The sequence below is a fragment of the Erinaceus europaeus genome, chromosome 14 (genome assembly GCF_950295315.1).
Source record: "Erinaceus europaeus chromosome 14, mEriEur2.1, whole genome shotgun sequence".
Lineage (NCBI taxonomy): Eukaryota > Metazoa > Chordata > Mammalia > Eulipotyphla > Erinaceidae > Erinaceus > Erinaceus europaeus.
This window is the reverse complement of record NC_080175.1, coordinates 39,549,239-39,620,773: the sequence shown is the minus strand read 5'-3', so window position 1 is coordinate 39,620,773 and position 71,535 is coordinate 39,549,239. Positions and strand designations below refer to the sequence as shown.

At 44.0% G+C, this 71,535-nt stretch overlaps 1 protein-coding gene across 2 annotated transcripts; it reads left to right on the top strand.

The window, feature by feature from the left end:
• Positions 1–12,738: 12,738 nt before the first annotated feature.
• UPP1 (uridine phosphorylase 1) lies at positions 12,739–48,114 on the top strand. 2 transcript variants are annotated; one of them, XM_016188813.2, is made up of 8 exons: positions 12,741–13,003; positions 24,312–24,379; positions 35,875–35,992; positions 36,895–37,053; positions 42,787–42,901; positions 44,873–45,082; positions 45,906–46,052; positions 47,921–48,114. In XM_016188813.2, the coding sequence occupies exons 2-8, from the start codon at positions 24,333–24,335 to the stop codon at positions 48,058–48,060; spliced, it is 936 nt and encodes a 311-aa protein (XP_016044299.1). In that variant the 5' UTR covers positions 12,741–13,003; positions 24,312–24,332; the 3' UTR covers positions 48,061–48,114. The 2 variants fall into 2 exon arrangements, with proteins under 2 accessions (XP_060027542.1, XP_016044299.1); XM_060171559.1 differs by lacking the exon at positions 36,895–37,053 and having other exon boundaries at positions 12,739–13,003.
• The last annotated feature ends 23,421 nt before the right edge of the window (positions 48,115–71,535 follow it).

Sequence of the window (71,535 nt, the reverse complement as noted above, 5' to 3'; positions counted from 1 at the left end):
GATCCTCTTTATCTGTATGAGTTAGCCTCCCCCAGGGCTCTGTTCTGGCTCCTATGCTATTTAATATTTACATCAATGACCTTCCGGAAACTTCTTCAAGGAAGTTCATCTACGCTGATGACATCTGCTGTGTAACTCAGGCATCCAAGTTTGACATCCTCGAGGAAACACTCACAAAAGACATGTCTCTGATATCTGATTACTGTAAAAAATGGCGACTAATCCCTAGCACTGCAAAAACGGTATCATCTGTTTTCCATCTACACCATGCCTCGGCCTCTCGTGAGCTTAATGTGCAGCTTGACGGTACGAGAATCCGGCATGAAGCCCAGCCAGTCTATCTTGGCGTTACTCTCTATCGCACTCTGTCATTTCACGAACATCTCATAAAAACTGCAGCAAAGGTGGGCGTGAGGAATAACATCATTGCAAGACTGGCCAGCTCCTCATGGGGCATGAGCGCTTCCACACTACGATCATCATCTCTGGCATTATGCTATTCCACTGCAGAATACTATGCCCCAGTATGGTTCCATAGCCCCCATGTCCACTTGGTCGATTCCAAATTATATTCCTCCATGAGGATAATTTCTGGAACCATCTGTTCATCCCGGTCCCATGGCTGCCAGTTCTTAGCAACATCACCCCGCCAGATATTCGTCGGGATGCGGCATCATCTAAGTTCATTTCCCATGTCTACACTTGACCGGACCTGCCTATATACGCAGATATCTTGGCCCACCCTGTCCAACACTTGACGTCTCGTCACCCAATCTGGTCCCCTAAGCCTACACTGAACTTCTCTGTTCCAGTCTCTTGGAAACAGAGTTGGCAGTCAGCTGAGGTAAAGAACAAACTCCTCATCAGAGACCCCTGCAAGCGTCAACCCGGCTTTGACCTAGCACGTTATGATTGGGCCCTCCTCAATTGCTATCGAACAGGCCATGGCCGGTTCGCCACTATGTTCCATCGCTGGGGAGCCAGAGATGACCCGAACTGCCCCTGCGGCTACAGACAGACTATGACCCACATATTCAACAACTGCCACCTCTCCAGATTCAAAGGAGGTCTTGAAACTTTACATCAGGCTCAACCTGATGCTGTTGACTGGCTATGGAAGAAGAACAAACTCTAGAAGAAGTGGATGGATGGAAAAATTCCTGAAGGACATCAATTCCCTGAAAATTCCGAAGGTCTCTGGCTAAACCAAATCAGGAGGATTCTAGCCAAAAGTAGACCAGGGAGTTAGATGTTGGAGGGTGAGTAAGGATGAGGAATTTGATCAGATATTGAGGATAATTAAACACCATTGTTTTATTCTTTTTTATTTTATTTATTTATTTTTAAATTTATTTCTTTATTGGGGAATTAATGTTTTACATTCAACAGTAAATACAATAGTTTGTACATGCGTAACATTCCCCAGTTTCCCATTTAACAATAAAACCCCCACTATGTCATTTATCATCCTTCATGGACCTGTATTCTCCCCACCCACCCACCCCAGAGTCTTTTACTTTGATGCAATATGCCAATTCCATTTCAGGTTCTACTTGTGTTTTCTTTTCTGATCTTGTTTTTCAACTTCTGCCTGAGAGTGAGATCATCCCATATTCAGCCTTCTGTTTCTGACTTATTTCACTCAACATGATTTTTTCTTTTCTTTCTTTTTTTTTTTTTTTTGTAGTTACTTTTTTAGGTCAACTAGAGAGCCTTTATTTCTTTATTCGTATGAAAGGGGGAAGGGGAAGCAAGCAAGGAACAGAGCATCCCTCCCGGCACATGCAGTGGTTGCGATGAGCTCAGGGCTTCGTGCTTTTAGGTCCCGAGATCTGGTACCTTGTACCACCTCCTGAACTTGATTTATTTATGCGCCAGAGCTGCTCAGCCTTCACTTTGGAGCTTCAGGCATGAAAAGTCATCTCTGCATAGCCATTAAGCGATCTCTCCAGTGCACAGCTCTGTCTCTTTAGAAATGATAGGTCTGTCCACATATATTCCCAGTGTTGTGGAGTGCTTGGTGACTTAAATTCTGCCCCTGTTGTTCGGGTTCACTCTGTACAGTAAAAACAAAACAAGAGCTTTCCTGTAAATCTGGGTAGCCCTCTTTCTTTCTTTCTTTCTTTCTTTCTTTCTTTCTTTCTTTCTTTCTTTCTTTCTTTCTTTCTTTCTCTTTTTCCTCTCCCCTGTTCCATTCAGTTAGATAACAGCTAAAAACTGTTCGCATTGCCAGGTTTGTGTGGCAGTAAAGTGTGAGGAGTTCCGAGGAGTAAAAGCTCTTTCTGTGAGATGAGGGAGTCAGGTCTCACAGTCTATGTCCTTCAGCCATTATATTCAGAATGTAACATTTTCTTTTTTTTTTTTTAATTTATTTCTTTATTGGAGAATTAATGTTTTACATTCAACAGTAAATACAATGGTTTATACATGCATAATATTCCCCAGTTTCCCATTTAACAATACAACCCCCACTGTGTCATTTATCATCCTTCATGGACCTGTATTCTCCCCACCCACCCACCCCAGAGTCTTTTACTTTGGTGCAATATGCCAATTCCATTTCAGGTTCTACTTGTGTTTTCTTTTCTGATCTTGTTTTTCAACTTCTGCCTGAGAGTGAGATCATCCCATATTCAGCCTTCTGTTTCTGACTTACTTCACTCAACATGATTTTTTCAAGGTCCATCCTAGATCAGCTGAAAATGGTGAAGTCACCATTTTTTACAGCTGAGTAGTATTCCATTGTGTATATAGACCACAACTTGCTCAGCCACTCATCTGTTGTTGGACACCTGGGTGCTTCCAGGTTTTGGCTATTACAAATTGTGCTGCCAAGAACATATGCGTACACAGATCTTTTTGGATGGATGTGTTGGGTTCCTCAGGATCTATCCCCAGGAGACGAATTGCAGGGTCACAGGGTAGGTCCATTTCTAGCCTTCTGAGAGTTCTCCAGACTGTTCTCCACAGAGGCTGGACCAATTGACATTCCCACCAGCAGTGCAGGAGGGTTCCTTTGACCCCACAACCTCTCCAGCATTTGCTGCTGTTACCTTTTCTGATGTATGACATTCTCACAGGAGTGAAGTGATATCTTATTGTTGTCTTTATTTGCATTTCTCTGACAATCAGAGACTTGGAGCATTTTTTCATGTGTTTCTCAGCCTTTTGGATCTCTTCTGTGGTGAATATTCTGTCCATGTCCACCCCCCATTTTTGGATGGGGTTATTTGTTGTCTTGTTGTTGAGTCTGGCAAGCTCTTTATATATGTTGGTTAGTAAACTCTTGTCTGATGTATGGCATGTAAAGATCTTCTCCCATTCTGTGAGGGGTCTTTTGGTTTGGGTAGTGGTTTCTTTTGCTGTGAAGAAGCTTTTTTTTTTTTTTTTTTTTTTTTTGGGAAAATAAATAATTTTTTTTTTTTTGCGTTTCCACTTCTTCTTTTTTTTTTTTTACATGCATAACATTCCCCAGATTCCCATTTTGCAATAAAACCCCCACTATTTCATTCATCATTTTTCATGGACCTGTATTCTCCCCACCCACCCACCCACCCCAGAGTCTTTTACTTTGGTGTAATACTCCAATTCCATTTCAGGTTCGACTTGTGTTTTCTTTTCTAATCTTGTTTTTCAACTTCGGCCTGAGAGTGAGATCATCCCATATTCATCCTTCTGTTTCTGACTTATTTCACTCAACATGATTTTTTCAAGGTCCATCCAAGATTGGCTGAAAACGGTGAAGTCACCATTTTTTACAGCTGAGTAGTATTCCATTGTGTATATATACCACAACTTGCTCTGAATGACTCTGAAAATGTCCAATAGTTCTAGGTTATCTATCTCTTCATTTAGCTCCCTTATGTCTTTACTGATTTTCTTCCTGGATGATCTGTCAAGTTGAGATAGTGGGGTGTTGAAGTCCCCTACTATGATTGTGTTACTGTTAATATATTGCTGTAGCTCTTTCAGTAGAAGTTTGATGTATTTAGATGGCTTCTCATTGGGTGCATAGATATTAATAATTGTTAAGTCCTCTTGATTGACTGATCCTCTGAGCATTAAGTAGTGTCCATTCCTATCTTTTTCAATCTTATGTATTTTAAAGTCTATCATGTCAGATATGAGAATAGCTGTTCCTGCCCTTTTTTGTGGGCCATTGGCTTGAATGATAGTTTTCCATCCTTTCACTTTAAGTCTGTGTTTGTCTTGTTGCGTTAGGTGAGTTTCCTGTAGACAACATATTGTTGGGTTGTGTTTTCTGATCCATGAGTTATGTTTCCCACTTATGTTATGAGTTCCCTTTATCAGTACTTTTCAAATTATTGATCACTATTGCCTGGATTGACTTGTTTCTAAGTAAGTTAATTAAAGGGTTTACAGTGGTGGAAATTAACACTTGTTTCAATCCCTGAGTTGGAGCTCAGTGGTTTAAAAGTCTCTTTTTTTTTTTTTTTCTTCCCTGTAGGTTATGGGAGCCTGAGGGCTTTTAAACTATCAATAGGCTTCTTAGCTTAATCACTGACTCCTGACCAAGAGATAAAGCAGGGTGTGGCAGAGATAATCCAGTGGTTATGCAAAGAGACTTTCACAGCCCCTCAGCTATGCCACTGAGGTATAGGTCTTCTCCTGAGTTTCCTGGTTAGATCTCTGTCCCCTGGTGTCCCTCCCTGTCGCTGCTCCAGGTTCTGAGGGTAGTAGCAATGGAGATTCAGAGTTGCACTTGGTGAGTCTCTGGGGAGTCCTCTCTTCCCTTAAGCTGTCCCCTTGTTGGTGGAGCAGACTGGAGGTGGTGTCTCAGCTGATAAACTGCTGAACTGTTGGCAGTCACTTAATCTCTCCTTAGGCCCCTCTCTCCTCTCTGTCACCAGCCACACATGTTTGTACTCACAGGTGATTTACTGGGTTCCTGTGGTCATTCTAGTCCTGTCTTGTTTCGGTCTCGGGTGGTCTCCTTTGGTATTCCTAGTTGACCCGGGAGAGGAACAACACCATTTTTTTTAGGATATTGTGGCTGTTGTGACAAATAAGAGACTAATAAAAATAGTTATATAATTCTCACAGTTCTGGAGGCTAGAAATGTAAGGTTATCATGCTGGTGTGTTCAGTCTGTGATGAAACCCTTATTTCACATTGCTCTCTTATAACCATATTTGGTGAGAAGCAGGAAGAGGAAGCAAGTTCTTTTATGACTCTTACAAAGACACTAATCCCATTCATGGAGGGTTATAATGACACTAATCCCACCCTCATGAGCTCATCCAATATTGAATACCTTTGAAAGACTTCACTTACTAGCAATGTCAGATTGGGGATTATGACTTCAACAGAGGGATTTTGGTGGCTACATTTAGCCCTTAACAGGAAAGGAAGGGAGTTTTTGATAGTTTGACCCCACATGATTCTCTCTCCTTTATTTGAAATCTTTTCTTATTTACTGGATAGAGATAGCCAAAAGTCAAGAGGGAGGGTGTCAGAGTAACAGCTGCAGCACTGCTTCACCATCTGCAAAGCTTTCCCCCTACAGGTGGTGATGGGGGTTTGGAACCTGAGTCCTCGTGCATCATAATATGTGCACTCAACCAGGTGCGTGCACACACACACACACACACACACACACACACACACACACACACACACACAATTCTTATTAAAACAGAATCAGAAACCAATGAAATAGCTCACAGTGCATTGTTTTGCCATATGCACAACCTAGGTTTGAACCTGGCCACTGCTACATTGAAATAAAATTCAGTGCTATAGTCTCTCTCTCTCTGCCTTCTCTGCCTCTATATGAAAAAAAAAAAAAGAATTAAATGGGCATATCCCAGTTAGAGAAGAGAGAAAATTCAGAGGAAGCTGTTTCAAGTTTACTCTAAGGAGAAAGTTTTTGTCAGGAGATAGAGATCTTGTAAGATCTTGCATTCATGTAATTATATAACATCTGGGCCAAATTTTCTTTCTTTCTTCAATTTTATTTTTATTAGTGATTTAATATTGATTTACAAAATTATAATATAATAGGGATTTAATTCCAGAACATTCCCATCACTTGAGTTCTGTGTCTCCAGCCCCCTGCAGTGGAAACTGCAGTAGTTCTCCCAGGGTCAATGGGCTGACTTTTAAAAAAAAAAATTTTTTTTCCATTTTTTTTTTTTTTTTTTTACCAGAGCACTGCTCATCTCTGGCTTATGGTAGTGCAGGGGATTGAACCTGGGACTTTAGAGCCTCAGGCATGAGAATCTCTTTTCATAACCATTATGCTATCTACCCCTACCTATTAAAAAATTTTTTTTGTTCACATTCTTTTTACCAGTGCACTGCTCAGCTCTGGTTTATGGTGGTATGGGGGGCTGAACCTGGGACCTTGGAGCCTCAGGCACGAGAGTCTCTTTGCACAACCATTATACTATCTGTCCCCACTCAGTGGGTTGACTTTATACCTATACTTATAACTATATATCTAGATTTATTTTCTTTTTGTTCATCTTTTTTCTATGTTCTTGCCTTCAATTTCTTTCTTTTTTTAAAAAAAAGTCTTTTAATTTATTTATTGTTGGACAGAGACAGAGAGAAATTGAGAGGGGAGGGTGAGATAGAGAATAGTAGAGAGACAGAGAGAGATCTGCAGCCCTGCTTCACCACTCATGAAGCTTCCTCCCCTGCAGGTGGGGACCAGGGGGCTCCCTTCAATTCCTTTCTAAGTCACCTTTGCATCTATCACTACTTTGAGGTGTCCTTCTTTTTCCCCTCTTCTCTCTCAGATAAAACTTCCCTCTCTGTAATGGTATAGAAATAAGACTCCTGGTGACAAATGCTTAGGGTCCTGGTCTGACCATCTTCCCTATTCTTTACCCATCTGGGAGTATGAACCAAAGGTTTTGGGGTGCAGAAGATGGGAGTTCTGCCTTCTGTAATTGCTCAAGTTTTCTTTCTATTTTACTTTAGAGAGAAAGGGAAGCAAAGAGGAAAAGAGGTCATGGGGCACCATTGCTCCACCACCCATGGAGCTTCCCTTGCTGCTGTGGGGGTCTCACTGGGTGTCAGAGAGCACATATCTAGGCCTTCTGTATGATGCTGCTCTTCTGGGTGGGAGCTGTCTCCTGGAGCTTTAGCACCCAAATTGATCTACAAGTTTGCAGCAATCCCTATCAAAACCTCAGCCTGCTTTTTTGCATGCAATCCAGCAATGACACTTTGTATTCCTTTTTTTTTTTTTTTTAACCAGAGAACTGCTCAACTCTGGCTACAGTGGTGTGGAAGATTGAACCTGGGGCTTTAGAACCTCAGGCATGAGAGTTTGTTTGCATAACCATTATGTTATCTACCCCCTCCCGCACCTTTATATTCCCACAGAAACTTGTACAGGAAATTCCACAGCTTTTTCATTTCCTCCTCTCCTCCTGCCTCTCCCTCCCTCCCCCTCTCTTTCTCCCTTTCTTTCTTTCTTTCTTCCTTTCTTTCTTTCTCCCTTTTTGTCACAGTTGGGGCTTCATTTGTTTGCATAACCATTGTGCTTTCTACACCTGCCTGCACCTTTATATTCCCACAAAAACCCATACATGAAATTTTGCAGCTCTTTCTTCATTTCCTTCTCTCCTCCCCTCCTTCCTTCCTTTCTTTCGTTTTCCCTTTTGTCACAGTTGGGGTTTCATTGTACCAGGCTAGCTTTTTCAGAGAGGAAAAGACCCCACTGCACTGAAGTTTCTTCCAGTGCAGTGGAGGCCAGGCTTGAAACTGGGTGGCCCACAATGCAAAGCAGATATGCAATCCAGGCAGGTGAGTTCTTTCACCAGGCATGTTCTTTTCTTAGTGGGGGAAGGCATTTAAACAAACAGGGGCAGCATGGGACTCTGCTTAGCTATAAAAAAGATCTGTTTGGGGCTAGAGAGATAGCTCACCAGAGAGGGTAACTTCCTTGCAATGTTTGTGGCTCAGCTTCTGGGCCCAGCTTCCTGCTTTGGCTCCACAGGAAAGGTGCTGTGGCCTTCGGAAGGGTTGTGGGACCCTCAATTGCTAAAGTGTACCTCTCTCTCTGTGCCCCTATATTTGAATGAAAAAGCAGTGCAGGAGCAGTGAAATCACACACATGCCAGGTTCTAGTTCCATCAACAATAAATAAATAAATAAATAATAATAAATAAATAAATAAAAGAAACTGTTGATCCATTAAAAAAATAAATATACCCACTATGGATAAATCTCCAGGGTATCTTGCTGAATAGGAAAGCCCACTGATGTTTTCACAAGAAGAATACCAGCAATGGCTCTGCCCCTGAGCTATACCATCAGACAGGTAAATGTTAAGGGAAGATGACCTTCTTCCAATTCCATCAGGACCTGTAGAGAGAAGGGGTAGGGAGGGAAGGACACTCAAAAATAGAGAAGTAGTAGGTGTGACTTAGAAATGAAGAGAAGGCAGAACCATAGAAAAAATGTGCAACTATATATGAATATAGGTAGACAGTTATAGAAGTAATAGGCATCCCATATCTTTGACATTGGGAGAACTACTGAAGTTTCCAGTGGAGGGAACAGGGACACAGAACTCTGGTGGTGGGAGCAGTGTGGAATTATATATATAATTATTACTATTACTCTGTTATCTTGTAATTTTGTAAACCATTATTAAAGTACTAGTCAAAAAAAAGACAGCAGCAGTGCAATAACAACAAAATATCTGATTAGAAAATGGGGGGCAGGGTGGGGGCAGGAGCAGGAGGTAGCACATGAGGTACGAAGTACAAGGACTGGTGCAAGGATCCTGGTTTGAGCCCCTGGTTCTCCACCTGCATAGGGGTTGTTCACAAATGGTGAAGCAGGCCTGCAGGTGTCTTTCCCTCCCTTCTCTCTATCTTCCCCTTCTCTCTCAATTTCTCTCTGTCCTACCCAACAACAACAACAAAAAAAAAAAGGAAAAATGGCCACCTTATTGAGCATACATGTTACCATGCTCAAGGACCTGGGTTTAAGCTCCCAGTCTCCATTTGCAGGGGGAAAGCTTCATGAGTGGTGAAGTAGGGCTGCAGGTATCTATCTCTCTCTCTCCTTCCCTTCTGAACTTCTCCCTGTCTTATCAAATAAAATAAGTTAATGTAAAAGTAGAAAATGGGAAAATGCATGAAATAAGTCTTTCATGTGTACTCGATTTTTGAAATGACAAAAGTCAGAAATAGTAGGTAGATCAGTGGGTGCTTAGGGGAACTAGGGAGAACTAATTGCAGTAAAGTCCAAGACAAATAGAAAATTAGAAGTGTCTTTGTGGTTTGTATTAGTGTCAGACTCTCAGTCTGGTACCTGTGTGACAGCTCTATTTGTGAAAATGGCATAAAGATTACAAAAGATCTTTGTGTTCTTTTTTAAAAAAGTATTTTATTAATTTTTATTTTAATGAGAAAGAGAAAGACTCAAAAAGACCAGAGCGCTGCTCAACTTTGGTTTATGACAGTGCTGGTAGTTAAACCTGGGACCTCTGGAAAGTCAGGAATAAGAGTCTTTTCCAGAACCATTATGCTATCTCCCCAGCCCTGGACTCCTGTTTATAGCCTTCTCTTAGTCTACTCAGATTTCAGGAAGACAAATGGAATACTTCTGAAGGCAGATTCAGTGACTGTTAAGAGTCCCTTTGGTGGCTGTCTTCTGGCTGTGGCCATGAATGCTAGAAGGGGTGAGGGAGTTCTCTGGGGCCTCTTTATTTTATATTTCCTTCTGGGGTCTTTTGTTTGTGTGTTTGTTTTTAATAAGAATGCTAAATATTGTGGTCCGGGAGGTGGCACAGTGGATAAAGCATCGGACTCTCAAGCATGAGGTCCTGAGTTCAATCCCCAGCAGCACAGGTACCAGTGATGTCTGGTTCTTTCTCTCTCTTTTCCTTTCTCATTAATAAACAAATGAAATCTTAAAAAAAAAAAAAGCTAAATATTTGCACAAGGGCTACAACTCCATAATCTAATCTCCAAAACCCCCTCTACTTCTGATATCCTCACCTTTGCAATTAGGAGTTCAATATATAATTTTTTTTGGGAGGAGGGAAACACTGACTTTCAGATTATAACAAATACAATACACAATGGTGTCTATATACTTTCACAATTTTGCCAATAAAATTCAATTAAAAATATAATGAGTTAGAATTTGGGGCAGTGGTGCAGGCACTGGGAGATGACAAGGGATAAAGGAAGGTTGGCTCTGAGATAAGGAAAGAGAAAAGTGTTTGCAGTGAGCAAACAGACACCAAGGAACAGACCTCAGCTAATGCTAGGTGTGTTCAGAGACCTGAAATAAACAAGAAGTGGAGTGCTGATGACACCCAGCATGACGGGAACATTATTTAATTGCACATGGTTTCCACCTATCATCTTTCTGAGATCTTCTCCTTCTTAGCTTTTTTTCTTATTAGTGATTTAATATTGATTTAAAAAGTTATAAGATCCTATGTTCAGCGGGGAAGTAATTACAGAAACCAGACCTTCCACCTTCTGCACCCCATAATGACCCTCGGTTCATACTCCCATGGGGGTTAAAGAATAGGTAAGCTATCAGGGGAGGGGATGGGATATGGAGCTCTGGTGGTGGGAATTATGCCCCTCTTATCCTATGGTCTTGTCAGTGTTTCAGTTTATAAATAAATACATTAAAATAAAAACATAATAAAAAAGTTATAAGATGATGGGGTATAATTCCACCACCAGCATTCTGTGTCCCCATCCCCTCCACTGGAAACTGCAGTAGTTCTCCCAAGGTTATAGATATGGATTAGCTTTATATATATAACTATCTAAATCTCTATCTATCTATATTTTTTGCCCATTTTTTTTCACATTCTTGCCTTTACTTCCTTTCTAAGTCACACCTATACATATTACTACTTCCTTTCCTCCTCTTCTCTCTGATAAGGAAAGCAGTGCCTGGCTTTCTCTGCTGTTTTCCAGATTTGCTCTCTTTCCCATGGTGGTATAAAAACAAGATTCCTTCACCTTTCTGATTTCTAAGCAGGTTCAGAAAATGACACGTAAATTCCTCTGTTTACAGTGACACACCTTTATCTATGAAAATCTAACCTGAGTTTTTAAAATTAACCAAAAGAAAAGTGTCCTCAGGGTACTAGATGGTTCCATATAAAAGAAGGAGAGCTGCCAAGTACTGTAGCTGAGAGGAACCTACCAATCAGGAGCTATTTCCTGCATTTCATCTGATGCTTGACTATCCAGAAAAAGCAGACATCATCTTTTCTACTCCACAGACCTGAGTCCCATAGTTTCTGGTAACTTCTAGAAAGCCAGCCAGCCTGCAACATGCTTTATGAAACCAGTGAAATTTCAATCAAGGGAAGAGATATGACTGGCTGATTGGTACACCAGGCACCTGTGGAGAATCAAACTCTTATTGCCCTGGGTAAGTGTGAAGAAATTTTTTTGTGTGTGTGTGTGTGTGTATGTGTGAGAAAATGGATCATAACAAAAACAATGAGCTTGAAAGGTGGTGTGGAAAATCATTCAGTTATGTGGACAGGAGGGCATAAAATGGCATTGTGGGGCCTCTTGTGGCCTCTTCATTGGATGTCCCAGGGACTGAGCTTTTCTGGTGACAAATGTATCCCGTCAGCAGTGGTGGTGACTCATGGACATTTCAGAGGGCAAGAGCACAGACTAACAACTCACATCCTCCACCCCACTGCAGTTGAAAAATCTGACATCAAAAGATTTGATTTCCTGGTTCCCAGAAATGAAAGAAATCCCTTTCTTCCTGAAGTCCTGGGACAGTGCAGTCCTGCCCTTAGTGATTCCAAGGATTGAGTGTCCAGGAGCTGAGCAGGTTGTACAAAGTAAGGGCAAGATAAGTGTCCATAGAAGGCAGCATCTGCTCCAATGGAGCTTGAAGGAATCATGTTAAATGAGATAAGCCAGAAAGAGAAGGATGAATAAAGGATGATCTCAGAAGTTGAGAAATAAGAACAGAAAACGCAAAGTAGGTGGGGGTAGATAACATAATGGTTATGCAAATAGACTCTCATGCCTGAGGCTCTGAAATCCCAGGTTCAATCCCCCGCACCACCAGTAAGCCAGAGCTGCGCAGTGCTTTGGTGTTTCTGTGTCTCTCTCTGCATCTCTCTCACAAATAAAATAAAAAAAAAAAACATTAAAAAAAAACCACACAAAGTAGAACTTGGAATGGGTTTTGGTATTGCACCAAAGTACTCTGGGGGGTGGGTGAAGAATTTCAGGTCCTGGTGTATGATGGTGGGGGAGGACTTAGCCTGGGGGTTAAGAGTGTTTTGCAGAAAATTGAGAAATTCTACACATTCACCAATTACTATATTTACTGTAAACTATAAAAAGAAACGGGAGAGAAGAGAGAGAGAAGGCAGCTTCTGAGGTATGACCTGAATGCGTCATTTCCTCTCTCTGGGGACAGCATCTGGAGCTTTAAGCCAACTCCTGGGAGACCAGGAAAGTTTCTGAATCACATCCCCTAAGGCCACAGAGATGAAGGGGACAGGCAGGGCCCAGTCTCCATTCCTGGTTCCCCATCCAGATATGGACTCATGTGTTATTATTATTATTTTTTTCCCTCTGGGACTTTCTCCTGGTCGGTCCTTCCAGAGCTGGCGGCGTGACCTTGGCGCTGAGTCCCAGCACCCGGCCTCTTCTGCTGGGACAGCTGCGGGGACCTCAGCTGCGGAGGACTTCCCTTCCTCCCTCCTTCCCGGGCTTAGAGGCGGAGCTCTCCGGGGGCGTGGCCTGGGCGGCCCGGGGGCGGAGCCGGCCATCTGCTCCAGGCGGGCGAGCCGGCGGGCGAGCGGGCGGGCTGGAGGCAGACAGACTAGCCCCCGGGCGGGGCCGAGCGCTCAGACTTTGGTCGGGAATCCTCCAGAGGCCTCCTGAAACCGCCTCCAGGTTCCCCGAACCCCTCGGAATCCCCTGACCGGGTCCTCGTCGCCGGCAGCGCCCAGAGCAGGGCGCCCAGAGCTGGGCGCAGCGCTCCTAGCGGGTCCAGGCGCAGAGTGAGTGTTCCCCACCCTTGGGTGACCTTAGCTTCCGTGCACCCGGACTGTTATCGGGGAGCGATGTAGGGGGACGTTGGGGGCGGGGAGGAGCCTGGCTGGGGAGACTCCCGGGGGCACCGCGGGTCAGGTGCGCCCCAAGGATGTGCTTGGAGAGGATGAGGTGCTGGGGTGTGTGGGCAGCACCTGTGCGATGAGGAGCTGGAGGGATGCGCCCTAAGGTGGGGGGTTCGTGGGTGCTGGTAGCGGGTTGCGCTGTCTCCTATCTGACCACAGCAGGGCTTCCTCCAGCTGCCTCCCTAGACCACCACCCCTGGCCAGCCCGCGGATAAAGTCCAGCTCGGCTTGGGGCTCAGGTGGGTTGGGTTTTTGTAAATACAGTTGTTGGTACCTGTGTAACATTTCTCAGTTTTCTACAAAACACTAGTGTAAATAACTTCCAATTAAAATTACTTGTCAAGGCAAAACTAAGGAGTTGAAGCAAAGCATTTATTCCATTGCAAAAGAGGGTGCAGTCAACAGTGGCCGTCAGGCAGCAGCTCACCTCCCTCACCCTTCTTCCTCCTTTTATACCTGATACAGAACTGCCCCTTCCACCCTTGGGCTGGGCTTCAGAGCTCACAATCTCCCAGTTGTCTAAATTAGGAAAGGACGAGAATCTGAGGGTCTCTATTGGAGGACTAGCAAGCACTGCAAGTAAATATTGTCTGAACCAAAATATGCAGAACTAGTGAGCACAGGTGGCTATAAATAACAATTTTTATAATTTTTTGTACTAAACAACTGTCTTATTCATGTTCCTTTGAAAAGAAGACCTAACCATATCTTACAACTTTAACCCCAGCCTAGGTCTTCCTCCACCACCATCATGTACCAGGACCTAGAAGCCCTCCCAGCCCCCACCACAACCAAAATCCTTTACTTTGGTGCAATACACCAAACCCAGTCCAAGTTCTGCTTTGGGTTTTCCCTTCTGCTCTTATTTCTCAGCTTCTGTCCATGAATGAGATTCATCCTTCTCTTTCTGGTCTATCTCACTTCACATGATTCCTTCAAGCTCCATCCAAGATGAGGTGAAGAAGGTGAATTCATCATTCTTAGTAGCTGAGTAATATTCCATTGCGTACATATACCACAACTTACTCAGCCACTCCCCTGTTGTTGGACACCTAGGTTGCTTTCAGGTTTTGGCTATTACAAATTATGCTCCTATGATCATAGGTATACACACATCTTTTTGCATGGGTGTGTTTGTTTCCTTAGGACGTATCCTCAGGAAAGGAATTGCAAGGTCATAGGGTAGGTCCATTTCTAGCCTTCTGAGAGTTTTCCAGACTACTCTCCACAGATCTTGGACCAATTTACAATTGAAAGTGGGTTAGTTTGCCTTCCTTGGGCACTAGCTGGCCAGCAGGCATGACCCCCCTAAACATTCCTCCTTATTTTTGAGGGAGGGAGGATAATCCATTTGCATTTTGGATATGAATATCATGCAGATCTTCAGAGTTCCAAGTGCATACCAGGAACACAGGAAGCCAATATTTAACAAAATTGTCCTAGCAGAAAATGCCAGGAGTCACCTGGCAGCTTCGAAGAGGAGCTTTATCTCCACAGAGGACAGCAAGAATGGGTTTTGCTCAAGGCTGTGTAGGTTTTACAGTTTTTATGTTTGTCAAGTTCTCATCAGAGCCACACCCAGTAACACCAGCTGTCAGCAAACCTCCTGGGCAGGATTTCTCCAGGCCACCGACCTAGATTACCTTGGGGTTTCAGTTCACTGGCTGACAGTCTGCCAACCCCACATGGAACTGTCTTGTGTTCTCTCCTCCCCTCACCCCCAGGCCAGAGGTCAACTTGGCATCAGGCTGCTCCTTCTGAGAATGAGATACAGGGAAACACATTCATTCTGAGGTCCAGTGAATCAGGCCTTGGACTTTTCAAGCATGAAGTCCCAGGTTCAATCCTGGCTGTATCACATGTCACAGAGTGATACTCTGGTGTGTTCTCCCTCTTCTCTCTCTCTCTTTCCTGACCTAGCATTCTGCACTTGGGTCTTCCATTCTGTCTCTTCTTTAGTTTATTCTTTCTCTTTCCTCTTCTCTGGTTTCTTTCTTTCTCCTTCCTCTCTTCAATTCCTTCCTTCCTTCCTTCCTTCCTTCCTTCCTTCCTTCCTTCCTTCCTTCTTTCCTTCCTATCTTTTTTTCTTCTCAGAGCACTGTTGAGCCTTGGTTTGTGGTGTTGTAGAGGATTAAATCTGGGACCTCTGATTCCTCAAGTGTGGAATCCATTTGCATAACCATTATGTTGTCTTCCTGGCTCTTAGGTTCCTTTGCTTCACATTGCACCCGCCCCTCACCCCCTTCAGGCTGATGTTTATTGGGAGTGGGGTGTGAGTGGGAGGGGGGGTTCCATTGGCTTGACTCTGGCTTTTATTTTATATCTAAAATTTTATTGTGGAATGGTTTTTTTCTTTATCATTCTCTACCCCCTCCTCCTTGTCTTCTTCTTTGATTTATTTTAATTATTTCATACAAGAAGAGGAAAGAAAGAGGCAAGAACACCACTCTGGTAATGTGACAGCAGAAACAGCCCCAATAGCTCCTGGTATGGGAGTTCCAAGCGACTTCCCTATCTGCTGTTGCTGGCTTTTAAAAAGATACCTGAGTTCCTTGAATAGAATGAAAGCCTTAATCTGGGGTTTCCTGCCCTGCTGACTCCTCTCTGGGCTGCCTTTGTTTAGCCAGCTTTTCCCTTTGCTGGGTCATCAGCTTTTGACCCTAACTCTCTATTACATCTTTGCCAGCCTTCTATTCTATTCTACCCATTTCAAGGTCAAATTATCCTGATATTCTACTGTTAACATATGCATCATGAGTGCAAACTTTAACAGGTAGGGGCACACACTATATTCCAGGCCTTCAGTATTGGTGGTGACCTTTTTCTCTCTCTTTTTCTTTTTCTTCCTTTCTCCAGAGCACTACTGAGTCTGGTTTATGACAGTGCTAGGGGTTGAGCCTGGGACCTTTGATGTCTTATGTATGGAAGTATTTTTGCATAAACACTATCCTATCTCCCCTGCCCTGCCCTGAGATGACCTTTTAGTTAAAAGGAGGATAAGTTCTTTTTTTTTTTTTCCCCTCCTTACTTAGACCTTTCTTAATTGGAAATATTTGCTTTCACTGATCATAAAATGAATACTAGGGATGGGAGATAGCACAGTGGTTATGCAAAAGACTTCATGCTTGAGGCCCTGAGGTCCCAGGTTTAATTTCTGGCACCACCAAAAGCCAGAGAGGAGCAGTGCTCTGGTTTCTCAATCTGTATATTTCTCATTGAAAGAATATAGATAATATATATTTTTAAAATAACTACAAGTCCCTTGTAAAACAAGCAAACACTAAATGCATAATAGACGTGAAGCTTTCAGTTTTCCCTGCTCCCTAAATATTTAGTGGAAACTGAAACTTTCAGCTTTGCTCCCCACCTTTTTTGCTGGGTGTTTGATGACTCAGTTTGCTGAGTCAGGGAATGGGGTTGGTGAGTTTACCTTTCACAACTACATAGGAACCAGAAAGTGGAAACCACACCAGGTTCAAGTTGGGTAGATGCTGAGAATAGAATTTCCTTTTACAATACCAAGCACGTATCCTTAGGAAATGTATTTGTATGTTGATCTGTTTCAGGGGAAAATGTCTAGGATTTATCAGGGGACTTTGGCGATGGCACATGGTTGAGTGCACATGCTACAATGCAGAAGGACCCAGGTTCAAGCCCCAGGCCCCAATCTGCAGAGGGGAAGCTACAAAAGCAGTGAAGCAGTGATGCAGGTGTCTTGCTTTCTTCTTCCTGCCTGTCTTCCCTTTCTCTCTCTGTTTCTGTCCAACAAATAAATACACAAGGAAGAAAAGCAGTTATCAGAAATATTTCTGAAACATAATGAATGGCTTCTCCTGTGAGCGAGCTCACTAGTCAGCCTGCACAAGCACCATTTGAACTCAGCAGTATGGAGAGATCTTTCACCTCAACCTCAAGTTGTGACCTGGACTTGAATGGACTGCTGTCAGCCTTGGATGGTGGGGACTCTGGCTGCTGGAACTCCTACCTCCAGCTCCTATACTGATCCCTGGGTGCTAGACTTTGATGTTGATGTCTGGTGTCAATGAAGGGACTAGAATACTCACTGAATCATCATCCCTCCTCCTCCTCCTCCTCCTTCCTTTCTCCTTCTTTTTCTTCTCCTGTCTTTCTTCCTTTTCCTCTTCTCTCACTCCCCTTCCTTTCCCCCTTTTCCCCCTCTCTCCTCCTCCCCCCTTTCCTCTTCTCTCTTTCTCTCTCTCTTTTTTTTTTTTTACATAGAGGCAGAGCCAAAGAGACCACAGCACCAAAGTTTCCTTTATCATGGTTAGGGCCAGGCTTCAGCCTGGGTCTTGCACATGGCAAAGCAGCACACTATCTAATTCTTTTTGAAGACTAGGAAACATAATGCAACTAGTAGTAACTTTTCCTGTTTTTGCTTGCTTTCCTTCTTTCTTTTCTTCCATTTTCTTTCTCTTCTTTTTCTTTCTTCCTTTCTTTTCTATTTTCCTTTCTTCCTTTTTAATTTTCTTTTCTTATATTTTTATTTATTTTATTTTTGAGAGAGATGCAGAGAGAGAGAGACAGGGAGAAACACCAGAGCACTGCTCAGCTCTGGCTTATGGTGGTTGGGGGATTGAACCTGGGACTTAGGAGCCTCAGGCATGAGAGTCTGTCTGCATAACCTTTATATTATCTCCCCCACCCTCTTCTATTTTTTTTCTTTCTTTCTTTCTTTCTTTCTTTCTTTCTTTCTTTCTTTCTTATCAAAGCACTGCTTAGTTCTGGCTTCTGTTGGTGCTGGGGATTGAACCTGGGACCTCAGAGCCTCAGGCATAAAAGTCTTTTGCAGAACCATGATGCAGAATCCTTGCCCACTCACCACATTTTTTTCTCACTTGAAAACTTATTTTGAAATGTCAGCACAGCTCTGTCCCTGAACTGCTATTACTCGAGCCTCCTGGGTGAATCCCTGCTTTCCATTACTGCTTCTGGAAGAGAATCTGACCCAATTGAGTAGCACATAGTGGTGGATTGACTCTCAGTTCCCGTTCTTGCTCCAGCTGATCTAAGCAGAAGTGCACTGAGGTGAGGAACTTTCTTCACCATCTGACCTTGCAGTGGGTGGGTGGGGCATCTGATAAATCATCCTCCACACCCAGGTTGTTCTGAGAGAGGGAGATTCCAATCTGATCATTATGCCAGTACTTTCCTGGCAAAGTTACACATGTGGTGACCTCACTTAGAAGCATCTAAGGTTAGGGGCTGGGTGCTGGCTCACCTGATTGAGCACACGTGTAACCAAGTGTAAGGACCTGGATTCAAGCCCTGGGTTCAGGAGTGGTGAATCAGTGCTGCAAGTGTCTCTCTCTCTCTCTCTCCCTTTAAAAAAATTAATAAATATATTTATTTTTTTAAAGATTTTATTTATTTATTAATGAGAAAGATAGGAGTAGAGAGAGAAAGAGCCAGACATCACTCTGGTACATGTGCTGCCGGGGACTGAACTCAGGACCTCATGCTTGAGAGTCTAGTTCCTTAGCCACTGAGCCACCACCGGGATCATCATGAATATATTTATTTTTAATGAGAAAAATACACAGAGAAAAAGACCAGAGTATGCCCATCTCTGGCTAAGGATGGTTCTGGGGATTGAACATGGGACCTCAGAATCTTAGGCACAAGAGTCTTTTGCAGAACCACTGTGCTGTCTCCCCAGTTCCTCTCTCTCCCTCCCCACTTCCTTTGTCAATTTCTCTGTCCTATCAAAGTAATGAGAGAGGAGAGAGAGAGAGAGAGAGAGAGAGAGGGAGAGAGAGAGAGAGAAGGAGAGACCTGAGGACACTTAAAAAGGGAGCTTTCCCGGTTACACATGGCAAATATGTGGTTTTCTCTGTCTGAAGCTGTATTAAACAAACATTCACTGAGTGCAGGACCAAGGTGTGGAGAGGTTTAGTGTTAGAGAGGCTTGCAGGCTGGAGGGCCCACCTAGGGCCTGGCAGGGAAAGAGAAAGCAGAGAGGAAGCAGACTCAGAGCAGAGCAGGAAGGATCCTGAAATCTGGGGCAGCAGAGGGCAGGGCCTGGACCAGACAATGCTTTCTTCACTTCCCAGGGAAGAAGGGAGCTGGGCCCTCATAGGGAACACCCTTCCCTCTGCTGCTGTGCCAAACAGGCTTGCTTTTTTTTCTGGAAGCTGGAGTTTGGGGCTTCTCTGGGTAGTTTTCCCAGGAGCCTTCTATGGTTCCTTGTTTGCCCTGGGAGAAGTAAGGCTCCTCTAATCTCTTCCTCTTAGCTCATACCCACTGGCACATGACACTCACTCCATTCCCCAAATATCAGCCTGTGCCATCCAGGTTATGGTGGGAGGTTGCTGTGAGCCTGACTGGCTCTCACTGAGGATCATGGCCTGCTGGACAGAAGCTGTAGGACTTAGCATGACTCCAAGTCTTGAGATAAAGAGTGGTGTGGACCTGCACTCCCCCTGGGCTGGCTTGGCAGGACTAGAAGAAGTGGAGCCCTTGAGGAAGGGTACCCCTACCTACTCCCTCCTGACTACATCTACCTGCAGAAGTGCTGATGGGATCCAGACTTCCAGGGAGCCTGGTGGTCTGTGTGGTAAATGCTAGAAAGTTCTGAACTCATGATCTGAGAGTCTGATTAGCAAATGCAATTCTGAATTCTAGGGTGTGTGTGTGTGTGTTTTCCCACCGTTAATTCTCCAACTGCAGCATTGAACAGTATCAGGCTCCAAACATGAAAGGCTCAGTCCCACAAGACTACTCTCTCCTCTGCCCCCTTTCCCAATGCCAGTCACCAGCTTGGGTTGTGCTCTGGACTTCTGATCAGAGCTCCTAGTGATGCCCTTCCTTTAGCCTAGGATTTAATTTGTGAGGATGGCTCCCAGAACCCAGGGAACTAGTGGGCTGTTGGAAAAGATATGACATATATATTTTTTAAATTTTTCTTTATGTAGGAATGTGTCACAACTTTTCTGACAGCCCAATATTTTACTCACAAGATCACTGGGTGTAACTCAGTGATCTCAAGATAAATCTACAAGATAAATGGGTCTAACTCAGGTATAAAACCACATGCTTGAGATACAGAGGACAAATGATGGGGAAAGGGCACAGAAATTCCAAACCATCCTTTAGTGCCTCTCTCTTAGCTCCTTCCTGTGGTCCCAACTCATAAACTGTCTGAACTCTGTTCCTTTTATTTTTTGTCATCTTTATTTATTTACTGGATAGAGACAGCCAGAAATTGAGAGGAAAGGGAAGATAGAGAGGGAGACACCTGCAGCCCTGCTTCAACACTTGTGAAACTTTCCCCCTACAGGTGGGGACAAGGGGCTCAAACCCAGGTCCTTACACATTGTAACATGTATGCTCAGCCAGGTGTGCCACCCACCCCCAACCTTGAACTCTGTTCTTTTTAGGTGTTTTATGGAGGTGTCATTACATAGGCCTGGTGGGTGGAATCACTGGCCATTGGGCACTAATTCAGCCTCCAGCTTCCTCCCCTCTGAAGGTCAGGGGTGGGGACTGAATGTTCCAACCCTCAAATGGCAGGGCTGGGATGTTGGCAGCCAGCTCTCATCCTCAGGTGAGGTCCCAAAGTCACCTTGTTATAATGGCAGCACACCTTTAGATGTCTTAAGGAATTCCTAGACTTTCAGGACTGTGCTAAAAATGAGGATAGAAATCAAACAGATTAAAAATCAATGTCACAGACCCAAAGAGAGCCAGTCTCCTTCCTGCCCCCCAACTTCTTCTCCCTTCTGCAAATGTTTGACCTATGCATGGTATGTGGTCGGGTAGGATGGGGTGGTCAGTGTCATCACTGTTTCTTTTTCTTTTTTTTTGCCTCCAGGATTATTGCTGGGGCTCAATGCCTACACTATGAGTCTAGTGCTCCTGGAGGCTATTTTCTCCCTTTTCTTGCCCTTGTTGTTTATCATTGTTGTTGCTGTTATTATAGTTGTTATTGCTGTCATTGTTGTTGGATAGGATGGAGAGAAATTGAGAGAGGAGGGGAAGACAGAGGGGAAGAGAAAGACACCTGCAGACCTGCTTCATTGCTTGTGAAGCAATCCCCACTGCAGGTGTGGAGCCAGGGGCTCAAACTGGGATGCTTGCACCAGTCCTTGAGCTTCGTGCCTTGTGTGCTTAACCCATTGCACCACTACCCGGCCCTCAGTATCTTTTTAAGACTCATTTCCTTCCTCAGCTTGACTTGGCTGGGCTGAGGAAGATCAGAATTCTATACACTCTGAGGGGAGCACTATATAGCAAGGTGAGGCAACATAACCACTGCAGGGTGGATTTGGTTCTGAAAACAGCTGTTAGAATTGTCTCTGTTAGGACCAGGTGGTAGCACATCTGATAGAGGGCATATGTCACAATGCACAAGGCTATGGGTTCAAGCTCCTAGGTCTCTACCTACAGGGGAAGAGCTTTCATGAGTGATGAAGCAGTGTTGCAGGTTTCTCTGTCTATCCCCCCCTTTTTTAGTTCTTTTTTTTTTTTTTGCCTCCAGGGTTATTGCTGGAGCTTGATGCCTGCACCATGAATCCACTGCTCCTGGCTGCCATTTTTTTTTTTTCCATTTTATTGGCTAGGACAGAGAGAAATTGAGAGAGGAGGGGGAGAGAGAAAGGGAGAGAGAAAGACACCTGCAGACCTGCCTCACCACTTGTGAAGCAACCCCCCTGCAGGTGGGGAGCGAGGGGCTGGAACCGGGGTCCTTGTGTGGGTTCTTGCACTTCTTACGATGTGTGCTTAATCCAGTGCACCACCGCTTGACCCCTTTTGCCCCTCTCTGTCGCCCATTTTCCTCTCAATTTTTCCCCATCTCTATCCAAAATATGTAAATATATATTTAAAATATATTATATATATATATTTTTAAAGATTTTATTTATTTACTAATGAGAAAGATAGGAGGAGAGAGAAAGAACCAGACATCACTCTGGCACATGTGCTGCCGGGGATTGAACTCAGGACCTCATGCTTGAGAGTCCAAAGCTTTATCACTGCGCCACTTCCCAGACCACAAAATATGTTATATTTAAAGAATTGTCTCTGCTTTCCTAAATTTGCTAAATAGAACACTGAAAAAAGAATTGGAGGAATAGTGAGCCTGTTTCCAGATTGGAAACATGACTTGCAGGCTCTACCACCTTTGAGGCAGAGTAAACCTGGTGGCACAGTGCTATGTCTGAAGCAGGACCAGGCATTTCCCACAGTGCTGTGGGGCATACCTAGGGCCTTCAGGGGCCTGCTGCATAGGGACCATGTCTTCAAAAATAAGTTTTTTAAAAACATTTTATTTATTTAATAGACAGAGAGAAACCAATAAGAGGGAGATAGAGAGGGAGACAGAGAGACACTTGCAGCACTGCTTCACTGATTGAGAACCTTCCCCCTGAAGGTAGGGGCTTGAACCCTGGTCCTTGCACATTACAGCATGTTCACTTGACCTGGTACATCTCTGCCAAGTCCTGACCATGACTTTAAAAATCTTTTTTTAAAATATTTATTTATTTATTGTTTTATTGTTGTTGTTACTGATGTTATTGTTGGATAGGACAGAGAGAAATGGAGAGAGGAGGGGTAGACAGAGAGGGGGAGAGAAAGAGAAATGCCTGCAGACCTGCTTCACCACCTGTGAAGCAACTCCCCTGTAGGTGGGGAGCCGGGGGCTTGAACCGGGATCCTTACTCTGGTCCTTGCGCTTGGCGCCACCTGCGCTTAACCCATTGTACTACCACCCAACTCCCTAAAGTTTTTTAAAAATTATTTTTATTTATTTATTGGATAGAGACAACCAGAAATTATGAAGGAAGGAAGGAGAGAGAGAGAGAGAGAGAGAGAGAGAGAGAGAGAGAAAGAAAGACAGACATGTAGCACTGCTTCACCACTTGCAAAGCTTTCCCCTTACTGGTGGGGACCAGGGGCTAGAACCTGGGTCTTTGCACATTTTAATGTGTGTACAACCTGGCCCACAACCATGATTTTTTAGAAGAAAAACACTTTTATTTTTTGGGGGGTGTGGAGGAGAGAAGGTTTAATATATTTTTTTGTGATTAATAGTGGGTTATAAGACTGAAAGATTATAAGGTGTATAGTTCCACATACCATACCCACCACCAATGTTAAGACTGAGAAATGGAGAGGCACGGGGATAGATAGAGAGGGAGAAAGATGAGACACCTGCAGCATTGCTTCACCTCTCATGAAGTTTTCCCCTCTGCAAGTGGGGACCAGGGGCTTAAACCTGGGACTTTGCACAGATAATATGCAGAATTATCAGTGGGTGTGCCACTTCCTGGCCCCAGAAATAAAATTTTTTTCAGAGTTTCATGGCTCAAGTGAAAAAAAAAAATTTTTTTTTCAGGTAGAGAGGAAGATAGCACAGCACTGAAGCTTCCTCTAGTCAGTAGAGACCAGGCTTGAACCTGTATCCTGTGCATGACAAAGCAGGTGTACTCTCGGTGAGCTCTCTTACTGGTCTTGAGGACCAGGGCTTTTATAATGAAGTTCATCTCCTGCACGTTCTGGCCAACTTTCTGATTACCAGACCCCAGTGAAATCACTGCAGTGTGGATACTGTTTCTCCTTTCTTCAGCTTTGGAGTGATGTTTGGGCAAGTCTCTGAGAGCTGGTGCCTTTGCTCTGATCCTCCATCTCCTCTGAGTTCTTTGAGGCCCCAAGAAATAGTTAAGCTTTTTAAGATTTTTAAAAAAATTATAGTTATTTTATTTATTGGATAAAGAAAGCCAGAAATTGAGAGGAAAGGGGTTGGGAGAGACAGAGAGCCACCTGCAGTACTGCTTCCCTACTTGCAAAGCTTTCCCCTTGCAGGTGGGAACTGGGGTCTCCAACCTGGGTCCTTATGCATTGTAGCATGTGCGCTCAACCAGGTGCACCACCACCTGGCCCCAGAAATTAAACTTCTAGAAGGATGGGCGGCAGGGATTGTCTTGGCAGGGGAGGTGGGCCAGTGAGAACAGACTTCTGTCTGCTGATGGCATATTATCCACTTTGGCTTTGAGGTACGTTTTACTGTCCTGAAACTGCCATTTTCCGTTCATAAATGCATGATTCACATCGTAAGTGTGTAGAGTTCCACTTTTTGCTCTGCTGTCTAGCAGGCTGGGGTGTCTCCACTGACTCTCAGAGTGACCCTGGCTCCTGGTGAGAGGATTCATGTCTTTGCTGTTAATCCTAGGTTCCTGCCTCTGTTGAAAGAATGGCATCCACAGGAGCCAACCATAAGGACCTTGAAAATCACCACAGGTAAGCTCCTTTCAGTGGCATGCCAGCTTGGGTTGGGTTGGCTTGGGCTTCCTGTGCTTAGTTTGTGTCACACATTTTCCTAAGAGCTGCTATTCAGAAACCATTTGCTTCTCATGACAGAGATGGAGGCCAGGAGCAGCCAGCCCTCTCTGTCTTCAGTTAGTTCTCTGAATGCTGAGATGGAGCTTACATCCATCCAGCCACTTTGCTGAAACTTCTTCCCTTACTTTCCCACCAGCTGTCTCTTGGCTCTGCATCTTACATACTTTCCTTAATTTTTTTGCAGATTTTCACAATTCTAGTTAGTGTTTTTAAAAACATTACTTATTTGGATAGAGACAGAGACATTGAAAGAGGAGGCCAAGACTGAGAGGGAGAGAAGGAGAGACACCTGCAGCACTGCTCCATCGATTGATGCTGTTCCTCTGCAGGTGGGGACCAGGGGCTTCAATCTGGGTCCTAGCTCATGGTAGCCTGTGTGTTCAACTGGGTGTGCCACCACTCAGCACCTAATTTTTAAAAATATTTATTTATTCCCTTTTTGTTGCCCTTCTTTTATTGTTGTAGTTATTACTGATGTCATTATTGTTGGATAGGACAGAGAGAAATGGGGAGAGAAGGGGAAGACAGAGAGGGGGAGAGAAAGACACTTGCAGACCTGCTTCACCGCCCGTGAAGCGACTCCCCTGCAGGTGGGGAGCTGGGGGCTCGAACCAGGCTCCTTACTCCTTTCCTTGTGCTTTGCACCTGGTGCCTAATTTTTTTTTTAAAAGATGTATTTATGAAAGAGAGAAAACCAGACCATCACTCTGCACATGCAGTGCTGGGGATCAAACTCAAGACCTCATGCTTGCCCCAGTGCAGTGGGGGCCAGGCTCGAACCTGGATCACATGCATAGCATAGCCTATGTGAGCTTTTTCTCCTGCTCTCTTGCTTAGTACTTTTATTGCCAATGACTAGCCTGTCATAGTCTTCTCCCCAGAGGCAAGTGTGTGATGTGAGGAGCTCTGAAGTCCAGCTCATGAGTGTAGAGTCAAAGATATCTTTTATTTTTCAAGCCTGCTGTCACTTTAGTGGGAAAATGTTGACTTACAGCATTTTTGTTGCCACAGGGGACCATTTGCACATTGACCCAAGAGAAAGACCAGCACATTTCACCCTTCACCAAGCCATCACCTTATCCCACCACAGGGACTTAAGTCCCAACCTCTCCTAAGTGCTCCTCCTTCCCTCCTCCTGAGTCCATGAGCCTGGTGGCTCTTTTATTAAAGGTGTATCATGGTTTTTTTTTTTTTTTTTTTGTCCACCAGGGCTATCACTGGAGCTTAGTGCTGGCACTACAAATCTATTGCTTCTAACAGCCTTTTTTTTTTTTTTTTCTATTTTATTGGATAGGACAGAGAGAAATTGAGAGGGGAGGGGAAGATAGAGAACGAGAGGGAAGGATAGATGCCTGAAAACTTGCTTCATTACTCGTGAAGTGTCCCTGCTGCAGGTGGGGAGCGAGCGCTCGAACCCGGATCCTTGCATAGTATCATGTGCACTTAATCAGGTGTGCCACCGCTCAGCCTCTTGTTCATGAACTTTTAAGATGGGGCTTTGGGGAGAAGCTAACTTCTGTTATATTGGTGAGCACTGAATAAATTCCTATGCACTGGCTATTAATAACATTAGTTTTTTTTTTTTTAACAGCAAACTCCTATGCCTTCTTTTTATTTAAATGAACACTGAATTAGTATTTATTCTCTATTTTTTTAAAAACACGTCACCACAATTCATCCATGGAAATATATAAACTAAAGCTGACCTGCAGTTTCAGTGTAAAGATGAATTTATCTTGATTTCTCACTTCTTGTTGTTGTTGGAGAGTATTTTGGTATTTTTCAGCTTCAGAAACTGGAGCCCCTAGACCAAAATCATATTCTTTGGTGGTACCTTGGGGGCGCCAGCTCTCTCCCCGGGCGGCTCAGCCCATGATTCTCCCTGCAGCTTATCCCTACGATTGCTGAGCCCACCTCCTCCGGAGAGCCCTGTCCCTCATGGCCTCCCATGCCTTCTTTTTTTTTAACCAATATTTGCACTTCTTACCCTGGTGTGAGAGTCAGTTGTGGCTCTCTGGGTTCCCAGTTGCTCCCTCACCCCTGACTTCCCTCCTTTGTTCTCTTGTCCCTTTGAGAACCTAGCCTGAGACATCTGAGTCAGTCAGGATAATGGTCAATAGTATTTCCTTTTTTTTTTTTTTTTTTTTTGCCTCCAGGGTTATTGCTGGGCTCCATGCCTGCACTAGGAATCTACTGCTCCTGGAGGCCATTTTTCCCATTTTATTGCCCTTGTTGTTGTGCTTATGTAGTTATTATTGTTATTGCTGTCATAGCTGTTGTTGTTGGATAGGACAGAGAGAAATCGAGAGAGGAGAAGAGAAAGATAAGACACCTGCAGACCTGCTTCACTGCTTGCAAGGCGACCCCCTGCAGGTGTGGAGCTGGAGGTGGGGGCTCGAACCAGCATCTTTACAACCAACCGCCTTTGCGCTTTGCACAATGTGCACTTAACCCGCTGAGCTACCGCACAGCTCCCCCAGTCAGTAGTATTTCTTTCAGCCTGATACACTCCTGGATTCTTAAGCTGGATTTCTTTAGTTGGCATCGAAGACCTTCCTTTTACATAGTAGATTTTCTCTTTCTTCTTTTATAAATATTTTATTTACTTATTTGAATTTTTTAATTAGTGAATTAATAATGATTAACAAGATTATAAAGTAACAGGGCTGCATTTCCACACAGTTCCCACCACCAGACTTCTGTGTCCTATTCTCTGCACTGGAAGCTTCCCTATTCTTTATCTCTCTGGTAGTATAGGCCAAAATTCTTTATGGGTTGCAGAAGATGGTAGGTCTGGCTTCTGTAATTGCTTTTCTGCTGGACATAGGCATTGGCAGGTCGATCCATACCTCCAGCCTGTTTCTGTCTTTCCCTAGTCGGGTAGGGCTCTGGAGAAGTGAGACTCCAGGACACATTGGTGAGGTCCTCTGCCCTGGGGAGATCAGGATGGCGTCATGGTATCATCTGTAACTTGGTGGCTAAAAGGCAGTAAGATATAAAGCAAATAGTTCAATAAACAGAAACCCAAATATAAGAAGAGATGAAATGAGGGAAGAAGCAAGGAAGTCTATTTCAGGTATGTTCTATGTGGCCCTTGACTTTAGTAATTTTTGCCTGAGCCTGATAGCTAGCATGTAGGTAGACTAAAAGTATTGTCTGGGAAGATGCTGTCAGAGTTGAGAATAGGATTAGAAAGCTGGATTAGGGCAGAGAGTAGCACCCAAATATAAGAGAAGTATATAAATACCATTAACTATTAATCCCTTCAATCTGATCTAGGGCCCATATCTATTCATATTTAGGACAGGAGCCTGTGTATAGAAAACTAACTACTGCTCCTTACTGAATGAAGTGCATTTTTTTCTCAAAACAATGTTCTTTTTGGCAAGACCTGACATGGTGCCAGTGGCCTGGCTTTTGTGGTCTTATATAAGTTTTTTTTTTTCTTTCCTTTTTTAGTAAGGACATGCTTACTCATGAGTCCCTATCAGTCCACAGTTGCAGTCCATGGTCATAGCTAGGCACATTCTAGGCTGCACTCATTTCAGGACCAGTCTTCCTTGAGTGGAAGAGTAGGTTGGCCCACTCTCCCTTTGGAGAATGGGGCAGTCCCTATCATTGCTGCTCTACAGTGAGGGCAAGGTTCTGAAGAGGCCCATAAGACGGTTTATGATATTGCTGATGGAGGTGACCAGTAGAGAGGGATCCGTTAGAGGTCTAGGCCCATCAAATCAATGTGGGAATCCAAGGATTTCCTGACTAAAGATGATGGGGTGGCCTGGTAGTGATCTGAAAAAGCCATCCTTAAAGTGTGCTGGTCTCTTGCCTTATGCAGCTTTTGTGGTCTTTACTTTTTTAAAAATTTAATTTATTTATAAAAAAATAGAAAATATCAACAAAACCATAGGATAACTTTATGTGATGAGGTTAGACTTAAGGTGATTGAGAAAAGTGAAGTAGGGGTAGGAGAAGAGGGTGATTAAGGCCTAAGTAGTAAATATTTGATTATTTACTTTATGGTGGTACTATATGGTGTCTTTTTTAGGTCTTTCTACTTGTTTTCTGGACTTATTGAGTTTAAGTTTATTCACAGCAGACTGTTGAGCACTGTTAATTTAAGGTATATTTTTTCACCTAACTTAAGGATACATGTGCACATGTACCCTGTCCCTTAGAGGCCCTGGTCTATATCTAAAGTCTGTAACTTTGTTAGGGAATGTGCCATTTTTTTTTTTTTTTTATTATCTTTATTTATTGGATAGAGACATCCAGCAATCGAGAGTGTAGGGGAGCTAGAGAGGAAGAGAGAAAGAAAGACATCTGCAACACTGCTTCACCACTTGAAAAGCTTTCCCCCTGCAGGTGGGGACGGGGGGGGGGGGTTCAAACCCTGGTCCTTGGGCACTGTAACATGCGCATTCAACCAGGTGTACCACCACCTGGCCCCAGGAATGTACCATTTGTAATGAAACTAGAAAGTGCCATGTGTTAGGAAAGGTCTCACTTGATTATTGGAGTTGTATTATTATTATTATTTATTTTGCCTCCAGGGTTATCATGGAGGTATAGTGCCTACACACTGCTCCTGGAGGCCATTTTTTTCCATTTTTGTTGCCCTTGTAATTGCTGTTGTTGTTGGATAGGGCAGAGAAATCGAGAGAGGAGGGGGAAGACAGTGAGGTGGATAGAAAGATAGACATCTGTAGACCTGCTTCACTGCTTGTGAAGCAACCGCATTGTGGGTAGGAAGCCAGGGGCTCGAACTGGGATCCTTACTCCAGTCCTTGCACCTCATGCCATGTGCACTTAACCCATTGCACTACCGTCCAGCTCCCTTGGAGTTGTATTTTAAATGACAAAGAGATAGCTAGCTAGCTAGCTAGATATCAGAATTCTTCCCAGATCTGGTTTATGGTGATACTAGAAATTGAACCTGTGATTTCAGAGCTTCAGGCATGAAGGTCTTTTGCAGACGCACTATGCTGTCTCTCCAGCCCTGCATAGTATATATGTTTTTAAATTATTTTTTATTCATTTATTTGTTGGGTAGAGACAGCAAGAAATCTAGAGGGAAGGGGGAGATAGAGAGAGACAGAGAGATACCTGCAGCACTGCTTCACCACTTCCAAAACTTTCTCTCCCTGCAGTAGGGACCAGGGAATTGGGTCTTTATGCAGTATGACATGTGCACTCTTAACTAGGTGTGCCAACACCCAGTCCCCGCAGTAGATTTTTTCAATGTCTATTTGTTACATAAAGAAAGTGACCAAAATAAATAAATAAATAAATAAAATTAAAAATTAGAAAACAGTCACTTCAAATTATGTAGATGCTAGAGACATCCTTTCACAAGAAATGAGTCTTCTCTTTTTTGTTTTTCCCTCTTTTCTTTCTTCCTTCTTTTCTCCTGCCTTTCTTCCTCCCTCCATTTGTTTCTCCTGTCTTCCTTCCTCCCACCCTTCCTCCCTTCCTTCCTTCTTTTCTTCTCTCCCTCCTTCCTTCCTTCCTTCTTTCCCTTTTTTTCCTTTTCCAGAGCACTGCTCAGCTCTGGTTTATGGTGCTGTGGGAGACTGAACCTGAGAGCTCAGAGACTCAGACATGAAAGTCGTTTACATACCTGCTATGCTGTCTCCTCAGCACTAAGAAATGGTTCTTTTGAGACTTGCTGTTTTTGAACTCCCCCCCCCCCTTTTCTTAAAATACCAGTTTCAACATGTTGAGGTTCATTATGGTTGCATGTCTAATTTGCATGTTACAACCATTGCTGGTCATCACTGTTGCATCCTATTACTTCTCTTGTTCTCGGAATCAAAAAGAAAAGAGAAGGTTTCTATTTTGAAATATGTGATGACCTGTCTTAATCACCTCCTGTTGTATCACTTCTGAATGTGTGTGGTTAGCCCTCCCATGCTGTTCTCTGTGTGGTCCTCACATCCTGAAGGAGAACAGGAACTAGAACGACATCCCTAGTGATTTTCTTTGAAGGGGGTTAAAATAGCAAGGCTGGATCATGTCTTCAGAAATCCAGCTTGGTTTGTGGACCGAAAAATCCTTCTTTTTTTCCTTTTTAATTTTTTAATTATCTTTATTAAATAGAGCTGCCCATAAATTGAGAGGAAAGGGGAGATAGAGAAGGGAAGAGAGACAGAGAGACACCTGCAACTCTGCTTCACCACTTGTGAAGCTTTCCTCCTGCAGGTAGAGACTGGGGGCTCGAACCTGAGTCCTTGTGCATTATAACATTTGCACTCAACCAGGTGTCCTACCACCCAGCCCTTGAAAAGTCTTTCTAAGAATGTGTAGGAATGCTTTTTTCTGTGCCTGTGTCTTCACTGGTTTCCTTGGAAAGTAGCCTCCACTCAGTGATACAAAACTAACCCTGACTCTGCAGTGTGATATTGTCATGTGAGAAACACTCAGGGGTGTCAGGCCAGGGAGGTACCAGCTTTGTGCCTCACATGGTCTCCGGACCTGGTTGTTTAGCACGTCTTCCCTGGGTGGAGTCATATGAGCTGTGAACACAGTCCAAAATGAATGAAGAGGTGTGGCTTATTGTACACTCCAGGGATGTCCAAACCCGAACCTTGCTCATGACACAGTCACCTAGCACCTCCCCATTAGGAGGGATCTTTCTGTTCCTCTTCAGTATTTTTGTCCTTGTTTTTTCTAGATCTGCCTTTTGAAAATGTTCTGGGACCCAAGTTCAAATCACTGGTCTCCACCTGCAAGGGTTTGGGGAAACTTCATGAATGGTGCAGTAGTGCTGCAGGTGTCTCTCCTCTCTGTCTCTCTCTCTCTCTGCCTACACACACACACACACACACACACACACACACACACACACACAGACTGTCGAGAACAATGGAGTGGTGGAATAGTGCAGGCACTAAGCCTCAGCAACAACCCTGGTGGCAAAAAAGTAATAATAATGCAGGTATGAGTCAATTCAGACACTTTTTAGGGGAAACAGAAACATATAAAAAAGAAAGAAAGAAAAGAAGGAAGAAAGGAAGGAAGAAAAAGAGAAAAAAGAAAGGGACATAAGAAAAATAAAAATAGAACAGTATGTATAGGTGAGTGAACAGGAAGGAGTCTGGGGCCTGCTTCTGACACCCATCAGCTAGAACAATGGAGAGAGAGGGTGATGGGGATGGAACAGGGCAGAGCCCTCACTTTGCATATTTATTGTCTACTCAGGGATTAAAGACAAGAGATTTGGCCAATATACACTTTTTACACACATTTTTGTCCTGGTAGATAAAAGTTGTTACAGTAATTGGATAAATCAGGATTACAAAATGATCGATCAATCACCAGCAGCAGGTGGAGGGAACTGGAGAGAGGAGGCCTCGGGATGGGTAGGTTTCTGTGTCCTAGAGCAGAGTGGCTAGCCCAGGCTGACAGCAGGAGACCTCTGCTAAGGGCAGGAGACCAGCTAGGACCAGCCCAGGACAATGTCATGGGAGAGTGTCCCAGGGAAAGACAGGAAACTGGTCAGAGATATGGGTCTTCTAGAAGGACCTGTGAAGGTGCCATTCCATTTGGTCAATAGTGAGTGAGTTTTAACAGGAACAGAGATCAAAGAGGTAGAACAGGATATTCTAACAGTATCACCGTGTCCTTCAGTGATCCATGTGGTACACAATAATGTTTCCTCCCCAGGAAGTTGAAAATCAGATGGTAGGGCAGCTAGAAGTCTGGGGGATGGAAGTCAATTATTTTATAGTCTATTAAATATACATATATATATATATATATAATTTTAAATTGCTGTTTTTGAACTCTCCCCCTCCTTTTTTTTAAACACCAGTTTCAACATGTTGAGGTTCATTATGGTGCATGTGCAGTTTTCAAGTTACAACCACTGCTGGTCATCACTGTTGCATGCTATTACTTCTCTTGTTCTCTTATTATCTGGCTGATGGTAAGGCTGGGTTTGAACCTGGGGCCTCTGGGGCCTCAGACATGAAAGTCTGTTGCATGACTGATGATGCTATCTCCCTGGCCATCAGAAATGGATATATCTGGTGAATAGGCCGATCTGGGATAAACAAGAAGCTGAGACCCACTGGGTGGTGACCACTTAGTCATCTATCACAGCATCCCCTAGTTTGTCTTTATTCTTAGCCATTTTTTCATCCTGGACAATCACACTTGCTTATTGTTTTTAAAAATGAGAGAGAGAGAAAGAGAGAGAGAGAGAGAGAGAGAGAGAGAGAGGATATGGCATATGACCATACTAGGTCCTCTGGGGCCCCAAGCATACAACAGAAGATTGGATGTTCTGCCTCAATTTTAGCTGTTACCTAGTAGCAAGGACACCAGGTTTCAGATACACAACTTTGTAGACATTACCACATCTCGATGTGTTCAGAGATGAACCTGGGTTTTACTTCTGAACATATGAACATAAACCTCTACCACTTGGGTTCACTCACTGGATTGAATATACCATCTTAAAGGCCAGGAATCTCAGACTTCACATACAAACAAATAGACTCAATCTGACCTGTATGTCCGGTTGACTTTTAGGTCCTGGAGATTTCCTTTCCACTGAGTCCCAGTGCCCTGATTCAGGACTCCCCATGCTGCTTCTGAGGCATGTGCTGAGGTGATCCTAAGCAGGGTGTCCAGCCTGGAGTCTGCTTATGGCTGTCTTTCTTAGCTGTGTCTGAAGAGGTGCTTTGTATCTGTCATGAGGAATCTTGCATATCTTGCTCAACCAAAAGGCAGAGATATCTTTGTTTCTCTCCTCTCCTCTCCTCTCCTCTCCTCTCCTCCTCTCCTCTCCTCTCCTCTCCTCTCCTCTCCTCTCCTCTCCTCTCCTCTCCTCTCCTCTCCTCTCCTCTCCTCTCCTCTCCTCTCCTCTCCTCTCCTCTCCTCTCCTCTCCTCTCCTCTCCTCTCCTCTCCTCTCCTCCTCTCCTCTCCTCTCCTCTCCTCTCCTCTCCTCTCCTCTCCTTTCCTTTCCTTTCCTTTTCTCTTCCCTGTTCTTTTCATTCTGTTGAGGGTTAGAAAACATCTTCAGCTTTGGGCTCAGAAGGTCCCTGTCTCAGTCTGTAAGCTTGGCATGAAAGTACTATTGTTTCAGGCAAAAGGATGAATATATCTACCAATCCTGAGCCCTCACATACAAGTTGGAATAGACAGTGAGCTGTTGTGTCGAAGAATAGTGGGCTAGTGGGAGAATCTAGACTGGAAGCATGGTTTCTTTTTTTTTTTTTCCTCTAGGGTTATTGCTGGGCTCGGTGCCTGCACCATGAATCCACCGCTCCTGGAAGCCATTTTTCCCCCTTTTTGTTGCCCTAGTTGTTGCAGCCTCGTTGCGGTTATTATTGCCATTGTTGATGTTGCTTTGTTGTTGGATAGGACAGAGAGAAATGGAGAGAGGAGGGGAAGACAGAGAGAGAGGGGAGAGAAAGATAGACACCTGCAGACCTGCTTCACCGCCCGTGAAGCGACTCCCCTGCAGGTGGGGAGCCGGGGGCTTGAACTGGGATCCTTACGCCGCTCCCGGCGCTTTGCGCCACGTGCGCTTAACCCACTGCGCCACCGCCCGACTCCCGGAAGCATGGTTTCTTAAAGAAGATTTGTTTATTGATGAGATAGAAAGCCAGAGCACTACTCTGGCCTGGGAGGGAGACAGAGAGGGGGAGAGAAAGAGAGACACCTGCAGACCTGCTTTACCGCCAGTGAAGCGACTCCCCTGCAAGTGGGGAGCCCGGGGCTCGATCCCAGATCTTTCCACTGCTCCTTGCGCTTTGCACCATGTGTGCTTTGTGCCATGTGTGCTTAACTGGCTGTGCTACCGCCCGACCCACCAGAGTATCACTCTTGCACATGCGATGTGTGGGACTGAATTCAGGACCTCATGTTTGAGAGTCCCCAATGCTTTATCCATGGTGCCACTTCCTGAATCAGTTTTAAACATTTATCTTATTTTATTTTATTTTATTTATTGGATAGAGACAGAAATTGAGAGGGAAGGGGGAGGTGGGGGAGGAGAGAGAAAGTGAGAGGGAGAGAGAGAGAGAGAGAGAGAGAGATCAGCAGTACTGCTTCACCACTTATGAAACCTCCCCCCTGCAGATGGGGACAGGAAGTTTGAACCTGGGTCCTTCCACATTGTAACATGTACAGTCTAGGATATGTGCCACCATGCAGCCACTATTTTTAAACATTTATATGAGAGAGGGAGACAGAGAGCTCAGATACTGCTCTACTATCTATGGAGTTGTCTTTGTGGTACCAGGGACTGAACCCAGGACCTCACACATATATAATGCAGATATTCTAATGCTAAGACACCAACTAGTCCCTATTTTAAAAGTAATGCTGGGCTCAGGAGGTGATGCAGCGGAGTAAGAGTTGAACTCTTAGGCATGAGTTCCAGAGTTCGATCCTTGGCATCTCCTGTGCTATAGTGATGCTCTGTTCCTCTCTCTCTCTCTCTCTCTCTTCCTCTCCCCCTCTCTCTCTCTCTGACTTATAAGTAAATAAATTTGGCATGGAGGTAGATAGCATAATGGTTATGCAAAGAGACTCTTATGCCTAAGGCTCCAAAGTCCCAGGTTCAGTCCCACACACCACCATAAGCCAGAGCTGAGCAGAACTTATGAGAAAAAAAAATCATATAAGTAAATAAACTTAAACACTAAAAACATTGTTAAGTTTCTGCAATGAATGAATTTGAATGGGGTAGCAACTAGTCATAGCCTATCCAGGTTGATCCTTTATTTTATTTTATTTTGCCTCCAGGGTTATCGCTAGGGCGCAGTGCCTGCACTACGAATCCACTGCTCCTAGAGGCTAATTTTTTTCCTATTTGTTGCCCTTGTTGTTTTTTATCGTTGTTGTGGTTATTATTATTGCTGTCATCATTGTTGGATAGGACAGAGAGAAATGGAGAGAGATGGGGAAGACAGAGAGGAAGAGAGAAAGATGGAAACCTGTAGACCTGCTTCAATGCTTGTGAAGCGAACCCCCTGCAGGAGGGGAGCCAGGAGCTGGAACCAGGATTCTTATGCTGGTCACTGCACTTTGCACCATGTGTGCTTAACCTGCTGCACTACCGCCCAACTCCCTGTATTTTTTTTAAAGATGTTTAAAATTTATTTACTTGGTAGAGACAGGCAGAAATTAAGAGGGCAAGGGAGATAGAGAGAGGGAGTGAGACAGAGAGACACCTGCAGCACTGCTTTACCAACTTGCAAAGATTTTCTCCTGCAGGTGGGCACCAGGGACCCAGGGCTTCTGGGATCCCAGTGTCTGGTGTTTAGGAGACTAGACACTTATGTCTGATATACCATCACTTTTAAAAAAAATTTTTACTCATAAAAAGGAAACACTGACAAAAACCACAGGATACACCATCAACTTTTATTTTTTGTTACAGTGACGACCTCGTGCGGCTTTGCAATCCCAATGTGGCCCAGATGAAAGAAGATGTTCTCTACCACTTCAGCCTCAGCACAAGCACACATGACTTCCAGGCTATGTTTGGAGACGTGAAGGTGAACGCAGAGGGGTTTATTCTGGGGAATTGTCCTGAGGTCCATCTCCTCAGAGGCGGTCACAGGTAGACATCCTCACAGAGCACTGTGAGTCACCAGAAGACATGATTGTGACACTAGATCAATGCTTGACAGATTTTTGCTTGCTGTTATTTTGCTTGTATGTGAGCCATGAATGGTGCCTTTTAAAAAAAATTTACTTATTTGTTTATTTGTTTTATATAGATACAGAAAGAAATTGAGAAGAAATGGAGAGCTAGGAAGAGAGGTGGACCCCTGAAGACCTGATTTGCCAGTTGTGAAGTTTCCCCCTGCAGATGGGGGAGTGGTGTTTGAACCCAGGTCCTTACACAGGGTGACATGTGTGCTCAATCGGGTGTGCCACCCCCCAGCCCCTAGTGGTGGCTTCTTGGTTCCTGATTTAACATCTTATATATTTACTGTCCAACTGAAGCAATAAAAAATAAACTTCCTGGGGCTGGGTGGTGATGCACCCGGTTAAGTGCACATGCTACCATGCAGAAAGACTGGTTCAAGCCCTCGGTCCTCACCTGCAGGGCGGGACGCTTTACAAACAGTGAAGCAGGTCTGCAGATGTCTCTATGTCTCTCTATCTCTCTATCTCCCCCTTTTTTCTCAATTTCTTTCTGTTCCTATCTAATAAGTAACGTATTTTAAAAAAAAAACTAATGCTTAAGAACAAAATTAAAACAAAGTCTTTTGCCTCCAGAGTCAACACCAACAACAAAAGGAGGCTTTGGCAAAGAAGACACAATTGGGTCTCTGGACACAGTGGGTCTAGTGTGGGGCCCAGGGAACTCCTACTTCTGTTGAGTTCAAAGTCATAGTGCTGTTGCTGGCTCCTGCTGTGTAGATGGTGCTGATGGCTCTATATCCTACAGTTTGTGTGTGTCGGGGGATCCCCTTCCCGGATGCAGACCTTCATCAGGTACCTGGCCTCAGAGCTTGGCCTTGACCAGCCGGGTGAAGAATACCCCAACATCTGCGAAGGGACGGACCGCTACGCCATGTTCAAAGTGGGGCCGGTACTGTCTGTTAGTGTGAGTACCTGTCTACCTATCTCTGGTGATGGGTGACCTCTTTCATCTCTCTCTTTTTCTCTCTCTCTCTGTCTCGCTCTCTTTTTTGCATTCAGGTTTATCACTGGGGTTCAGTTCTGACACTATGAATCCACTGCTCCTGGTGGCTATTTTTTCCATTTTATTGGCTAGGACAGAGAGAAGTTGAGAGATACCAGAGACCTGTAGACCTGCTTCGAAGCTTGTGAATCCGCCAGCAGGTGGGGAGCAGGGGCTCGAATTCAGATCCTTATGCTGGTCCTTGTGCTTAGTTCTGTGTGCTTAACAGGGTGCACCACTGCTTGAACCACTGGGTGGCCTCTCTCCATGGGCTCTGTGAGCCTCCTACATACACCTTTCCTCCCTCAGGTTGAGAGGTAGCTGTGTCCCACCCACAAGGCCATTATGGCCATGGCTGGGTCCCCACCCACCCTGGAAAGCCCTTTGCTCAGCACAGATGCTGATGTAGATGCATGTGCATATGTGCATTCTGGGAAGGTTCTTGCGAGAATTCAGGCGGTGAGGAGAGGCCCAGCCTGGCTCCCCTGTTCTAGAGTCCCTTTTGTCACCTCATAGTGAGTTTCCCCATATATACACATCTAATTTCCATTAAAAGATTTATTTTATTTTAATGAAGGGGTCAGATAGAGAAAGAGGGGGGTCGAGGGTCAGAGCCCTGCTCAGCTCTGGCTGATGATGGTACTGAGGATTGAACTCGGGACCTCAGAGTCTTAGGCATAAAAGTCTTTTGCAGAATCATCATGCTATCTCCCCAGCCCTTCCTTTTAATTATTTCTTTAAGTATATTTTATTTATTTATTTATTATTATTTATTGGATAGACCCAGAAATTAAGAGGGGAGAGGAAGATAAAGTGTGAAAGAGAGAGAGAAATAACCTGCAGATGGGCTTCACTGTTCAGGAAGCTTTCTCTCTGAAGGTGGATTCCTGGGGCTTGAACTTGGGTCCTTGCACATTGTGACATGTGTGCTCAGCCAACGGTACCGCCACCTAAACCTATTTTTAATTTTTTAGAAAATTAAACAAAATAGGTATTTATTTTCATGAAAGAAAGAGGCCAGAGCATAGCTGGTGATAATGGGGATTGAACTTGGGACCTCTTGGATCTCAGGAATGAGAGTCTATAGTGTGTTAGTTACCTCTTTGCTATCTCCCTGTCCCTCACCATACGCACTTTATCATTATTTTTATTTTTAATTGTTATTTTTTATTTTAATTTAATTTTATTCTTGTTATCTTTATTTATTGGACAGAAACAGCCAGAAATTGAGAGGGAAGGGGAGATAGAGAAGGAAAGAAACAGAGAGACACCTGCTTCACCACTTGCAAAACTTTTCCACTGCAGGTGGGGACTGAGGGCATGAACCCGGGTCCTTGCACATTGTAGTATGTGCGCTTAACCCGGTGTTCTACCAGCTGCCCCTCATCCTGCCACATTGCAAAGTGTTCTCAACCAGATGTGCCACCACCTGGCCCCTTTAATTAATATTATTTTTTTTTACCAGAGCACTGCTCAGCTCTGGCTCATGGTGGTGCGGGGAATTGAACTTGGGGCTTGACAGAGCCTCAAGCTTGAGAGTCTGTTTGCATAACCATTATGCTATCTACTCCCACCCCCCTTTAGTGATTTTTTTAAGTAGAAGCAGAGAGAGAAAGAAAGAGGGAGAGAATGAGAAAGAGAGAGAAAGACACCACAGCACCTAGGTTTCCTTCACGTGATTGGGGCCAGACTTGAAGCTGTATTACACATGTGGCAAAGCAGCACACTATCCAGTGAGCTATCTCCCTGGCCTCCATGTATACTCTGGCTATAGCAAGAATGAACACAGAGCTCAGATGTCTTTCAGTAAGGTTTAGTTGGTGTTTTAAATTTACATTTATTTATTTATTGCTTATTTATTTATTTTTTGTCTAGAACTTTAAAAAAAATTATTTATAAAATGGAAATATTGACAAGATCATAGAATAAGAGGAGTACAACTCCACACAATCCCCACCACCAGAGCTCCTTATTCCATCCCCTTCCTTGATAGCTTCCCTATTCTTTATCCCTCTGGGAGTATGGACTCAGGATCATTATGGGGTGCAGAAGGTGAGAGGTCTGGCTTCTGTAATTGCTTCTCTGCTGAACATGGGCATTGGCAGGTCGATCTAATAGGACAGAGAGGACTTGAGAGGGAAGAGGGAGATAGAGAGGGAAAGAGACAGAAAGACACCTGCTTCACTGCTTATGAAGATTCCTCTTGCAGGTGGGGACCAGGGGCTTGAACCCAGATCCTTGTACATGGTAATATGTATGTTCAACTAAGTGTGCTGCCGCTCAGCCCCAGTTGATTTGTTTTCTAGTTTAGTTTCCTCTGTTGGCAGCAGTGTACACTGAGTTGAGGCAGCCCCTTCTGTTGGAATGGGCACCCCTATTTCTCTAGTCAGCTGAGACATCTAGCACCATCTACAGGATACCAGTGAGCCAGGGCACAACTCAGCTCCAGCAAATTCCTGGACGTACATCCTTTGTGCAAGCTTTTGACAAACACATTCTCCAAGGGGTCCATCTGCCTTGGCAGCAGCCTTGGAAACACCAAGGGCATCTGGGAGGGATACTGTGGAACCACTGGCCCTGGGAGAAACCAGTGGGGAGGAAGAATGAAGAAAATGAGGAGGAAAGAACCAAACAGGTGCAGGTCAGGGGCTTAGTGTGGCTGAAGCAGAGAGTGCAGGGAGGAGAGGGAAAAACAGATAACCCTGCAGTTGCCTATGGGAGAGTTGCCTATGGGGCATGGGAGAGTCAAGTGACTCTGTTCTCTTTCTCCCTCCCTTCCTTCCTTCCTCCCTTTCTCCCTTCCTCCCTCCCTCCCTTCCTTCCTTCCTTTCTTTCTTTCTTTCTTCCTTTCTTTCTTTCCTACTTTCCTTCTTTCTATTTATTTATAAAAAGGAAACATTGACAAAACCATAGTATAAGAGGGGTACAACTCCATACAATTCCCACCACCAGAACTCCATATACCATCCCCTCCCCTGATAGCTTTCCTATTCTTTAACCCTCTGGGAGTATGGACCCAAGGTCATTGTGGGATGCAGAAGGTGGGAGGTCTGGCTTCTGTAATTGCTTCCCCAATGAACATGGGCGTTGATCGGTCGGTCCATACTCCTAGCGTGCCTTGCTCTTTCCTTAGTGGGGTGGGGTTCTGGGGAATCGGAGCTCCAGGACACATTGGTAGGGTTGTCTGTCCAGAGAATTCTGGTTGGCATCAAGCTAGCCTCTGGAACCTGGCTGAAAAGAGAGTTAACATATGAAGCCGAATAAGTTGTTGACTAATCATGAACCTAAAGGCTGGAGTAGTGCAGATGAAGAGTTGGGGGGAGGGTCTCCATTTTGTAGGTAGCTAGTAGGTATATTTTAGTTATATTCCAAAGGGCCTGTGGCTATACTAGTTTTTTTCTTCCCCTGAGCCTGAAATATGATATGCAGGTGGATCTAAGTTATTGTATGGGGAGATGATGTCATGGCTGGAAAAAGGACCAGAAAGCTGGATCAGAGTAACTCCCAAATATGGGAATAGTGCATAAATATAGTTGACTGTAAATCCCATCGATTTGATGTGATCTGGGCCCCATATTCAGCTTAGGAGCCTATATGACCTCTGCATCCCTGTATATTTGAGCTCACATTCTGTGATCATGAGTAGGAACATTCCAAGCTGCCCCAATATCAGGACTCATCTTCCTCAGCTGTAGCATAGAGTATGTTGTCCAGCCTCCCTTTGGAGGATGGAACATTCTCTACTGTTGTTGATCCAAGTTGAGGGCAAGATCCTATGGGGGCCCACAAAGGGGTCTATTGTGTTGTTCCTGATAGAGATGACTGGTAACAATAGAGAGTGGGATTTATTCGAGGCCTGGGCCCATTATGTCTGTTTGATGGAGTCTCCCTGACTAGGGCCCCAGCTGATGGGGTGGCCTGATAGTGACTAAAGAGTCATCATTAAAGTATGCCAGTCTCTTGCCCTTATTCAGCTTTTGCAGTCCTTGCTTTGATAAGGATAGCTTGGGAGTGAGTGAGGGAAGTATAATAGGAAATAGATGAGGAGGGTATCTTTCTTTCTTCCTTCCTTCCTTCCTTCCTTTCTTTCTTTCTTTCCTTTCTCTCTCTCTTCCTTTCTCTCTTCCTTTCTTTCTTAATTGGGGGGATAAATGGTTTACAGTAAATACAGCTATTGACATATGTGTAAAATTGTTTTATAAAAATATTTTATTTTATTTATTCCCTTTTGTTGCCCTTGTTGTTTTATTGTTGTAGTCGTTGTTAGATAGGACAGAGAGAAATGGAGAGAGGAGGGGAAGACAGAGAGGGGGAGAGAAAGATAGACACCTGCAGACCTGCTTCACCACCTGTGAAGTGACTCCCCTGTAGGTGGGGAGCCGGAGGCTTGAACTGGGATCCTTTTGCTGGTCCTTGTGCTTTGCGCCATGTGCGCTTAACCTGCTGTGCTACTGCCCCACTCCCAAAATTTCTCAGTTTTATGGGCTCTCACCCTCGCCCACCCACCTCATCCTTGGTCCTCCCCCAGCATCATGCATCAGGACCTGAAAGCCCCCCCAGTCCTTTGGTGCAATACATCAAACTCAGTCCAGGTTCTTCTTTGTGTTTCCCCTTCTGTTCTTATTTCTCAACTTCTGTCCATGAGTGGGATTATCCCTATTCATCCTTCTCTTTCTGGTTTATCTCATTTCACATGATTCCTTCAAGCTCCATCCAAGATGAGGTGAAGAAGGTGAATTCACCATTCTTAATAGCTGGGTAGTATTTCATTGTGTACATAGACCACAACTTTCTCAGACACTCATCTGTTATTGGACACGTAGGTTGCTTCCATGTTTCAAATTGTGATGCTATAAACATAGGTGTACACAGGGAGTCAGGTGGTAGCGCAGCGGGTTAAGCGCACGTGGTGCAAAGGATCCCCGTTCAAGCCCCCTCGCTCCCCACCTGCAGGGGAGTTTCTTCACAAGTGGTGAAGCAGGTCTGCAGGTGTCTATCTTTCTCTCCCCCTCTCTGTCTTCCCCTCCTCTCTCTATTTCTCTCTGTCCTTTCCAACAATGATGACATCAATAACAACCATAACTACAACAATAAAACAGGGGCAACAAAAGGGAATAAATAAATATTAAAAAAATAGGTATACACAGATCTTTTTGGATGGGTACATTTGGCTCCTTAGGTTATATCCCCAGTGAGAATGTCATACACAAGACACAATAGAAACAACAAATGCTGGAGATATTGTGGGGGCAAAGGAACCCACTTGCACTACTGGTGAAAATGTAAATTGGCCAAACCTCTATTGAGAGAACTCTTAGAAGGCTATAAATGGGCTTACCAGATGACCTGGTAATTCTTCTCCTAGGGACTCTGTGTTGATGACAGTCTGGTTCTCTCTTCCCCAGCAGTTTCAGCCCCTCCAGCTTCCCAGCTTCCTAGGCACAAGCTCAGGGGTTATGTGTGTCCCATGGGCCCTCTCTGTGGCAGCTCTGTGCAGGCTTTGACACAGTGCTGGTAGTTGTCAAGTTTGCATGTGGAAGTTCATGTTGGGTTCCCGCCCACTGTAAATGCACCAGAGACTACCCCCCAGACCCTCTCCCACCCCCCAACCTCCAGGGCATGGGCTGGGAGTGACTGTTTTCTCCACTCCTGCAGCATGGGATGGGCATCCCCTCCATCGCTATCATGCTGCACGAGCTCATTAAGCTGCTGTACCACGCCAGGTGCACAGACGTCACCATCATCCGCATCGGCACCTCGGGCGGCATCGGTAGGTGATCTCAGGGCTGCTGCCCCTTTCGCAGGCAGGGAGCTGCAGGGCCCGTGGGCTGGGGTGCATGTGGATGGGGGTGGGTAAGGGGGGACTGGCTTTTGCTCTTCTTCTCTTTCTCTTTCTCCTCCTTCCTCTTCTACTCTTCCCCTCTCCTTTCTCTTTCTCTTTCTTCTCCTCCTCTTCCTCCTTTTTTGGTCCCCCTTTTCCTCCTTCTTCTATTCCACTTTATTTCCTTTTCTTTTCATCCTCTTCTTTTCTCCTCATTTTTCTCTTTCTTAATCTTCCTCTTCTTCCTTTTCTTTTTCTCCTGATGTTTCTGCTTTTTCTCCTCCTCCTTCTCTTCCTTATTCCTCCTCTTTTTATTCTTCTTTTTCTTTCTCTTCCTTCTCCTCCTTTGATAGAACAGAGAGAAATTGAGAATGTGGAGAAGATAGAGAGATAGAGAGACACCTGCTGTCCTGCTTCACTGCTTTCAAAGCTTCCCCCCCCCGCAGATGGGGAGCAGGGACTCGAACCCAGGTCCTTATTTACGGTGAGCATGTATGCTCACTTGGGTGCACCACTGTCTGACCCCTTGTGCTTGCTTCTTGTTCAGCCCACCCTCCCAGCTGCACTGTAGAAAAAGGCTGCAGGTCTTACGCAAAAGCTCATTCTTTCTCTGGGGGGTGGTAGTGGTGTGATAAACACTTTGTTCTTTTCTGCTTTTTCTAGTCTCTCTCCTTGTTCTTTATTTCATATTTATTTATTATTTTTTGTTTGATAAGACAGCAAGGGGAAGGAGAGATAGAAAAGGGTAGAGAGATAGACATCTGTAGACCTGCTTCACCACTCATGAAGCTTCCCCCCTGCAGGTGGGGATGGGGGCCTTGAATTTGTGCCCTTGCACATGATAACTTCTGTTCTCAACTGGGTGTGCCACTGCCTAGCTCCTTTTTTGCTCTTTTTTTTTTTTTTTTTTATCTTCTCTCTTCTCTTCCTTTTGCTACTTCTCCTTCTGTTCCTTCAAGGATTTGAACTACCTTCTGAGAACACCAACTGGAAAATCAGAGGGGTGGCGGGAGGAAGAGATGGAATGTAAACTTAACAATAAAAGAAGTACGAAGTGGGTCAGTTAAACATGCTATAGCTATTCACAGGGCTGAGGGCCAACAGTTAGAAATAACAGTGGTAGGGAGCTGGGTGATAGCGCAGCAGGTTAAGTGCAGCAGGCTAAGTGCACATGGCTCGAAGAGCAAGGACTGGCATAAGGAACCCAGTTTGAGTCCCCGGCTCCCTACCTGCAGGGGGGGTCACTTCACAGGCAATGAAGCAGGTCTGCAGGTGTCTATCTTTCTCTCCCCCTCTCTGTCTTCTCCTCCTCTCTCGATTTCTTCCTGTCCTATCCAATGACAACAATAATAATAACAACAATAAACAAGAGCAACAAAAGGGGAAAAAAAAATAGCAACGGTTAATGCCCAGTAGGGGACACAGTGGAGGGTGGGATGCTGGACTGAGTTTGATACTCTGCCTTTTTTTTTTTTTTTGCATTTAGCCCAGGAAGGGGAAGTTCCTGACAGTTTCTATTTTCAGATGCATATTCACAGCCTACCACAGTGCTAAAACATTTGTGTTTTCTTTTACTTTATTTTTCAGCAGCTATGGCTATCAGTGGTGGCAGGGATCGAATCCGGGACTACCTGGATGCAAGCCAAGTGCCCTACTGCCATGCCACCTTCCCAGCACTGACAATTTCTGCTTTCTTCTTTATACTTTTCTCTCTCACATTTTCAGTAACTTTTATGGTTAAAGGAAAAAAGAAAAAGATATTGCATTGCAGAAACTGGCTCCCCACCTCCTTCTTTCTAATGCATTAGTGGAAGTTTGGGGGTTTGGGTGTGGAGAGGGGGCCTTGCCTTACTGCATGAGCTCTGTGGGGGGCCCTTGCCCTGTCCCGCTGTGGCCCCCAGAGCTCGATTCTTCCTGCAGGGCTGGCTCCTGGCTCCGTGGTCATCACACAGCAGGCTGTGGATGCCGCCTTCAGGCCGGAGTTTGAGCAGATGGTGCTGGGCAAGCGTGTGGTCCGGAGCACCGACCTGGACGAGCAGCTGGTGGTGGAGCTGCTGCAGTGCTCCAAGGACCTCAACGAGTTTCCCACCATCGTAGGAAACACCATGTGCACCCTGGACTTCTACGAAGGTGTGTGTGGGGGTGACCTTTCATGTTGGGCTAGATGTGCCCACCACTCCGTGTCTGTGGAGGGTGCCAGTTGGGCTCAGGGCGGGCAGGGCTGGAAGGCTGGCATATGTGCCTTGTCCCCTACTCCCAGCCCCCAACTTCCGGTCTAGTGGGGCACACAGTGCTGATATGCAGCTGGGCTGAGCACAGCCTGGCCTCCCCATTTATTTACTTATTCATTTATTATTTATTTATTTAGTTTTACTATTTGATACACAGAGAAATTGAGAGGGAATTTGAGGGGTGGGAAATGGAGAGACAGAGAGAAACCTGCAGACCTGCTTTATCACTTGTGAAACTTCTCCCCTGAAGGTGGGAAGTAGGGCTCAAACCTGGGTCCTTAAGGGTGCATGCTAATGCGTGTACGTAACCTGGCATGCCACCACTACCCTCTCTTACTTATGATTTTCATAAAAACAGAAAGATATTGAGAGGAAAAGGAGAGACAGAGATACCTGCAGACCTGCTTCACTGCCTGTGAAGCTTTCCCCCTGAAGGTGAGGATCAGGGGTTCTAACGTGGGTCCTTTGCACATGACAATGTGTACACTCAACTGGGTGCACCATCACTCAACCTCTGTTTACTTACAGTTTTTGTAGAAACTGAGAAATATTGAAAGGGGGAGAGACAGGGAGACACCTGTAGCACTACTTCACTGTTCTGGAAGCCCCCCCCCCCCCCCCCCCCGTATATGAGGAGCAGGGGTTCAAACTGGGATCCTTGCACACTGTAATGTGTGCATTCAACCGAGGGTATCTCTGTTGGACCCTCCCTGTGCTTTTAGGCCAAGGCCGTCTGGATGGTGCTCTCTGCTCCTACACGGAGAAAGATAAACAGGATTATTTGCAGGCAGCCTACGCTGCTGGCATCCGGAACATCGAGATGGAGTCTTCCGTCTTTGCTGCCATGTGCAGTGCTTGTGGCCTCCGAGGTAAAGGGTGGGCGCTGGATCTTCTCCCTCTGCCCACTGTGCTGGCTTGGGTCCCCTCAGTGCAGTTCTCTGGACCTTTCCCCAGCATCTACTGTCTCCCCCCACTGCCCCAGACTTCACTGGGTTGGACACTCACCAGAGTGAGAAAGAAGACTCAGGGACTTATTCCAGTGCAGGTCGAGTTGCTGTCAGCCCTGCAGTGAGTCACTAGGGGTATCCTTTTGGGGTAATAGCACCCCAACTCCTTGTGCTATCCTCTGCCTTCCAGAACCCCTGCCTCCCCTTGTCTCTCTTATGGCAGACAACTTTAGCCAGTTGCCAGGACCCTAAGAACTGATCTGTCTCAGAGTTGAGAGGAAATTACTTCAAATTCACCATACAGTTGATCAGAAGAGGTTAGGAGGGACATACACTACCCATGCCCTCCCTCCCAAGCTTCCAGGAGTATTCACTTATAAAATTATGTAATGTAATATACATTAGAAGTAAATGTCCAGGCATAGATAACAAGTGGTTATTATATATTACATAGATGAAGATCAGGATATATTTATAAAGGGGGAAACATGCTTGAAATTGCCATTGTCCAAATGTCTATGTCAGCTATAGTCCTTTGGTGCCATAAGATACTGAGTTTGTTCCAGTTGTCCCATGCACAATCTCCAGACCCTCAGGGTAGCAGCCACACATCAGTTATGGGTGACTTCGTGGGGTAATACACCCCTTTCCCCACTGTGTGCAGAAATCTCTGATAGACCCAGACTTTGCTGTAGGGCAGGATTTTTTTTTTTTTTTTTTTAATCCAGAACACTGCTCAGCTCTGGTTTATGGTGGTACAGGGGATTGAACCTGGGACTTTGGAGCCTCAGGCATGAGAGTCTCTTTGCTTAACAGATCAGTTGCCAGGTAGATAGCCTTATGCTATCTACCCTCACCTGAGCAGGATTCTTTTTATTAGTGATTTGATATTGATTTACAAAATTATAAAATAATAGGGGTATAATTCCACACCTTTCCCACCACCAGAGTTCTGCATCCCATCCCCTTCACTGGAAACTGCAGTAGTTTCTCCCAACGCCACAGATATGGCTTGACTATTACTTCTATATCTGTATATATTTATGTATATATATTTGTCATTTTTTTCTATGGTTCTGCCTCCACTTTTTTTCTAAGTCATACCTACACCTATTGCTACTTCTGAATATCCTTCCTTTTTCCCTCTTCTTTCTCAGGGTCCTCATGGAGTTGGAATTTAGAGCCCTCTAGTCATCTCCCCCCTAGCATTTTCCCTCCCTCTGGGAGTATGGACCAAAATTCTTTTTGGGGTGCAGAAGGTGGGAGTTCTGACTTCTGTAATAGCTTCTCTGCTGGACATGGGTGTTGGCAGGTGGATCCATAACCTCAGCCAGTTTCTGTCTTTCCCTAGAGTGATAGGTAGAACAGGATTCTAGTAATAACGGGACACAGACTGAAGAACAGGACTCATGATATGATTAGTCAAAGGAATGGACCTGTAGATGAATAGCAATTAAAACCTATATTTTTGCGAGCATGGGGGCAAAGTTACAATTCAGTAAGATTTCGAATAACAAGTATCAGGAAGTCTGGAGTCAGAAAACTTCTTCAACACTCTCTGCCTCTCCAGGCAGTACAAGCACCCAGCTTGGTTTGTTAATGGCTTTTGGAAGCCAGGATAGAGGAGAGTCAGGAGAGGACAGGGCCCTATGGAATAAAGAGGGAGCATTCCAGGCCTCTCCTCAACATGTTGATCTGTCCTGCTGCCAAGTGGCTGAGATTGGCTTCCCCCATGGGCCCCTGCGAGGGATCTCAACTCAGCCATCTGATGCAGCCTGTGCTCTCTGCAGCGGCCGTGGTATGTGTCACCCTCCTGGACCGCCTCAAAGGGGACCAGATCAGCAGCCCTCACGAGGTGCTTATCGAATACCAGCAGCGGCCTCAGCGGCTGGTGGGCTACTTCATCAAGAAGCACCTTGGTGTGGCCTGAACCTCTCCGGAGATGTGCTTGAGACTGTGTGCAAAATAAAATCCATCCTCCAAACCCTTCTCTTGTGTGACTTGGAACAGACACCTTATCATGGGAGAACTTAAGGGGCTGCGTGTCAGAGGCAAAGCCCTTTGCACTAGCTACTCAGGAGGCTTCTCTCTGTTGAGTTCCACTGCAGCCTTTTCACTTAAGTTTTCCTGATTTTAAGATTGTTTGTTTCTCAAGGGGGGAGCTGGGCTGTGGTGCACCCGGTTGAGCCACACATTACCGTGCATGAGGACCCAGGTTCAAGCCTTCAGGGGGAAAGAAGCTTCATGAGTGGTGAGACAGGTCTGCAGGTGTCTCTCTCTCTCTTCCTCTCAATTTCTCCTGTCTTATAAAATAAAAAAATGAATAAAAGGAGACTGTTGGGAGTGGTGGATTCATTTTACAGGCACTGAGTTCCTAGGGATAGCCCTGGTGGCACGAAAAGGGGGGGGAAGGGAGGAGAGGATGGAGAAGAGAGGAAGAGGATAATTTCTTAGGGGCTCAGAGGTGGCTTACATATGACAATGTGCAAGCACACAGGCTCAGGGCCTCCTGTGTAGGAGTGCCTGCAGGGAGAAAGCTTCATGAGTGGTGCTATGGTGTCTCTCTCTCTCCTCTCTTTAAAGTTTTTATTTATTTTATTATTGGATAGAGACAGAGACATTGAGAAGGGAGGGGAAAGATAGGGAGGGAGAGAGACACCTGCAGTTCTGTTTCAACATTCATCAAGCTTTCCCCCTGCAGGTGGGGACCAGGGGCTTGAACCTGCACTGTAATGTGTGACTTAACCAAGTGTGCTACCACCTGGCCCCTCTCTCCTTATCTATCTATGTCTCCTTCTATGTGAAAGGGAAAAAATGACTGCTAGATTTAGTAGAGTCATGCAGATATGATCCCCTGTGATAACCCTGGTGGAAAGAAAAGGTTTCTCTGTATCTAGAGAGATAGCTTATTGGGTAGAGTGTCTACCTTGCCATGCACAAGACCAGGCACCACCTAGACGGTACCATGCTATCAGAGGGAACTGTGGTATCTCTCCCTTTCTACCTGAATGGAAAAGAGCTCAGGAGAGGTGAAATCACACATATTCTCTTGAATCTGAATCATTTCTAGGGGAAATTTTCACATATCAGTTTTCATAGTTTTAGATCCGGCATTATTCATGAACAATGATTATAGGGCAAAAAAAAGAAGAAAAAACTCCCTGATTTTTAAAAAACAGCTATGTATGACTTGTAATGAGGGTGTACTGAAAATCCTAGAAGCAGGGACTGGGCTTTTAAATAATATTTTTCTATTTTTTGTTGCCACTAGGGTTATCACTGGGACTTGGTATCTACACAAATGACGCCACTAGCCCAGGCGGTCATTTTTTTTTTTTCCTTTTCCCCCCACATTTTCTTTTGTGTGATAGGGCAGACATAAATTGAGTAGAGAGATAGAAGGGGAGAGTGAAAAAGAGACACCTGCAGCTCTCCTTCACCACTTGTGAAGCTTCTCCCTGAAGGTGGGGAGTGGGGCCTTGAACCTGGGTCCTTGCTCCTGGTCATATGTGCTGTCAACCTAGTATGTCACTGCCCAGCCCAGGGGCCAGGTGTTTGAATAAATGCAGACATGAACATAAATAGTTTTACATAGTTTGATCAAGGACACTCAGGGGGCATGTCTTCTAGGACAGCTCATCCTATGGGAACAATCCCTGGCCTGTTTTCTAGATGGATGTGAGTAGCTGGTGGTGTCTAATGTGATGACACCTGGGTTCAGGGCAGCCTGGCCAGTGTCTGCTCTTGATAGGATCCATTTCTCACCATCGTCTTAGCTCAGTGATGGGGTCTTAGTGGGAGATTGGTGGTGGTGGGGGGGGGGATGAAGGGAGAATCCAGGGTGTCCTCTCTGTGTATCCGGTGAGTCTGACAGCAGATGCTTCTGGGGGACACCCAGGAGTCCCCCTGGACCTAGCCACTTCTCAGGGACAGTTAGGTTCTGGGGTGTCACCAGCTTCTGGTTGATATCTCACTTTCCTATGCTGAATGTGAGTCATTGCTGGAGTTCACTCCATCTTAGAAACTCCAAGAGCTGTTTCCCGACTGCACTGAGGTGTGAACTCATACCACTCAACTCTGAGATCCTGGCTGCTTGCGTGCAAATCACAGTGGAGTCAGCAGACACTGCAGTGTGGGCTTTCTTGGTGGGCAGCCATCTCACTTGTACTTCCTGGGCCCTCAGCTTGCTATTTGCCATAGCTGGGATTTGAGGCAGTTTTGGAGACTGCAGCCAGGAGGGTGGAGGCCTGATATCCCTACAACATGCTGAGTGGCCTCTGAGCCACTGTAGGAACTGGGCTCTGTCACAGACTACTGTTACTGTGTTCCCCTTGTCTCGAAATGCCTAATTGCTCCCCAACTTCTCACCCTACCCATGGAAGCATGGTAGATGGGATCCCCAGCACCTCTGGGAGGATCAGAGAGAATACAGAGCTCTGACAGCATCAGAGGCTGTTGCCAGAAAGGCTCATTCAAGTCAAGTGTGGCCTTTGAGGTGGCTGAAAGCCTTTCTCACTGGCCAGCTGGCTTTCTGTACCCTACATACTGCTGGGGAAGCAATCCCAGAACCTACACAAATTCTGGGGCTACTAGAATGATGCTCACGAATGATATTTTTAGAAGTAATTATTTTTATCTGTTATTAATAATTTGTTATGAGATTAAAAGATTATAATGGAATCACATAACACCCACCACCAAAGTTCCAAATGAAAGTTGCTCACAGGTACTCAGGCCACACTTTGGGAATCTAAGTGGGTCTGTGGTGCCCTCTGCTGCTCTTAGGAGGAAAGACATGTCTCTTCCCTCCTGATTTCACAGGAATTTTAGCCCAGTGAGGACAGTGTCTGACAGGCAGGAAATGCCCACTCCTCTCCCCACAACTCTTGTTCTAATGGAATAAAAGGTCATTATAATTCTGCTCTGACTACTGAACTCTTAGGCCACAAGGGTCCCTGTAGACCCAGAAATCTGCAGGTCACACCATGCCCTCACCTCACACAGGTCTCTGTGAGCAGCTCAGTTCCCTGCACACCTGTAGCCCAGACCAGTCCTCAGAAACCACAGTTGGATGTGTTTGCTTTCCAAGCCCAGCAACAAGTCAGCTCAGCAAATCTCTCAGGACTTCAGGGGAAGTTTCTCCCTCTTTAAAAAAAAAAAGTTTATTATTCTGTTATTATTATACTATGCATTTCTACTTAATATATCATTCATTATGCTATTTATCATCTAATTATTTTTGATATGTATTATTAAATAACATTTTATTTATTATATATATCTTAATTATTTTTATTTAGTACTTATGTATTTAAGTATTGTTAATATTTATTTTATTTATCATCATCTTATTTAATATTTTACTTATTTATTTGATATATTTTAATATTTTATTCATTAATTATTATTAATAATACATTTATTAATAGTGGAAGATACAAAGAGAAATACACAGAAAGAAAGGGTGGAAGCAGGGAGAAGGAGAGAGAGAGATAGAGATAAGAGCACTGCTCAGTTCTGGCTCATGGTGCTGGGGATTGAATCTGGGACCTCAGAGCCTCATGCATGAAAGTATTTTGCAGAACCATCATGCTATCTCCCCAGCCCACCATCCTCTTTCATAGATCATAAGACAGATGTCCAGAGAGTTTGCACTAGAAGGGATAAGGACAAACAGAGGGCAGTTTTGTGGGTCATCCTGGGGTTCTCTGCCTTCCTGGCCACTGGCGGGGTGGAGACTGGGGAGGCCCTGGGGGCTCTAGGGAGTCCCTGATGATGAGGGTGACGTGAGCAGAGAGGAAGGAGGCACACAACCAGCTCCGGGAGAAGTCTTGCGAACAACTAGTTTATTGAGGGACACAAGGTTCAGAGAGAAGGTTGAGGTAATCATTAAGTCATATAATGCAGAATTAAATCTTGCTCTGTCAGGTGTCTGATCTTAGCTGGGAAGTTACCATATGAGCTCACAATGCCTAGGTAGGCTTTTTTCTCTAAGGGTGGATTACAAGCACCTCCAGGCTGGGGGGGCGGGTGGGGGTGCAGTCAAGCAAATCCCGGATATTTGTGGTGGGTTTCAGGTTGGCCATACATAGTAATTTATGGCCTAGTTCAAAGGGATGGGGGAGCATGTACAGGAATGTACCCTGTCTGGAAAAGCCCATCCATCAGAAGTTAATGAGGTCAGGAGGACCTGCCTAACGCCTCCCCTCCTCCAGGAAGTGGGGGTACTCCGGGTCAACCTACTCAGACTCTCATGGAAATAATGGCTTGGACTTCTCAGACAGTGGGCCCTTTCCTCACGGTATTTGAGAACCAGACTTCAGGGTCAGTGGAGATATTATTTCCCTTATGATCTAGCAAGACCTCTTTTAGGCATTTATCCGAAGGATATGAAAACACTAACTCAGAGACATATCCACTTCTGTGTTTATAGCTGCATTATTCACAATAGCCAACGTAAATGCCCAGTGATGGGTGACTGAATAAACAAGTTTAAGAGACATATACTCAATGAAGTATACTCAGCAATTAAAGAGGATATTGTGTCCTCTGAGACAAAATGGATGCAATTGGAGGTGATGATGCTTAGTGAGAGAAGTCAGGAAGTAAAAGAACTACTAGATGCCTTCACTCACAGGTGGAATGTAAAGCATGGGGACACATAAACTTGCAAAGATAGAGGGAGAAGAAGAGGAGGAAGAGGAGGAGAGAGGATGAGGAGAGGAAGAGGATGAGGAAGAGAGGAGGAAGAAGGGGGAAGATGAGAGGAAGAGGAGGGGGAGGAGGAGAAGTCAAAATAACCAAAGGTAGTCAACTGGTCTCTAAGACCTTGGGAGAACTATGTTGGTTATTAGGGATGGTGGGTAGACAGAGCTTTGGTGGAGGGAGTGGTGTGGAACTATACTCCTGTTATAATCTTGTAATAAAACTATAAAAACTAAGAAAAATAATAAATGAATAAAATAAATTACAAATGCTTAAAATATATTATTTTCCAAATCAGCTTTCACAACATCTCTCGATCCCAAATTTCCAGTGCAACTCACCTAGAATAGGTTTGCTTTAAAACTTCCTGGTGAGCGCTGAGCACTGAGTGCTGAGCCCTGAACCCCTCTACAGATAGAAGAACCAAAAAAAAAAAAAAGGCAACCCTCATCTCCACCCTCCCAAACTGACAGTTCTGGAAACACGGAGGCTCAGAAATACATCATGGAGAATTCACATGAGGGCAGAGAGACTGTCTCATTCCTTTAACCTCTGGCAATTCTGCTCTCATTTGGTATCAGCAACTCACCACCTCACTCAGCATATCCATATGTTGCTGTACAGATGTGTGGGCATCATTCTGTGCAGAATGCAGGTAGTTGACTAGAATTGGCATTGTGATAAAAAGTATTACATATGGAAGAAATGCTTTTGACTTTTTTTTTTGCAGCTATTCTTTTTTTTTTTTAATTTATTTTTTATTTTATTTAAGAAAGGATAAATTAACAAAACCATAGGGTAGGAGGGGTACAACTCCACACAATTCCCACCACCCAATCTCCATATCCCATCCCCTCCCCTGATAGCTTTTCCATTCTCTATCCCTCTGGGAGCATGGACCCAGGGTCTTTGTGGGTTGCAGAAGGTGGAAGGTCTGGCTTCTGTAATTGCTTCCCCACTGAACATGGGCGTTGACTGGTTGGTCCATACTCCCAGACTGCCTCTCTCTTTCCCTAGTGGGGTGGGTCTCTGGGGAAGCGGAGCTCCAGGACATATTGGTGGGGTCTTCAGTCCAGGGAAGCCTGGTCTGAATTCATCGATATTCATTTGTGAATTATTTTTGGGAAGAAATCTGACTCAGAGTGGACTCTCTATGTGTGTATCTCTGCTCTACTTCTCTTTCTCCTCTTGCTACCCCTAGAATATACAGTGGAGAGTAGATTTGCATAACTGTCTATTCTTGCTATCCCTTCATTTCTTTCTCTTTCTTCTTCACTTGGACTTGGTTGCTATTTTTTCATGGACTGGAGACATTGTTTGGCTAACTGGTAGTGATTAAACTGCTTCAATTCTTGCTTCAGTTGCTATTGTAATTTCTGAGGTTGGTGACTGCATTTGTCATAAAGGTATTTAGTACAGTGTTGCTTGTACTCAAAACACAACAACTGAGGAACAACAGAACATAAAAATAAGAAACACATAAATCAAAAAAATGGGTAGATCAAAAACAAAGCTGCTACTCCAATGAATGAAGACAAGAGCCCAGAAGAAACTACAAATCAGCCAGAAGTAACCATAGATAAGAAAAGTATGCAAGCAATAATAAACTTATTAATCACAGAAATGAAAACAACATTGGAGGAAAGGAATGGCAGTATTAGGGAAACAACAGTTGAGACCCCCAAGGAAAAAATGCTTTTGACTTTAACCCTGGTAACTAGTTAAGAGCACAAATAGCCAGCAATACCCCTAACAAGGAGATTGAAGTCCTCCTTGATAATAGGGTAGTCCTGACTATCTCTTAGCTAAACAGGGAGATATTTGTGCTATAATCAATAGTGTTTCTTTTTTCTTGGATTAATGTTTATGGGGAAATTAAGGATCAATTGCAAAGATCTGAGAACAAGTTTAGTAATTACAAAAGTTCATTTGACTCATTTTGAATTTTTGATTTAGTGGTTTACCAGCAAGATTGAACTTATGACATAAACTCATACAGCTGTCTGGTCTTTTAGTCTTATTTTTAAAGGCATTTTGTGTTGTGATGATTAAAATGCTCAACTGTTTATCCAAAAATAACAGACTGATTCCTGACCATCCATTCAGATTTGATATAAGGAGTTATTAAAGTGTGGTCTTCCAGTTGCTATGAACACTGAAACGTTTTCTTTCTCACCCTGAAGTGGTAGGGTGAAAAAGAAGAAAAAGAAAACTCTGGATGAACTGTCAAAATGCAAGAAACATGCGCAAGAAACACCTTCCAATGGACCAGCACACCATAGGTCACTTGATCAAAAGGGGACTTGGGGGACCAAACAAAAACCGTCACTGTGTCAATGACATGATAGAGTTGGTGAATGCCATTAAATGAAATCTGGTTCAACCTTACAACTCTTCTAGAAGTCAGAAGAGGACCCCAGGCAAATGCCAACTGCTCATGCTAGCCTCTGAACTTCTGCTTTACCTCCCTACGCACTTTCTCCTTTTTGTTTTCTTTTTCTTTTTTATATTTATTTATTATTGCCAGGGCTATAGCTGGAGCTCAGTGTCAGCACTACAAATCCACCCTTCCTTGTGGTCATTTTTTTTCTATTTTATTTGATATGACAGAATTTGAGAGGGGAAGTGAAGATAGAAATGGGGACACTCAACAATTTGTTTGGCTTTGTATGTTAACTCTCTTTTCAGTCACCAGGTTCCAGATGTCATCAGGATGCCGGCCAGGCTTCCCTGGACTGAAGACCCCACCAATGTGTCCCCAGAGATCCACCCTACTAGGGAAAGAGAGAGGCAGACTGGGAGCATGGACCGACCAGGACCAGTCAACGCCCATGTTCAGCGGGGAAGCAATTACAGAAGCCAGACCTTCCACCTTCTGCAACCCACAAAGACCCTGGGTCCATACTCCCAGAGGGATAGAGAATGGGAAAGCTATCAGGGGAGGGGATGGGATATGGAGATTGGGTGGTGGGAATTGTGTGGAGTTGTACTCCTCTTACCCTATGGTTTTGTTAATTTATCCTTTCTTAAATAAAAGAAAAAAAAAGAAAGAAAGAAATGGAGACAGAGAGACACCTGCCGACCTGTTTCAGTGCTTGCAAGTGTCCCCCCTGCAGGTGGAGAGTGGGAACATGAACACCTTTATCTTTTCTTTTTCTTTAAAAATTTATTTATTTATTTATTACTGGGTAGAGACAGAGAGAGATTGAGAAGGGAGGAGAAAGTAGAGAGGGGAAGAGACAGAGAAACCTGCAGCCCTGCTTCACCACTTGTGAAGCTTACCCCCTGCAAGTGGAGACCAGGAGCTTGAACTTGGGTCCTTGCACACTGTAATGTATGTGCTTAACCAAGTGCACCCCACATTTACCATTTCTTTCTTCCTCCCTCTACCCCTTTCTTCCTCCTACTTCTACTCATTCCCCTTCTTGTTCTTCCACCTTCTTTCTCTTTCCTCCACTTTCCTTCTCGTCGTCCCCCTGCTCCTTCTCTTGCTTTGACTTGACTGTTAAAGAAACTGAATTGTCAGGGGGCAAGAAGTGGTGCACCTGGTTGAGTACACATGTTACAATGCACCAGGACCAAAGTTCAAGTTCCCACTCCCATATGCAGGGAGAAGCATCACAAGTAGTGAAGTAGTGCTGCAGGTGTCTCTTTCTCTCCCTCTCTACCTCTCCTTTCCCTCTCAATTTCTCTGTCTCTATCCAAAACAAACAAACAAAGTTTTTTCCTTACTTTAACTTCATCAGTCAGCTCTGATTTCTGATTCCACACCAGCACCTGGTTGAGCATATACATTAAAATGTTCAAAGACCATGGTTCAAGACCCTAATCCCCACCTTCAGGTGGAAAACTTCATAAGCTGTGAAGCAATGATGCAGATGTCTTTCTTACCCTCTTTATCTTCCCAGCCCCTATCAATTTCTCTCTGACCTATCACACAGACAAAACAAAACAAACAATCAATAACAAATTATTCTTTACCTGACATTGGGGACATTACCCTTATTGGACTTTCAGTAAGCCTTCTTCTTTTTTTTTTTTTAAACCAGAGCACTGCTCAACTCTGGCTTATGGTGGTACAGGGGATTGAACCGGGGACTTGACAGAGCCTCAGGCTTGAGAGTCTGTTTACATAACCATTATGCTATCTACCCCTCCTGCAGTAAGCCTTCATTGTGGGAATTAAAAGACTTGCTTTGACTCACAGACTGTTTTACATGATGGTGTAGAGACCAGGGTTCCCTGGCAGGGAACTCAGATCCATTTAGGAAAAGAAAAGAAAGGAAGCAAGTAGCTCCACACAACAGCTTTCCTTGGGTGGTCCAAAGCACCACTAAAGAATATGCTAAGAAAGGAAATTCTTGGGCCCTGGGGAATTAGAATATCTGTGGGTGACACCCACATTCTATGGCTCAACAACCCCTCTGGAATTGCCTGACAAATTTTCCAGAGATCAATGTCTGAAACTACACAGAATGCAGTTGCTCCTCAGTTAAGGGCCCTTCCAGCTTCTCTTGGGGTCTCTGGGTCGCCACCCCACCTTCTCTGGAATCTGGGTGACTGATTGGAAAGGGCCTCAGGCCCACTTCTCTGTGGTCCTCTCTACACTGCCATTCTTCTTCTAGCATTTGCCCTTCTTCCGTAGCCAGTCAACAGCATCAGGTTGAGCCTGATGTAAAGTTTCGAGACCTCCTTTGAATCTGGAGAGGTGGCAGTCCTTGACTATGTGGGTCATAGTCTGTCTGTAGCCGCAGGGGCAGTTCGGGTCGTCTCTGACTCCCCAGCGATGGAACATAGTGGTGCACCGGCCATGGCCTGTTCGATAGCGATTGAATAGGGCCCGATCATAACGTGCTAGGTCAAATCCGGGTTGACGCTTGCAGGGGTCTGTGATGAGGTGTTTGTTCTTTACCTCAGCTGACTGCCAACTCTGTTTCCAAGAGACTGGAACAGAGAAGTTCAGTGTAGGCATAGGGGACCAGATTGGATGACGAGACGTCAAGCGTTGGACAGGGTGGGCGAAGATATCCGCGTATATTGGCAGGTCCGGTCGAGTGTAGACGTGGGAAATGAACTTAGATGATGCCGCATCCCTACGAATATCTGGCGGGGCGATGTTGCTAAGAACTGGCAGCCATGGAACCGGGGTGGAACGGATGGTTCCAGAAATTATCCTCATGGAGGAATATAATTTGGAATCGACCAAGTGGACATGGGGGCTATGGAACCATACTGGGGCACAGTATTCTGCAGTGGAATAGCATAATGCCAGAGAGGATGATCGTAGTGTGGAAGCGCTCGCGCCCCATGAGGAGCTGGCCAGTCTTGCAATGATGTTATTCCTCGCGCCCACCTTTGCTGCAGTTTTTATGAGATGTTTGTGAAATGACAGAGTGCGATAGAGAGTAACGCCAAGATAGACTGGCTGGGCTTCATGCCGGATTCTCGTACCGTCAAGCTGCACATTAAGCTCACGAGAGGCCGAGGCATGGTGTAGATGGAAAACAGATGATACCAGTCAGGTGATATTAAATGAATTTTTGCTTTCTAAAGGGAAACATCATTGCAAGATTGGCCAGCTCCTCATGGGGCGCGAGCGCTTCCACACTACGATAATCATCTCTGGCATTATGCTATACACTGCCCTCTAGTGGCCTGATTCCATCTTTGCACCCCACTCCAAAACAAAGTCATTTTAGTGGGTATCTTCTCAAGAGCAGCAACAACTTTCAAAGAAGCCTCTAGAACTTTTTCTTTTTTCTTTTTTTAGTACTATTTTTTTATTGGGGAATTAATGTTTTACATTCAACAGTAAGTACAATCGTTTATACATGCATAACATCCCCCAGATTCCCATATAACAATACAACCCCCACTAGGTCCTCTGAATCCTTCTTGGACCTGTATTCTCCCCACCCACCCACCTCAGAGTCTTTTACTTTGGTGCAAGATGCCAATTCTATTTCAGGTTCTACTTCTGTTTTCTTTTCTGATCTTGTTTTTCAACTTCTGCCTGAGAGTGAGATCATCCCATATTCATCCTTCTGTTTCTGACTTATTTCACTCAACATGATTTTTTCAAGGTCCATTCAAGATCGGCTGAAAATGGTGAAGTCACCATTTTTTTACAGCTGAGCAGTATTCCATTGTGTATATATACCACAACTTGCTCAGCCACTCATCTGTTGTTGGACAGCTGGGTTGCTTCCAGGTTTTGGCTATTACAAATTGTGCTGCCAAGAACATATGTGTACATAGATCTTTTTGGATGGATATGTTGGGTTCCTTAGGATATATCCCCAGGAGAGGAATAGCAGGATCATAAGGTAGGTCCATTTATAGCGTTTTGAGAGTTCTCTAGACTGTTCTCCACAGAGGTTGGACCAATTGACATTCCCACCAGCAGTGTAGGAGCGTTCCTTTGACCCCACACCCTGTCCAGCACTTGCTGCTGTTACCTTTTCTGATGTATGACATTCTCACAGGAGTGAAATGGTATCTCATTGTTGTCTTGATTTGCATTTCTCTGACAATCAGAGACTTGGAGCATTTTTTCATGTGTTTCTCTGCCTTTTGGATCTCTTCTGTGGTGAATATTCTGTCCATGTCCACCCCCCATTTTTGGATGGGGTTATTTGTTGTCTTGTTGTTGAGTCTGGCAAGCTCTTTATATATATTGGTTATTAAACTCTTGTCTGATGTATGGCATGTAAAGATCTTCTCCCATTCTGTGAGGGGTCTCTTGGTTTGGGTAGTGGTTTCTTTTGCTGTGAAGAAGCTTTTTTTTTTTTTTTTTTACTTTTAATTGGTAACTACCTTGAAGTCTTCTTTTATTTTTTTTAAATTTATTTATTTATTTTTTATTTAAGAAAGGATTAATTAACAAAACCATAGGGTAGGAGGGGTACAACTCCACACAATTCCCTCCGCCCAATCTCCATATCCCACCCCCTCCCCCGATAGCTTTCCCACTCTCTATCCCTCTGGGAGCATGGACCCAGGGTCATTGAGGGTTGCAGAAGGTAGAAGGTCTGGCTTCTGTAATTGCTTCCTCGCTGAACATGGGCGTTGACTGGTCGGTCCATACTCCCAGTCTGCCTCTCTCTTTCCCTAGTAGGATGGGGCTCTGGGGAAGCTGAGCTCCAGGACACATTGGTGGTTTCTTCAATCCAGGGAAGTCTGGCCGGCATCCTGATGACACCTGGAACCTGGTGACTGAAAAGAGAGTTAACATACAAAGCCAAACAAATTGTTGAGCAATCATGGACCCAAAGCTTGGAAAAGTGGAGAGGAAGTATTAGGGAGGTACTCACTGCAAACTCTAGTATACTTCTGCTTTCTTACTTTGGTGCCATACTCCAAACTCAGTCAATTTCTGCTTTGCGTTTCTACTTCTTTTTTTTTTTATATGCATAACATTCCCCAGATTCCCATTTAGCAATACAACCCCCGCTATTTCATTCATAATTTTTCATGGACCTGTATTCTCCCCACCCACCCACCCACCCCATAGTCTTTTACTTTGGTGTAATACTCCAATTCCATTTCAGGTTCGACTTGTGTTTTCTTTTCTAATCTTGTTTTTCAACTTCGGCCTGAGAATGAGATCATCCCATATTCATCCTTCTGTTTCTGACTTATTTCACTCAACATGATTTTTTCAAGGTCCATCCAAGATTGGCTGAAAATGGTGAAGTCACCATTTTTCACAGCTGAGTAGTATTCCATTGTGTATATATACCACAACTTGCTCAGCCACTCATCTGTTGTTGGACACCTGGGTTGCTTCCAGGTTTTGGCTATTACAAATTGTGCTGCCAAGAACATATGTGTACACAGATCTTTTTGGATGGATGTGTTGGGTTCCTCAGGATATATCCCCAGGAGGGGAATTGCAGGGTCATAGGGTAGGTCCATTTCTAGCCTTCTGAGAGTTCTCCAGACTGTTCACAGAGGTTGGACCAATTGACATTCCCACCAGCAGTGCAGGAGGGTTCCTTTGACCCCACACCCTCTCCAGCATTTGCTGCTGTTACCTTTTCTGATGTGTGACATTCTCACAGGAGTGAAGTGATATCTCATTGTTGTCTTGATTTGCATTTCTCTGACAATCAGAGACTTGGAGCATTTTTTCATGTGTTTCTCTGCCTTTTGGATCTCTTCTGTGGTGAATATTCTGTCCATGTCCACCCCCCATTTTTGGATGGGGTTATTTGTTGTCTTGTTGTTGAGTCTGGCAAGCTCTTTATATATATTGGTTATTAAACTCTTGTCTGATGTATGGCATGTAAAGATCTTCTCCCATTCTGTGAGGGGTCTCTTGGTTTGGGTAGTGGTTTCTTTTGCTGTGAAGAAGCTTTTTAGTTTGATGTAGTCCCATAGGTTTATACTTTCCTTAGTCTTCTTTGTAATTGGATTTGTTTCATTGAAGATGTGTTTAAAATTTATGTGGAAAAGAGTTCTGCCAATATTTTCTTGTAAGTATCTGATAGTTTGTGGTCTAACATCCAAGTCCTTGATCCACTTGGAATTTACTTTTGTATTTGGTGAAATACAGTGGTTCAGTTTCATTCTTCTGCATGTTTCAAGCCATTGTTTCCAACACCATTTGTTGAAGAGACTCTGCTTTCCCCATTTAATAGTCTGAGCCCCTTTGTCAAAGATTAGATGTCTATAGGTGTGGGGGCTCAATTCTATTCCACTGGTCAGTGTGTCTATTCATGTTCCAGTACCAAGCAATTTTGATGACAGTGGCCCTACAATACAATTTGAGATCTGGGAGTGTGATGCCTCCAGTTCTGTTCTTTTTTCTCAAGATTGTTTTGGCAATTCTAGGTCTTTTCTGGTTCCAGATAAACATTTGTAGCATTTGTTCTATTCTCCTAAAAATGTGCTTGGGATCTTGAAGGGGATAGCAGATTGTAGATGGCTCTGGGTAATATATTCATTTTGATGATGTTAATTCTACCAACCTATGAACATGGAATATCTTTCCACTTCTTTGTGTCTTTTTCAATTTCCTTGAGTAGTGACTCATAATTTTCAGTATACAAGTCTTTCAATTCTTTGGTTAGGTTTACTCCTAGATATTTTATTGTTTTAGTTGCTATAGTAAAAGGAATTGGTTTCTGGATTTCATCTTCTTCTAACCTAGTGTTTGCATAGAGGAATGCCACTGACTTTTGAATGTTAATTTTGTAGCCTGACACCTTACTGTATTGCCTGATGATTTCCAAAAGCTTCTTGCTGGATTCCTTAGGTTTTTCTGTGTATACTATCATGTCATCTGAAAATAGGGAGAGTTTGACTTCTTGTCTTCTAATCTGTATCCCTTTAATTCCTTGCCCCTGCCTGATTGCTATGGCAAGAACTTCCAACACTATGTTGAATAGTAATGGTGATAGTGGGCAGCCCTGTCTAATACCTGATCTGAGTGGAAATGTTTCCAGTTTTTCACCATTGAGTATGATGTTGGCTGTAGGTTTGCTATATATAGACTCCACTATCTTCAGGAATTTTCCATCTATTCCCATTTTTTGTAGTGTTTTGATCATAAAGGGATGTTGTATTTTGTCAAAGGCTTTCTCTGCATCTATTGATATAACCATGTGGTTTTTGGTCTTGCTTTTGTTGATGTGGTGGATCACATTGATTGATTTACCTATATTAAACCAACCTTGCATGCCTGGGATAAACCCCACTTGGTCATGATCAACAATCTTTTTAATATACTGCTGTATCCTGTTGGCTAGAATTTTTTTCAGTATTTTTGCATCTATGTTCATCAGAGATATTGGTCTGTAGTTTTCTTTTTTGGTTGTGTCCCTGTCTGCTTTTGGTATCAGGGTGATGTTGGCTTCATAGAAGCTGGCAGGGAGTATTCCAGTGTCTTCAATCTTCTGGAAGACTTTTAAAAGTAGAGGTATTAGTTCATCTTTGAAGGTTTTGTAGAATTAATTTGTAAAATCATCTGGTCCAGGACTTTTATTTTTGGGGAGATTTTTGATAACTGTTTCAATTTCATTAGCTGTGATGGGCCTGTTCATGTTATCCAGTTCCTCTTTACTTAGTTTTGGAAGTTGGTAGGTATCTAGGAAATCGTCCATTTCTTCCTGGTTCTCTAGCTTGGTGGCATATAGTTGTTCATAGAAACCTTGCATGATATGTTGAATTTCTGTGGTGTCTGTTGTGATATCTCCTCTTTCATTTACTATCCGATTTATTTGGGTCTTCTCCCTTTTTTGTTTTGTGAGTCTGGCTAAAGGTTTGTCGATTTTGTTCACTCTTTCGAAGAACCAACATTTACTTTCGCTGATCTTTTGTATGGTTTTCTTATTCTCAGTGTTATTTATTTTTGCCCTGACTTTAGTGATTTCTGTCCTTCTGGTTGCTTTAGGGTTCCTTTCTTCTTCTTCTCTCTTCTTCTTCTTCTTCTTCTTCTTCTTCTTCTTCTTCTTCTTCTTCTTCTTCTTCTTCTTCTTCTTCATCTTTAAGATGTACAATCAGGCTGTTTATTTGTGCTTTTTCTTGTTTCCTAATGTGTGCTCGTATAGCTACGAACTTCCCTATCAGTACTGCCTTAGCTCTGTCCCAAATATTTTGATAGCTTGTGTCTTCATTTTCATTGAAATCTTGAAACATTTTGATTTCTTCCTTGATTTCCTCTTTGACCTAGAGGTTGTTAAGAAGTGTACTGTCGAGCTTCCACATTTTGGGACTGTTACTAATCTTTTGTTGATTGTGAAGTGTTAGTTTAATTCCACTGTGGTCTGATGTTGTTTTCGAAGGGTTATGTTGTTTTCTCCGGGCTGGCTTCACGGACGGGTAACAGACGACCAGGGATTCATTGTTGAGCTGTAGGCAGTATCTCTTTATTCATGCAGGACACAGCACAATCAAAGCCGAGCTAAGTTAAACTCAAAGTACAGTACTCTAAAACTCACAATGCTGTCTTTATATATACTTGCCAAGTAGGGTGGAAACTGGATGTGACATAGAGAGGGTGGAGAGAAAAGTGACTGGTAAAAATCAGAGTGTGACAAGGAGGGGGCAGATTAGGCAAGAATCCTATCACTGAACTACAAATGCCCTGGAGGGAGGGTGGAACTTGTTAACAGTAAATAGAATGAAGTGGTTATGTAAATAGAATAGTGTTAAGCAGGGGGGATTTAAACCAAATGAAACAGAAAGGGTCTCATGTATACCAACAGTCTGAGAAGATGCTTGGGATGATTTCGATGCTCTTGAATTTGCTGATGCTGTCTTTGTGGCCTAAAATATGGTCTATCCTTGAGAATGAGCCATGTGGATTTGAGTAAAATGTGTATTCCAGTTTCTTGGGTTGAATGACTCTGAAAATGTCCAACAGTTCTAGTTTATCTCTCTCTTCATTTAGCTCCCTTATGTCTTTATTGATTTTCTGCCTGGATGATCTGTCAAGTTGAGAGAGTGGGGTGTTGAATTTCCCTACTGTGACGTGTTGCTGTTAATATATTGCTGTAGCTCTTTCAGTAGACGTTTGATGTATTTAGATGGCTTCTCATTGGGTGCATAGATGTTAATTATTGTGAAGTCCTCTTGATTGACTGATCCTCTGTGCATTAAGTAGTGTCCATTCCTATCTTTTTAAATCTTATCTATTTTAAAGTCTGTCGTGTCAGATATGAGAATAGATGTTCCTGCCCTTTTTTGTGGGCCATTGGCTTCTATGTTATCTTTCCATCCTTTCACTTTAAGTCTGTGTTTGTCTTGTTGAGTTAGGTGGGTTTCCTGTAGACAGCATATTGTTGGGTTGTGTTTTCTGATCCATCTTCCTACTCTGTGTCTTTTAATAGGTGAATTCAGGCCATTGACATTTATTGATATCAAAGATTGAAGATATTTTAATGCCATTCTTGTAGAGTTTTTGAGTGTTCTGATATATGGCCTATTTATGATGGTCTGACTGTTTATAGAAGACCTTTCAGAACTTCTTTCAGGGCAGGTTTGGTGATAGTTGCTTCCTTCAACTGTTGCTTGTCTGAGAAGGTTTTGATGCCTCCATCTAGTCTGAATGACAGTCTAGCAGGATATAGTATTCTTGGTTGAAAGCCTTTCTCATTGAGCACTCAATAGATATCCTGCTATTCTCTTCTGGCCTCTCTAGTTTTTGTGGTGAAGTCTGCTGCTAATCTTATGGGTTTTCCTCTATGAGTGACTCTTTGTTTTTCTCTTGAAGCCTTCAGGATCCTTTCTTTATCCTTATTCCTTTCCATTCTAAATATGATGTGTCTTGGTGTCTTCAAGTCTGGGTTAATTCTGTTTGGGACCCCCTGGGCTTCTTGAATCTTTATGTCTTTGATGTTGTCTAGAGTAGAGAAGTTTTCAGCTATTATGGTCAGAAGAATGCTTTCTTCCTCTCCCTCTCTTTCTTCCTCTGGTAAGCCAATAATGCGTATATTATTTCTTTTGAAGTCATCCCATAGGTCTCTGTTGTTGTTTTCAGCATCTCTTAATCTCTTTTTGAGATCTGTTTCTTTTTTAGTTGTCTCTAATTTGTCCTTGATCTTGCTAATTCTGTCTTCAGCCTCATTGATTCTATTCTCTCTGCCCTCTACTGTTTTCCGGAGTTCATCTATTTTGTTACCCTGTTCTGATACTGTTTTAGCTTGTTCAACTAGTTGTGTTCTTAGCTTAGCTATTTTAGCTTTCAGCTCTCTAATAACCTTGAGATAGTTAGTGTTTTCTTCCAGAATCTCATTTGTTGTTCCTGTGTTTCTGATTACATTTCTTTCAAACTCTTTACTAACTCCTGTGATTATTTCCTTAGCTAATTTTGGATGTTGCCCTCGTTATTTTGTGCTTCACCCTTTGGGGGGCTTTTAGCTGGACTGATGTCCTGGTTAGTTTCTCCAATATTTCTTCTTGTTGGTTTACCCATTTTATGTATTATGTTATGAGTTCCCTCTCTTAGTACTTTTCAAATTACTCATCACTATTTCCTGTATTGACTTGTGTCTAAGTAAGGTAACTAAAGGGTTCATAGTGGTGCAAGTTATCAGTTGTTTCAATAGTATTTTAATCCCTGAGTTGGAGCTCAGTGATTTAAAAGCCTCTTTTTTTTTTTTCCTCTGTAGGCTATAGGAGCCTTAGGGCTTCTAAACTATAAGTAGGCTTCTTAGCTTAATCACTGACTCTTGACCAAGAGATAAGGCAGGGTGTGGCAGAGATAGTCCCGTGGTTATGCAAAGAGACTTTCATAGCCCCACAGCTATGCCACCAAGGTATAGGTCTTCTCCTGAGTTTTCTGGTTAGATCTCTGTCCCCGGGTGTCCCTCCCTACCCCTGCTCCAGATTCTGAGGGCAGTAGCATTGGAGACTCAGAGTTGCACTTGGTGAGTCTCTGGGGAGTCCTCTCCTCCCTTCAGCTGTCCCCTTGTTTGTGGAACAGACTGGAGGTTGTGTCTCAACTGATAAACCACCGGATTGTTATCAGCCACTTTAGTCTCTCTCTAGGCTCCTCTCTGTCACCAGCAATGTGTGCTTGCACTCACTGGTGATTTGGTGGGTTCCTGTAGTTGTTCTATTCCTGTCTTGTTGTGGTCCCAGATGGTCTCCTTTGGTATTCCTAGTTGATCTGGGAAAGGAGAGGAGAGTTGAGAGATCTGCTGCTGCCCCTCTAGAACTTTTGTTGAGGGACAAATACCTAGAGGGAAGATACAATAGTCCTGCCCAGAAAATAGGAGTGGTTAACAGGTGTGGCTTGGAAAGGTGGCAGCAGGGCGTGGGGTATAAAAGTTAGAATCTGTGAGCTTAACTTTGTCTCTCTCTGTCTCTGTCTCTCTCTCTTTCTCTCATGTCCTAACACAAATGTTCTCAATTTTCTCAAATAAAAGTTTAAGTGGAGGGTGCAGACTGCAGTGACTCCATTACAGGCTCCAAAAACTGCAGAAATGAGATAGGCCCCAGTTTCAGAAGAACAGGTCCTGGAATTCAGGACCATTACTGGAAATTGAACCCATGGCCCTGAGTCAAAAGGAACAAAGATAAGCTGAGCATTAAGAAAGGCATCTCTGGAGAGACAGAGACTGTTAAACATTTCCCCACATTTCCTCCAGATGAGTAAAGAAGATAACCACAAGGCTAAGCTTGTCATGTATGCTATGTAAACCATACTCTATATATCTCCTCATGTGCTGGGGTTCATGGTCGAGCACCTAGAACAGCTGTGAGGTCTCGGCCCTAGCCTCTAGCCCAGGCTATAAATAAAGGCTCTTTGTTTTTACATCACTCTGGTCTCTCTTGGTGAATTTCTTGGATTACCGAACCTAGCATAAGTATCTGAAAAATCTTGCTCTCCTTAATTCTTTGTTGATATAATGTATGAAGAACTTTTTAGTGTTGAGTGAAGGAATACTGCTCCCCCCCCCCCCCACTGCTTGTGAAGCTTCTCTCTGAAAGTAGGGAGTGGGAGCTTGAACGTAGGTCCTTATGCATTATTACTGGATAGAGACAGAGATAAATTGAGAGGGGAGGGGGAGATAGGGAGAGAGAGACACCTGCTGCCCTACTTCACCACTTGTGAAGCTTTTCCCCCTGCAGGTGGGGACCAGGGGCTTGAACCCAGATCCTTACACACTGTAATGTGTGTGTTTAACCAGTTGTGCCACTCCTGGGCCCTAGCATTGACTTTTTTTGTTGTACAGTTCTGTGATTTAAAATTAATTTATTTTAGGGGCCAGGTGGTGGTGCACTTAGTTGAGTGAATGTGAGAGGACCTGAGTTCAAGCCCCCTGCTCCCCTACCTGCAGGGGGGGAGCTTTGTGTGTGGTGAAGCAGGACTGCAGGTGTCTCTCTCCCTCTTTTTCTCCCCTTCCTCTCTCAATTTTTCTGTCTCTATCCAATAAATATAAGAAATGGAAATTTTAAGAATGCTTAAAAAAGGAACATAATTATTTAATTTATTTTTTTAAATTAAAACATAGCTGTTATGCTGGGAAGAGAGCATAACTGTCATGCAAAAAGGCTTTCATGCTGGTGCATTTCACAGAAGCAAAGACATCTGGGTTGGGGTGGTGGGAGGTGAAGGGATAAAGGGCAGTGATGGGGGCACATGATGGTCAGAAAGGACCCAAAGGTTAAGGTGAGAGTGTTTTGCAAACACTTGTCAAAAGGAGATGAGAAGCAGTGTCCATGTGTCAGCAACAGCATTGCAATCCATTAATCCCCCAATAAACTGATTTTAAAGAAAAGAGCTTTTATGCCTGAGGCTCCAAAATCCCAGGCTCAACCCCCCATGTCACCATAAACCAGAACTGAGCAGTGCTCTGGTTAAAAATAAATGTATGTGTATATGTATGTGTGTGTGTGTGTGTTTGTATGTGTTTATATTTATAAAAGAGTGAGAAAAGGAGCAGAGTACTATTTAGCTTTGCCACATAGTTGTGCAGGGGATTAAACCAGGGGCCTCAGGCATACAATCCTGTGCTCAAATGCTGGGCTATCTCTCCTGCCTCCAAAATACCTTATTTTGAATTAAATGTGAGTACACTGTGAATTACAAAGGGTTCAGTGGACCTCATGTAGCTTCACAAAGGTCCCTGAGGCTCTAGCAAATTTGTTTTCCCATCTTTTTTGCCCCTCTGTTCTTCAGAGTGTGTAATTCTAGTGGTCTACATTCAAGTTTGCTGATTTCATCTTTTCTGTCATTAGGCTACTATGTCTCTCCAGTGAAGTTTTATTTCTCTTGTTTTTAACTTAATTTAATTTCTAAATTTTCTCTTTAAGTTCTTTTTTTTTCTTCCAATTACTAGTAATTGAACATTAATCTCTCTAATTATTTCAAGAGCTGTTGCCCTTACTGAATGGATTAATTAGATTAATTTCAGCTGTTTATGATGACACCTGTGTCATCTTGGGGTTGCTATCTGTTGACTGCCTTTTAACTTGAGAGTTTTTTTTTTTTTCAATGATTTCCCTTTTTCTATTATACTTTGACTAATTGGGATCAAGTGTTTCTTTCTTTTTTTTTTTTCCCAGATCACTCACACATTTTGAATATTACATCATGAGGCTTTGGGTCCTAATAATGTCTTCTAGGGATTGTTGATTTCTTTCATTTTAGCCTGTAGTCATCCCAATTAGGGTCACTCTGTATGTCCTAACCTGATCCCTGAGGTCTGTGCATGGATGTGAATTCACTCTCTGGCCTTTGCAGTGCTATTCTGCTCTCCTTCCAGTCTGGGTCCTGGGCAGTGCCAACCATTAATGCACGACTCAAGGTTTTTGCTATTTTGATTTCTTTCTCTTCTTTTCTCTTCTTTTCTCTTCTCTTCTCTTCTCTTCTCTTCTCTTCTCTTCTCTTCTCTTCTCTTCTCTTCTCTTCTCTTCCCTTCCCTTCCCTTCCCTTCCCTTCCCTTCCCTTCCCTTCCCTTCTCTTCTTTTCTTTCCTTTTCTTTATCAGAGCACTGGTCAGCTCTGGCTTATGGTGGTACAGGGGATTTGAACCTGGGACTTCAAAGCCTCAGGCATGACAGTTTGTTTGCATAAACATTATGCTATCTCTCCCTGCCCAGATTTTTTTTTTCTTTTGTCATCCTTGCAACTTCATTGCTCCAGACTGACTTTTTTCAGATGCAGACAAAAACAGAAGGACAGACAGATGGGGCGGGAAAGACACCCTAGCACCAAGGCTTTCTCCAGGGTGGAGAGACTGTGCTCAAACTTGGCTCATGTGCATGGCAAAGCATGTGAGCTGTCCAGGAGAGCTACTTTGCTGTCCCATTCTCTTCCCTTCTGTTCCTCCCAGGACTTGATGCACATATTTATAGAGTCTCTTTTTCCGGTCCCATTTCCTTTGTTGCTCCCTCCCTGTACAGATTGTTTCTCATGATCACCCTTCCCTGGTGGCCTGGTTAGCATGCTGGGGTTTCAGTCTCCTCAAGGCTGCTGTGTTTCCTACAATAGGCATCTAAGTCTGTGGGATTCTGCTACCACTTTCTCTACTGTAGAGGCCTGGGACTGTTGGGCTGGGAAACTAAACATAGCTCCATGCTGTAGAGGATTTATGCCTTGTGCGGGCTTCTTCTTCTACCATTTGCCCTTCTTCCGTAGCCGGTCAACAGGCTTATTCTTTTTAATTAGGGCTCTTAAGTATCTTGTGCTTGTTCATATTTCTGGGATATGTGTTCCCAAAACCGAGGAGGACGAGTATCTGCTAGATCTGGCCACTAGATTTCAGTGTAGGGGACAGCGGAAATGATAACAGAGTGTGAGGTCAAAGTCCTCACTGCTTTGCATCTAAGACAGTGGGAGAAAACATCGCAGAAAGTGTGTCAGAACCAAGTTGCAGATGTTACCAGGTTATCCTGACTTCTCTGGGCAGATGACCTCAACAAAGTCCTGTTGTTCTGGAACCTCACCTCATCAGAGCTTTGGCTTACTGGGAAACGGTAGTAACAGGCTGGGGGAGGGTGGTATGTATTGAACTGCCAATGCTCACGTCCAGCAGAGAACAACTACAGAAGCCAGGACTCCTATCTTCTGCACCCCCAAAACAATCTTGATCCACACTCCCACTGGGGGAGAAGTGATAGGATGAAGATAAGAGGGCTCTGACCTCCAGCTCCATCAGCACCCAGAAAGAGAGGAGGAACAGAAGAGGGACATATGGAGGTTGTAATGTTGTTATGAGTGTCTTGGAGGGGAAGAGAGGATTGGATCAGGAAGAAAAATGGGGTAATTATGTATAAATTTGGAGAGATAGTTGTAGATGGCTGGTCCATGTGGTGGCTTGCAGTGGGGCAACTGAAGATTCAGAATGCTGGTTGTGGGAATGGAGTGGATTTATGCCCTTGCTGACAGGTAATTTTTTTTTTAAAAGGAAGTCTCCTTTTAAAATTTTTTAATGATATTTATTTATTAGTTAGACACAGGCAAAAATTGATAGGGAAGAGGTAATGGGGGGGGGGAGACCTACAGCCCTGCTTCACCATTGAAAGTGGTGACCAGGGATTTGAACCCAGGTCCTTGCACACTGTAACGTGCACTCAACCAGGTGCACCACCACCCAGCCACTTGACATAATTTTGTAAATCAATATTAAATCACTAATAAAATTTAAAAAATAAAATAATGTTAAAAAAACCATAAAATAAAGTGTGTCCGAAAGTTTTTTAAACTACACTAGAGTTTGCAGTGAGTACCTCCCTAACACTTCCTCTCCACTATTCCAAGCTTTGGGTCCATGATTGCTCAACAATTTGTTTGGCTTTGTATGTTAACTCTCTTTTCAGTCACCAGGTTCCAGATGCCATCAGGATGCTAGCCAGGCTTCCCTGGATTGAAGACCCCACCAATGTGTCCTGGAGCTCAGCTTCCCCAGAGACCCACCCTACTAGGGAAAGAGAGAGGCAGACTGGAAATATGGACCGACCAGTCAACGCCCATGTTCAGTGGGGAAGCAATTACAGAAGCCAAACCTTCTACCTTCTGCAACCCTCAATGACCCTGGGTCCATGCTCCCAGGGGGATAGAGAATAGGAAAGCTATCAGGGGAGGGGGTGGGATATAGAGATTGGGTGGTGGGAATTGTGTGGAGTTGTACCCCTCCTACCCTATGGTTTTGTTAATTAATCCTTTCTTAAATAAAAAAAATTTTAAAAAAAGCTACACGACAGACAATGATAGTCTCCTCTCATAAATAGTAAAATAAGTAAACTAA

Bases quoted from the DNA above. Each gene is read 5' to 3' on its own strand.
- UPP1 (XM_016188813.2), top strand. From the start codon at position 24,333: ATGGCATCCACAGGAGCCAACCATAAGGACCTTGAAAATCACCACAG. The intron at 45,083-45,905 runs GTGTGTGTGGGG...CTGTGCTTTTAG, and splicing joins CACCCTGGACTTCTACGAAG to GCCAAGGCCGTCTGGATGGT. The intron at 46,053-47,920 runs GTAAAGGGTGGG...TGCTCTCTGCAG, and splicing joins CAGTGCTTGTGGCCTCCGAG to CGGCCGTGGTATGTGTCACC.